Source organism: Gracilinanus agilis, chromosome 4 (genome assembly GCF_016433145.1).
Source record: "Gracilinanus agilis isolate LMUSP501 chromosome 4, AgileGrace, whole genome shotgun sequence".
Taxonomy (NCBI): Eukaryota; Metazoa; Chordata; class Mammalia; order Didelphimorphia; family Didelphidae; genus Gracilinanus; species Gracilinanus agilis.
The window spans coordinates 187,814,030-187,872,931 of record NC_058133.1 but is presented as its reverse complement, the minus strand read 5'-3'; the positions used below and the strand labels follow the sequence as shown (position 1 = coordinate 187,872,931).

Genomic DNA, 58,902 nt, shown 5'->3' with positions numbered 1-58,902 from the left:
CGTGCCAGACCCAGCGTTGGCACTGGGGACTTTAGTAGAAAGAACGAAGCAATCCCTGTCCGTAGAAAGCTTGCATATTAATGGGGGGAGACAGTAATAATGTTATAGACACGTACTGCATAAAAACATTCAGCTAATAAATACATACTTGATCGATTTTATTCGCTTTACAAAGTATTTAATAGCAAGTTAGTTTGGGAGGGGGTGGGGGGGGGGGAATTCCGTGGTGCTTGATGGAGTTTGAATTATATTTTAAAGGCAGGACTCAGAGGCAGAGATAAGGAGGGCTTGCATTTCATGCAAGGGAGAAGACCAGGGCTAGGGCAAGGAATCAGGAGATGGAGTGTCGTGAATTGGAAACGGAGAGAATGCTGGCTGGTTGTGGCATATAGAAGGAAATGAGAGGAGAATAATGTCATAAGCATTGTCTGTATGCAGAGTAGGAAGGAAAGAAAGGAAGGAGCAAGAGCTTGTTAAGCCTTGTACGCTGTGCCCGGCACATTGGAAGATGGCTTTAGATAGAAAAGCACTAGCTGCTGAGGGGCATGGGAGTGCATCATTGTAAAGTTTTGAGTAGCTAGTTCACTTTCTGAGAAGTCTGTTCCCCAGAGAAGACTCGGTTCTTGGTAGAACCATAACTAGAACCTATGTCTTATACTTCCATGTCCAATATGCCCTTTCCACCAGAATGGACTTGCTTCCTGATAAGAACACTCAGCAGAACCCAAGAAGAAGCCTGAATTTAGTTGGAGTCAGGAACATCCATATTCAATCCTATCTCAGATATTTTTCTCTTTCTCTGTAAATTGAAGAAGTTTTTGGTTTGATGGCCTTTCAACCCACTTCCAGCCCTAAATCATAAACAGCATTTCATAACTGGAAGGGATTGTAAAGATCATCTACTCCAAAGAATCTCATTTGACTATGAATAAATAGCCAAACCAGGAATTAAAGCCAAGTATTTGCATATGCCAGCCTGACTTCCCACCTAGCCTGTTTGATGTCTGCTGCTTCCTCATTCTTCTTTATGCCTTTAGTCATAAAATCACAAGATTTTTAAAAATTTCTGTTAATACTTTTTAAGCATTACCGTCACATTCTAAAAATCCTTCCATGTAACGTAGTTACATTTAAGCAAAACAAATCAACACTCCTGAGATTTAAAATTGAAAGAGGCCTTATATATCTAACCTCATTTTACAAAGGAAGAAACAGTCTATAGAGGTGTAGTGATGGGAATAGCAGCAGAGCCAGAATTCAAACACAAGTCTGATGACTTCTAAGTCTTGCTTATTCCACTATACCACATTACCTGAATCTTAACTCATCCTTTAAGGCATGCACCTTGAACCTTCCCTTGATACCACTAGTTCCCCAAGATAGAAAAAGGCTCCCTTCTCACTAAATTTTAGATTCCAATGCCATCCATGATTAGAAGAGCTTCTTTTGGTTTAGTGGAAAGGACCTAGGACTTATATCCAGAATACTTGGGTTGGAGTCCTGATTGCTATTTACAAACCTAGGTAAATGTGAGCAAAATTATTTCAACCCTCTGAGTCTCAGTTTCCTTATCTGTAAAGTGGGGATAATATTACCTATCTTCACAGGATGGTTGTAAGGAAAATGCTATGCTAAATACAAAGAGTGCACATGCATCAGAGAGAGGAGAGACTGTGACATTGAATAGGGCACTCACATTTTTATCTCCCTCAAACACTGATCTTTTTGCAGGGAATACACCTCAACAGCCTTTTAATGATGGGTCTGAAAAAGCTACCACTGGATACAAGTGAAAGTGACTCTGAGGAGTTGCCAACATTTAACTTTCTGACACAGAAGCCATCTTTATCAAAGAGCAGCCAAGTTCTTGTGGGCCACAACTCAAATGTTGAGTGTTCCTCTTCATCTTCAGTATCAAAAGGGCTATTGGCTGTACAAGAGACAGCCAGAACTATTTCTCCAAAAGAGACAGTTACAGTGCTAAACAGTGAGAGTGAGGAGGAAGAGGAGCTTATTCCCCTGGCACAAAGACTTCAAGCAAATCATTTTTCTAAAACACACAAGTCGAACCATCAGGCCTCAAGCTCCCAGACTAAATGTGCCTTGGACCATCCATACAACAAAGGAACCAAAGGGGGATCAGGAAAACAGCCCTTTCCAAAGGCTCTTGTTCTCTATAATTCTTCCTCAGTTAAAGATGCTTCAAAGAATGACAGGGACATTTTTATTGAGGAAGAGGCACACAGTCCTCTTCCAACCTACTCATCTGTCTTTCCTGTCCAAATTAGAAGTTTGTCAGTTGCAGAGGAGAGTTCAGTGCCCTCTCCTCCTCAGAAAAGAACCAAGTACACTCGGAAGGAGAGGGGAGAAAGTTGTCAGGGTCCCCTTCGTATCCAAGGAAAATGGAAGGAAACCAAGCAGAGACAGCAAGAAAGAGAGAGGAAGAAAGCACTGGCCAGCATGCTGAAGGCACAGAGGCCAGATGAATGTCTGAAACACATCACAGTTGTGTTGGATCCAGGTACTTTTGCCTTTTCTTAGCTTCACCCTGAATTGCCTACTCTCCTGATCCTGCCTTGACAGTACCCTTTGCAATTTGCTATAGTTCTTTTGCAGCTTGATGGTGGTGGCCAGGTCCTCAGTGCTCTGCAGGCTATGGAGTGTCACTGTGTGATTGAGGCACAGACCATTCCATGTAGTATCACTTGGAAGAGGAGAGCCATCCTGTCTCAGGTAAAGACTTTGCCAAAAACATATTCTTCCCAGAGTCCTTTGTCATACAGAACCTCTGTCTCTCAAGTTTGTCTTTCGCATTATTTCTATGGCCTCCTCTCCATTTTTTTCCTTTTTCTTTCAAAGAAGTATAGGAGACAGAGAGCTGGCCTTAGTCAGGAAGACCTGATTTCAGGTTTCCCCTTTGATACACTTCCTATGTGACCTGTGGCAAGCCACTTAACCTCATAATTAACCTTTCAGTTCCCCTAACAATTCTTTAAAAATATAAAGATGAGTTGCTGGTCTGCTTTGGTGAAAGTTGTTTGCTTGTTTATACCAGCATTGGCAAACCTTTAGAGATGTGCACAAACTGCACTTTCAAGCTCCCTGCATTACCCCAGAGTGTAGGAAGTGCTTGCATTGGTCTGCTGGACAGAGGGGCAGAACATGCAAAAAATGTCCTCAGGTGTTGTGGTCAGGGGAAACTGAGCAACCCCCTCTGTGCCACCAGAGCACTCGTGCCACATCTTTGCTAACATGGATCTATAGCAGTGGTTCCCAAACTTTTTTGGCCTACTGCCCCCTTTCCAGAAAAAAATATTACTTAGCCCCCTGGAAATTAATTTTTTTTTATTGTAATAGCAATTAATAGGAAAGATAAATGCACCTGTGGCCATCACCAGACCCCCTGGATTGCTGCAGCACCCACCAGGGGGCGGTAGCGCCCACTTTGGGAATTACTGGTCTATACCAATGAAATCTAGCCTCTCTAATTAGCAAACATTTAGTAAGCCCCTACCCTGTGTCAGGTGCTATGTTAAGAAATGGGGATAGAAAAAAAGGCAAAAGACAGTCCTTGCCCTCAAGGAATTCACAATCTAATGGGGAAGACAACATGCAAACAAATATACACAAATCAAGCTCCATACAAGATAAATAAGAAATAATTAAAAGGGAAAGTAATGGAATAAAGAAGAGTCAGGGGAGGCTTACTGTAGAAGGTGGGATTTTAATTGGAACTTAAAGGAAGCCAGAGAAGTCAGTAGTTGGAGAGGAGGAAGGAAAGCCTTCTAGGCATGGAGGATACACAGAGAACATGCCTGGGGCTGAGAGAGTGTTTTGTTCATGGAACAGCCAGGAGATGACTGTCACTGGATGGAAGATGGGGAGAGTAAGGTATAAGAATACTAGAAAGGTAGGAGGAGACTAGGTTATAAAGGACTTTGAATGCCAAATAGTTTTTTTTTGTACTGGAGGCAAAAAGAAGGCACTGTAATTTATTAAGTAATATGATTCAACTTTGGTTTTAAGAAAATAATTTTAGTGGCTAAATGGAGAATGGTTTTAAATGAGAGATATCTGAAGCAAGCAGACCCACCTGCCTGCTTTTGCAGTAATCAAAATGGGAGGTAATGAGGGTCTTCACTAGAGGGATGGCAATGTCAGAGTAAAGAAGGAGGCATATACAAGAGATGTTATAAAGGTGAAATCAGCAGTCCATGGTAATTTGGATAGGTGAGAGAGAGTGAAGAATCCAGAATGACTTCTGGGTTGTGAACCTGAGGGCCTGAAAGAGAATGTTGCCCTCTATAATAATAGGAAAGGTAGGAAGGGGCAGGGAGGGTTCAGGGAAAATATAATGAGTTCTTTTTTGGACACACTGAGTTTAAGATATTTAGATAGAGATCTAATTAAAGATGGTAAAGGTCTTTGGAGATGCAAGATTAGAAGTCAGCCCCAGAGATTGGGGCAGGAAAAGTAGATTTGAAAATCATCAGCATAGAAATGGTAATTAAGACCATGGGAGCTAACTAGATTCTCAGATGGATAGAGGGAGAAGAGAAGAGGGGCCAGGATAGAACTCAAAGGTATACCTACGTTTAGAGGGTGGGATCTGGAAGATTTAGCAAAGGAGAAAAAGAAGTGGTCAAATAGGTACTAGGAAAACCAGAAAAGAGTAGTGCCCAAAAACCTAGAGAGAAGAGAGTATCAAGAAGAAAAGAATGATCAACAGGATCAAAAGTTGCAGAGAGTTGTCAAGAATGAGAATTGAGAAAAGGCCATTGGATATGGCAACTGAGAGCATTAGTAATTTTGTAGAGAGTAGTTTCATTGGAATTACAGTCAAAAGCTAGGAGATTAAGAAGAGAGAAAAGGAGGCACTAACTTTAGATGACCTTTTCAAGGAGTTTAGCTACAAAGAGCAGAAGAAATATAGGATTATATTATCAGCAACAGAAGGATCAAGTGAGGATTTTTCCAGGATGGAAGAGACATGGGCATGTTTATAAACAGTTGGAAATGAGCCATTAGAGAGACTGAAAACAAGTGAAAAAGTGGGGGATGACTAAAGAGGAAATCTGTTGGATAATGGAAAGGATCGATTCGACAGAAAGATTACCAAGATGATTCTTGGGAAGGAGTAAGGTCACTTCATCATGTGAGACAGGGTAAAGGAGGAGTGAGTGGTGGAAGGCATCTGAATAATAGATGAGAAAGAGGGAGCACATAGTAAATGGCCTCATTTTTTTCTGTAAAATATGAGACAAGGTTCTCAGTTGAGGGGAAAAGGGGAGCCATGGGAGGTTTGAGGGATGAAAAAGTTTAGAAAAGCCATTGTGGAGAATGGGATAGTGAGATGATGAGGGAGATATAGTAGGATAGCCAGGCAGCAATGAGGGTCCAGTTGAGATTATGTAACATTCATTTGTAGTAGACCCAGTCAGAACACTTGTGTGATTTTCTTCATCTTCATTCAAGCAGCACAAGTGTAGGTGGTGCAAAGGCCACAAATGGTAGGAGTAATCCAAGGTTGAGGCATAGTCAATAAAAAGGGGAAGGGGGTAGGGATACAAGAGAGGAGGCCAGTGTAGAGTTGAATTGGTTCACTAAGGAGGAAAGATGGGGAGAAAAGGAGAGAATGGCTAGTCCGTGGCAGATGGCCTGGGAGAGAATTGAGGTGTCAAGGAATTGAAGGGCAACAGTGTGGATAAAGAGTAGGGTTATATAAGAGGGAGGCGAAATATACAGAGGGAGAGGTGAAAAGCCAGACGATTTAGTCGGGTCAAGGGATTTCAGAATCTTTGAACATGGAGGTGGCACATTTGTGAATGAGGGCAAGCTGGAGTATGAGCATCTTTGGGGGATGGAGGAACTGAGTGGTTAGGGTATTTGAAGGAGAATCTCAACATGTTTGTTGAAGTTCCCTAGTATGAGGGCAGGAGCTGGGGAGGAGAGAACTCTTCGAGAAAGGAAGGGAAGTGACCTGGGTGTCAGCAGATAACAACTACCAGGATTTTGATTGGATGGTAGATATAGATAGCATGAACTTCAGAGACACTACTGAGTGATGGAGGAAGGGGGAGATCTTGGAAGTGGCAATGGGGAGTAAGTAGTATTCCAATTCTCCTGCCTTGACCAGTAAACTGAGGAGAATGAGTGAAGGTGCAGCCAATACTGGATAGGGTTCCAGGGAGGCTGTGTCATCAGGGGGAACCAGGTTCCAGTAACAGCTAGTAAATAGAAGAGAAGGAAAAAATTAAGATGAGAAGTTTGTTGCCTATGGAAAAACCATTCTAGAGAGGGTACATTGGAAGGGCTGGGTGAAGTCAGGATGAAACTTTGGGTTGGGAAGGTCCAGAGGGATGGGATGATCAACAGGAGTTCCTGGTTACTGAGATGGGAAGTTACAGCTAGGTGTGAGAAGGTTCATCAGTATGGGTATTGCTATTCCATACTCCTTTCTTTATATATAGACAGATGGTGTGTGTTCTAGGTATACCCATCCTCACCTGACTCATTTTCCTGCTTTCAACAAGCCTTTAGTTGCTCGATGGCAACTAGTATAAAGGGAAATATAATGTAATTTGTCCACCAGGTGGCACTCCACTCCAGCAATGGAACATGGAGCTTTCCTAGAATATAACCAATGCTTATGCAAAATAACTCTTCCCCACTTTGTGACTGGGCAAACTATTTTGTCATACTTGCAATCAAATTCAAAAGTCATTCTAGGTAAAAGAAAATGGAATATGGTATAAGGACCATAGGATTTTGTGTGCCTGCATTCCATCATGTGTAGGAAATTCCTTTTGTCAAACCAACTCAGTATTTCATATCATTTCACAGGCAGTTCAGTTTCCATATACTGTTATGGCACCAAAAACATTAATATGGTGCATGTAAAGAGCCACCAGAAAGCAGTACTTCATGCTTTTCCCAGGTAGTGCAATGATTAGGAGCAAAAGTTATAAATCTGGTATTTCTGTTAACTGGTACAGAGTACAATTAGAAGTATGGGAGTGGGAAATGTGTCTTTCCTCCATCTCATAAACTGCCCATCCAGACGCTCCAGAATCATCTGATCCAGATCTGATCCAGGCAGTACCACATTACGGTAGCCCCCAAAATCATCTTCTCTCCAGAAGTATTTCTCATCTCCCATGCTATCCCAGTCACAGCTGGTAGTTTCTAATATGGAGAAATCTCATCTGGAAAGAAAAAATGACTTCCCTCCACATTCTTCAGTTAGAGACAAACAACTAGGATTTTAGAACTCTGGTGTGCCTTTCATGGCTTAACATAGAGGGGTCATTCTCCCTACTTTTCTAGGACAGTTGCTCACTCCATTTGCAAAAGCTGGAAACCCTAATGCTATATTAAAATCCACTATCCTTCCCTACCTTCCTTCCTTTGCCTACTTTTCTACTTCATAGCCTTGAATTCCACAGAGCTGCCTCTGCAGCTAGGAGTGGCAACCAGCTGTGGGTCACCTAAAAGTAATGAGTCCTAGTCATAATTCTTTGAGAGGAACTCCTGGGAATTATAAGGAGCCCTGGTCAGCCTTGGGAATGCAGGAGAGAAAGGGAGAGAGGGTCAGGCTTTGCCTGGAGAAGAGTTCTCAGAGACTTGGCAGAGATGAGGGCAATTCCCAGGAGCATTGTAACAGGCTGTGTTTAAGCAGTGGCTACTTTTGCACAGGCTTGCAAAGGCTTCACCGTGAGTACAGGCTGTGTACTTAGATTAGACTTAAGCAAAATGTATGGCTTATATTTAGACTAATATGTGAAAAGTCTTGATAGAGGACTTTTCTGCTGGTGAGGTGGCCTCTCCCAGAAACTTCTTCCCCACCAGCTACTAATTCATGCTATATTCTGTCCCCTTGACAGGCTGGAGAGGGAAACTTGACTGAAGAGCCAATCATTCTGGTCCTGCTCCAAGAAAAGGAATTTATGACTATGATCAACAATTCAAAGCAGGTTGGCAAACTGGGAACAATAGAATTGTAGGAATAGTTGAAGTAGTCTTTGCGATCACAATAATAATTTCCATTCCTAACTCTTTAGGACAGCCCTGAAGAAGGGAAGGAAACTCTGCTGAACTTTGTGACTTGGATCACAGCAAGGACATTAGGGAAAACCCTGTCACTGGCAGTCGTGGAACAGGAAAAACTTTTCAGGTTTGGATTTTCCCTATGGTGATTTTATAAAGGGCCAAGGACCTGAGATTCTCTGCTCAACCAAAATCCATCACTATGTGTTGCTCTTCTGGTGTATGGTGTCTCACTACCCAACAAAAAGGAGTTTCTCCTTGGTTATTCCTGTAGAGCACAGCATGGTCTAGAAGCAGCCTCTCATCTCCTTTCTTTCCCTTCTTCCTAGCTCTCAGAAACCCCAAAGGAAACGAAAACAGGGAATGGTACACAGGGATCAAGCAAAAGGGAAGGTAGATCAGAGGAGATCAAAAGAGGATAGTGAGTTTACTCCAACTCTTTCCCGAGTGGAAGTAGAAAGGGTAAGTAGAACTACCTCTTCCCTAAGCAATGCTACATACCAAGAAGATACTCCCAATTACATTTGTGGCATATTTGGCATATATGTGTATATATATCTCCTTGGCAGGAGATATGACAATTGAACAGTTTTTGCCACTGGAAAGATGCACTTAGTTCTGAGGATCCATGTAGGCAGCAGAGGGGAACTGCATGATTTTAAATTAGAATAGGTTGACCTACGCCAGGTTTTAATTTCTTTCTGTGCCCCAAATTTTATCATTGCTGTTGTGATTTCTAGGCTTTGGTAGAGTTCCAACTTCACACAGAAGCCCAGATCAGAATCCTGAAGAGCTGGAAGGAGCTGTCTGACTTTGTCTGTATGTTCACCAAGGCTGTGGCTGAGGCACCCTTCAAGTGAGTGATAAGGACAAACTCCATGCCTATTTGTTGTCATTATAAAATGTCCCCTTTCCATGATGCTGGTTCTAGTGCTCTTAATCTTAGATGGAGAACTAACATTGTACAAGCTGGCATGATGCTTCCAGAGTACTCTTAAACCTGTTATTAGAAATTCACAGTAACCTCCCTCCTGTGTTTGGTATCATGTCACCATTTGTCACATCACTGATACGATTTATGGAGAGAATCTAAGATCTCTGGGTAATTCATGTTCCAAGTGCATTCCTTTGATCTGTTTTAGGACCCAGATTTCCCATGAAGAAGTTACTAATGTAGTCAAACCCCAGGAAAAATCACATCTCTTTTGGGTTAGGAACTAGGGAAGATAGCTTTTCTAGCCAACTTCCTTTGGACTATTATCTTATGTTCATTGATTTTTACCTGTAGGAGATTTTGGGATCGGACTAATTTTTCCTTCTGTTTGGAGAGTGATTGGGCTGGAGGAGCAAAGGTGGACTCTTCTGGTAAGGGACTGACACTCGTCTGGAGGAGGCAGATTCAACAGCTGAACCGAGTTAGCCTAGAGATTGCCAGTGCAATTGTAACTGCCTATCCCTCACCTCGGCTCCTTCTAAAGGTAAGCCAGCTATACCTACATGTAGCACCAAGTTGAATATCATCTCTGCTGGCAACTTTTGCCTTCTACTTCATGAATGGAAAATTTCAGTTTACCATTAGTTGAGCCTTTAAATTATGGTTACTTTTTATCCATGTGAATGTGTTAATATCAATGAACCTCATTTGTAAATTAGAGGGATGGATATAAAAGTTGTAGGTCAGAAATAACCAGCTTGCTTTGAAGAACAGAGCTTCTTTTCCCACCAAAAGAAGAAGCATAGCTCTCTTACCCACTGAGATAAGGGCTAATTTGTTAAAGGTATTTAGACAGCATTTATTGTTTTTTTTTAGGCATATCAGCAGTGTTTATCCGAGCAAGAATGTCACAATCTACTTGCAGACATCCAAGTGCGCCGAGGGGAAGGTGTAACATCTACTTCTCGCCGAGTTGGACCAGAGATCTCTAGGCGCATCTATTTTCAGATGACTACTTTGCAGCCAGAACTCATTCTGGATGGCACAGAATGATTCCTAATCAAAACTGATGGTTGAAAATACTCTAATATCCTTTTGTAGGAATAAATGGGAGCAGTGATCCTGTCAGTTCAACTTCATTTCCCTTCCTGACGGAAGCTAACATGACTAAATATAGGAGGATAATCCAGAGGAGACTTGTCCCCCATTGTCAATTTATGAAATTCTTCCCTACCCAACAAATTAGGCAAAAAGTTAAATCTACATGCAAATGGATCAAAGATATCCCACAAGACACTTATTTAATAACAATTATAAAAACCTAAAAACAGTCCATTATAAAGTTTAGGAAATTCTAACAATTGTGATTGGAATGGAAAGTTAAAGCTCTTAGTGGGTTCATCTGTGGGCTTGCTCACTATAACCAATTCCCTTACCTAACATGGAATGGTAATACCCATCATCTGGGCAGGGGGTGGATCACGGTATAACTTTGTGTACTTAGAATATTTATGTGCTTATACAATAAAGTAATTAGAAAAATGGTCCCAGTGCCTGAAGAGAAAATAAGTCATTTTTTACTATCACTCGTGACATGTGTTTCAAATAGAAAGTGAAAATAGGAACTAAAAATCATTTCTCAATGCTAGGAGAGCCCTTACAGGTAGGCAGTTCTATATCACTGTGCTAAAATACTTGGTTTTGTCTCTGGGATTGTTGGTGGCGTCTTCCCTTTGCTGTCCCAGGAGTTTTAAATCAGGAATTTTTCCTAAGAATAAGCATCATCAAGGGGCAAAAAGTATCCCTTTCTCCCTGAGAAAAAGACCTATAAAGCGAAATTAACCCCATATTTAATCTAGCTTAAACTGGCTTTGAGACAGCTCTGGCTGGCTTTAAGAGGCAAATGTTTAAATTCTGCACAGTATTGCTGATAACCTATCTAATAAACCTTGTGCCAAGAAGCAGGGAAACAGAAACTAAATTTGTTTATAAGTCTTAGTCTCTACTCCAACTAGGAATGACCCATGCTACAGATAATAATCTGGCTTCTTTTCTTGGCCCGCTATTATAAAGCAGCAACAAAAGGGTTTCCTTTTGTTACAAGGATGACTATCCTTATCTGCTCTTAGAACCTTCAGATAGGCCTAGTTTTCTGGAAGTGGCAGGAATGTAAAAGTTAGCATGAGCTACAACAAGGGCCTTATGCAGGCTAAAAAACTAGTTCTTGGTTGTCACTGATAAGCCAAAGGTGATTTCTTTCTTCAGTGCCAATAAGCCAGGCCATATTCATATCTAGTCTCCTGAGTGTGTGTGTGTGGATATGTCAAAAAGTTTCAACACTGGATTGGGACAGATGGATTCAGGCTTTGTCACTGCTTAAGTCACTATAAAATCAAGGGGTTAGACTAAATGGTTGCCAAGATCCAATCTGGCTATCAAAAAATCCATTATTTCTGTGGTTACCAAATTGCTTTAGTGTCTGATATATAAGAAAATAGGTATTTTATCTCAATAGCGAGTTCTGCATTTGTTGTCTCCTGATCTGGTTTTTGTTGTCAGTGAGATCCTGGCCCGAGAAGTTATGAGTGGATAGGTTTGTGACATACAAAAATATAAATGTGGAGACAGCTGACCATTTAGTAAAAATATGCCTCACCTTTACATAGCTTTGGATACCTGGATTAGAAAAGAGGGGTATTCATCTCCCCCTCCCCCAGCTTATTCCTTTAAGCATGCAGACTACTGCTCCCCCACCCCACCCCCACCTTCCCATTTTCTAAATCTAAAGGGAACAGAATCCTGCACAAGGAACAGAGGCAAGTTCTAACATAGATCTCCTAGGACATAAAAATGGGTGTCTCAGGTACCAATTGAATGCCAGTTGGTGGTGATAAGTAGGTCCAATGCTATAAAAGGTAATGTCTGGCAGAACACAATTCCATAGGAATCCTGGCTCCACAGACGATGAGGCAGCAGATGCTGATAATATACTTATTGCTGAGAGTTTGGCTGTAAGACTCGCTGCAGGATTTCATGGCTGCGAAGCCCATGGATGACATTCTCATAGATGGTGTTCACATTGATGCAGAAAGGCTGCCACTGTAGATCTGTCACCTGACAGGCAACTAAAACTCCTGTGGCACTGAGAAGCACCATTAGCAGCAGCTTTAAGAAAGCCCAGGACCAGGAGTGCTTTTGAGGACGAGATTTCACAGAGCGGGAACCAGACTTGGCCTCTGAAATGACAAAGACGTGTTAGACAAGAAGGTCCTAGTGGACAGATCCTCCACAGCTTTTCATAATGTATCAAACCACATTCTGCTGGCCCATTCATAAAACTAACCCTATAAAAAGGTACTTAAGATTGTTTCTGGGACAATATGACTATATTCAAAAGAACAAAAACTCGGCCTTCCTTTTATACGACAGTATATTTAAAAAAAAAAACAACAAAAAACTCTTTACCTTCTGTCTTTAATATATGACAGTATATTTAAAAAAAAAAAAAACAACTCTTTACTTTCTGTTTTAATACTAATTATCAGTTCCAAGTTAAATGACCTGCTCATGGTCACATAACTAGGAAGTGTCTTGAGGCCACATTTGAACCAAGGACCTCCCAAGGCCTACCCACTGAGTCACTTGACTGCCCCAAAAGGGTTTATTCTTGACAATGTACACATACTTAAAAACAAAAACAAAAAAACCCTCTTCTGTCTTTGGTATCAATTCTAAGACAGAAAAGCAGCAAGGGCTGGGCAATTGGAGTTAAATGATTTGTCCACGGTCACACAGCTAGGAAGTAAGTATCTGAGGTCACATTTGAACCTGACTGCCCTAACAGGATCTAGTAATTAATACCCCAAGGTAGAGGCTGACCGATTTAGCAGTTTTGGGTACCGTGGTCTGGATTATTAAATAGAAAATGTTATTTCCTAAAGCAGCAGAACTTTATAGTTTCCAAACTTCAATTTACATCATATCAGCTGAATAGTTTGCAGGCTTAATGATTCCTGCTTCTAGACACACAAGACAACTCTCAACCATCACTTTCATTAGAAAGTTGTAACAACATACTTGCAGGCTGATGTGTTTCCTTCTTGGGTTTTTTCTCTTGTTCCTTCTTATTAGCTGCTTTGACAGCATCATACTCCTTTCTCCGACGTTCCTTCTCTTCTGCTTTCTCCTTCTTTCTCACTTCTCGCTCTTGGGCTTCCTTGGCCCGTTGTTTAGCTTCCCGTTTTTTCTCTATTTCTAAGAACAAGAGAAATATTTACTTTCTCCTCTATTGGCATAATGAAAACTACAGGTTTTGAAGTTCTAGCCCAGCCACTTTTATGCTTGCTGAGCAAGTCAAAACTTCTGGCCCTTCCTTCCTAAATCTATAATCAAAACACTGTTCTTTCCCACAAACCTATCCCAATTTATTTCCCAAGAGGGAGAAAATTTCTTTTTCGGGGTATGCTTTCTAATTGCAAATACTGGATAATTTCAGTATTCTTTTCCTCTGTGTCATGGGGCAGATAAGATAAAAAGATTAACTCCCATCTTTTCCAGGATATAATTTTTGACCATAATATAAATTATAAACTGCTTGCTAAATTTTCATCAAGGCATTTCTCATCTCAATAGCAAATGACTTGGGAATGAAATGGAAATATGAGGATATTATATATAGTAGGGGTACAACATGAAAATAAAATGTAGCTACTGATCCCTAAAGATGAATTAACATCTAAGCCAGAAAGTAAGACAACATCCATAACTAGCAGGGAAAAGAGAGTTCTGAACAGAGAAGCAATATTTGGAGAGTTCTAGCTTTCTCAAAGTTGAGGAATAGATGAGAAATATGTAAAGAAGTCTGCTGAAAGAAAACTGAATGCTCCTGTTTAAAAATAAAGAGGTAGGATATGTGTTGTCCTTTATATTATGATGTACTAACTTATAAAGTGAAACTAATTAACAGTTAAATTTGAAATGACTTCTTTTATGCTATAATTTTGATTTTGGTCTATATTAACATCTCAAGACTAGCATGAAATGTTTCAAACTGTATCTTACAGTTATCCAGGCTTCAAATCATGAACCAATCATAGTTCAAATTTATTTTTAAGTTGGCTCCCTGGAATTCAGGACACTTCCCCATAGAAACAATAGTGGTTACATTCCGAGTTGGCTAACAAAAGGCTATTTTATCTTTTCAGTCTCTACTGGTTTTGGTAGCTGGGTTTTCAGCCACCCCAGGAGAGGATTCTGCCAATAAGGAAGAACCTTTCTCCCATCTCAGAAGCACTTTGTATGTAAGGAAATTAACAGAGAATGCCTGTAACTGTGTGCTAAAACATATACAACCCATGACCATCAAAATTCTTGATATGGTAGATTAGGAATCATCATTTCTCTGCTAGTTTCCAGCATCTGATATTCAGAAAAGATCACTTTTGGTAATGAGATCAATTGCCTAAGCTTAAGTTGACTTTAAGACAGGTGACTGGAAAGTCTTAAAAACCAGAAACTTCCAGAATTCATACCCCCCCAAACCCAGAAAAAGTTAATCCACTCATCTTTGGAGCTTTAACTCCAGGACCCAACCCAGCTAACTACACTAGTCCACAAAACAACAACAGGCATCAGACCACACTCAGCATCACGTCACATCCCTTCTAGGCAAGCCTTCTTACCATCTTGTGTGTGCCATTGTCCTGATGCCTACCCCCCTCCTCCACTTTTCACCTCTCTAAAGCAAAACTCCCTTTTCTGGTCACTCTTCCTCTCTCTATGTTGTCTTCCCTAGTAGAATGTAAGCTCCTTGTTGGCAGGAACTGTCTTTTAGCATGCATATACCTAAGCCTGTAGTATCCCTCGAATTTAGAATACTTCCTGGGCACATAATAAGCCTTTTCCTTCAAAAGGAACAGACACTCACCTCTCTCGGCCTCCAGCCGCCTTTGTTTTTCTCGCTCTTGATCAGCCTGAACAACCTTCATGTGCTGCAGCACCTGCCAAGACAAAAGTTAGCACTGACAAATGAAAAAAAACCGTGTGGCAAAACCAAAGCAACACAGTGATCACACCTGACATGTTTTTTGGTTTCCTACCTCTGGGAAGTGCATTTTCTCAACTCTTTCCCTGGGCTAAGCTTGGATATTATAATAATAACAAAGTATCAAGTTTTATTGTTCATTATATAATAGCATTGTTTTCCTGGTTCTAACTTCATTCAGCATCAATCTGTATCTATTGTTTTTAATGGCATTCCTTATATTCCCATGCCATAATTTATCCATTACTCAACAACTGATGAATACCTTTGTTTCCATTTTTTTTGCTACCACAAGAAAGAATACTAATTTGGGGTCAGGGGTGGGAGATGGGGGTTCCTTTTGCCCATTTAAAAAAATATATTATTTATAAAATATTTTTCCATGGTTATATGATTCATGTTCTCTCCCCCTCCTCTCTCCCCTCCCTGCTCCCAGAGCTGACAAGTAATTCCACTGGGTTATAAATGTATAATCACAACCTATTTCCATATTATTCATTTTTCTAATAATCTTTTAAAACCTAAACCCCAAATCATATACCCATATATATAAGAGATAAATAATATGTTTTCTTTTGTTTCTACTCTAACAGTTCTTTCTCTAGCTGTGGATGGTGTTCTTTCTCATAAATCCCTCAGGATTGTCCTGGATCACTGCATTGCTATTAGTAGCAAAGTTGATTACATTTGATCATCCCACAATGTTTTAGTTACTGTGTATAACACTGTCCTGAAAGAACACATTCTTATTACTCACATACTCAAACAAACTAACCTAGCCCTAGAGATGGGCAAGTAGCATTTTCTAAGACCTGGGCATTTAATTCATACCACTCAGGCATTTGAGTTTATGGAAAACTTAGCTCCTATACTCATACCCAAACCAATTAGGGCTGGATGAGACACATACTTGATTAGTTCACAAAAGAAGAATGAAAAAGCTCAGGCTAGGCAATGGGGGTTAAGTGACTTATTCAGGGTCGCATAGCTAGGAAGTATCTGAGGCCAGACCCAAATCAGGACCTCCTGTCTCCAGGTATGACTCTTAATCCACTGGGCCACCTAGCTGCCCCTAGAGGTATTTTTTTTTTAAACCCTTGTACTTCGGTGTATTGTCTCATAGGTGGAAGACTGATAAGGGTGGGCAATGGGGGTCAAGTGACTTGCCCAGGGTCACACAGCTGGGAAGTGGCTGAGGCCGGGTTTGAACCTAGGACCTCCTGTCTCTAGGCCTGACTCTCACTCCACTGAGCTACCCAGCTGCCCCCCCCCTTTTTTTTAAAGAGGCATTCCTTTTAAACACAACTCCATTTTCATTTCATGACACCTACCATTGTCGCTTCAGATAAGCTGAATCATAGATGAAGTTAGAATACCAGAGTATATGCTCATGCGCGTGCACGCATGTGTGTATACACACACACACACACACATATATATGGAACAAAAATGGTAAAATTTGAAATCTCAAATGTTAAGTTACAATGAACATTTCCATATTTTGCTGCCACACTAGGTATGATCTTAAACCATGCCAAGATAAGTATGACACTAGATACTTATTTTCAAATGTGTTTCTAATAACTTGAGTCCTGACATCTCTATACTCTAGCCATACATAGTAAAATCAGGCAGTCACATGATATCAAACCCTTTCAAATCCATTTGCAAGTTCCAGGGGCCAGAAAGTTTGTACAGTACTGCACTACATGATGCAGAACTGAAACTCACTCAAATGTCTGAAACCTTTTTGGAAAGGAAATACAATTTACTGCATGAGTAGGCTATTCAAACAACAGGTGTTTGTTTCACAGGCAGATCTGGAGAAGAGTCAAGCACATCAGCAGAAGTTGGACAGAGTTCAAATTCTCCAGGACTCTAGGTAAACTATGCCATCTCCCTCAGTTCCTATTTTAAGAAGCATACAATTTAGAGAACTAGGAGGTCCTGAAAAGTCCCTTTTATTGGCTATTATATATTTTATATTTATATTATATGTTATTGTCCACTTGCAGGAATTATCCAAAAGTATATGTTTAATACCAAAAGAAATGACAAAATAATTCAAGTTATTAATAGACTTAGAAATTCCCAAAAGGATCAGAAAGGATGAAAATCAAGCCAACATTATAAAATGTAGGCTCAACACTGACTGGTAGACATTTCCCTACTATACCATTAAGAAATTGGTTAAGTGGAGTGGACTATAGTCCTTTCAGTGAGAAAGAAATTTAAGACAATGGATACTGCTTGAGAGGTGAGATGCCCAGTGTTTTGCTCCTATGATATTGGTCTTGCCTAGTGATCACAAGGTTTGATAGGCAGACAGTCAAAAGTGTTTTTATTTCTCCATTTAGTGAAAGACCTGTTATAATTACAAAAATAATACCTAACATAGACATACTCCTTTAAGGCTTACAAAGCCCGGTATAAATTTGATTATGTGTATGTTATGGTTGCCATATTCCTTTAGTCAACAAAAGGGCTTTAAGAGAAAAACAAGAAGGTGTCAAAAGCATGGGAACACATGAACCAGCAAAGACAAGGATGAAATACAGGGGCTATATCCTTACCCTGATAGCACTCTGTTTACACTGCTTCTCATCCAAGCAATCTCCAGCTACTTTGGCCAGGACAGGATCTAGAGGATTATCCTTCAGATCCAGCCATTTCAGGTTCTGAAGAGGAGACAAATAAGTATTAACAAAGATTAAGCCAGAATTCACTAACATACTCAGATTCTAACTGACTGAGGCAGCTGAAGTAGTTCCCTCTTCAATGTGTAAAATGTTTGCAAGCATTTGGTCTTAAAGAGAATTGTTACCTTAAGCTGCGCAAAGCTGACAGGCAGGGTGACAAGCCTATTGTTGAGGAGGTCCAGGTGCTGTAGGTTGACCAGCCGGCCAAAGTCAGCAGGCAGCTGTTGTAGGCGATTTTTACTCAGGTCCAGTTTCACCAAGTGCGTTAGTCCACAGAAATCAGACTAGAACCCAAACCAAAGAAGATTCCACTCAATTCCACAAGCATTTAAAAGAATATTTAAGCTTTGAACAGTCTCAGCCCAAAGAAGTCTATAGGTAGACTTAGCCAAGCCCTTGCACAAAGTATCAGTGAAGGCCACATCATCATTAAAAGTAAAACAGTATAATGGAAACATGGACATGGAGTGGAGAAAAACTTGGTTTAAATCTAGCCCCCTGATAACTATTGCCTGTGTAACTCCGAGCAAAAAACCTAACCTCTGTTCTTCATGTGTAAAATGGGAAAATTCCATAGTGTCTTATAGGAATGTCATAAACATGAAAGAAAACAAAAGAGTTCTAAAGCTAAAAGCACAGATATTATGATTTGAATGCTGGGCTGAAAACTATACTAGCACATCAAACACTATCCCTTTTCTCTTTCTCTAGGCACTTACAATCCAAGCATAGATAACCAAATAGGTACTAAACAAGGAAGAGAGGCCAGAGACCACTTGGGTAGAGAAGGGGAAACATGGAAGAACTTTTTCTTCAAAAGCTTCATAAATTCAATTCAAATAAGTAAATACTTAGCACCTAATGTGTGAGAGGCATAGCAGGACATAAAAAAAAAAAGCAGCAAAATTCAATTCTCTATTTGTGAATAGTGATTGAAAAGTGCAAAAAAAAAAAAAAGGTAACATCAGTAAAACATTTTTAAATTTCATGGAAAGTTCAGAAGGGGACACAAAAAGGGTAATTGTTACTACTGTTATATTTAATATATCCTTTTTTCTAACCCTTACCTTCTGTTTTAGACTTGATAGACTTATCTAAGGCAGAAGAGCAGCAAGGACTAGGAAATGGGGGGGTTAAGTGACTTGCCCACTTTCACATAGCTAAGAAATGTCTAAGGCCAGATTTGAACCCAGGCCCTCCTGACTCTAGGCCTGGCACTCTATCTACTGCATTACCTAGCTGCCCCAATATATATACACTTTTCAAAAATTCTGTATTCTAAGGGAAGCTAGAGAGCCAGGCCCTGAGATGGGATTCTAGGTTCAAATCTGGCCTCAGACACTTCCTAGCTGTGTAACCCTAGACAAGTCACTTAATCCCCATTGCCTTGTCTTTACCCCTCTCCTGCCTTGGAACCCAAACCCTATATATTGAATCTAAGATGGAAGGTAAGGGTTTAAAAAAATTATCTGTATTTTGATATTTATGGTTTTTAAACAATCCCTCAAGTATGGCAATAACTAAATTTTAAAGCAGAATATGCTCAGTACTATAAGAATAATATGTGGTTGAAAAATGATATAAAGTATTTCAGAGGAGAGACAAACCACAGCCAATTTATGAAAGGCAATGGAAATCAGGGAAATGTTCATTAAAGATGACGGATTCTTCAAGAATGGATTCTGACAAATTTTGGTTTTAACGGGAATATAAGCACAGGACATGAAAAAAGGTATGTAAAGCACAGGTTATGTAGTCAGGGAATAGCAAATCATCAAGTTTGAATACCTTGTGGGACATATATATATATATATAGGAGAGGTGGAAGATAAAACTGGGGAGATAGCCTGGAATCCTGTATAAGCCTCAAGGGAAAAACTTGAAGTGATGCAGGACCTGAACTAGGCTCTCATTTACATCGATGGAAAGGAAATGGCAGATTTGGGAGGAGTTGTGAAAGACAGCAACAGGAACTGGTAACAGACTGGATGTGATGACAGAAAATGATTAGTCTCAAATTATAGTTTCTTACTTGGGCAGCTGATGAGCTAGTGGCCACAGAGATGAGTCCAAGGCCCAATAATCCTTTCCTGTCCCCACCAAGGAAGCATGTTGTTCCTAAAATACCCTTCTTCCTAGGAACTCAAAGCGATTCACAAAATTGTTTCCATTCTCCTCAATGATGTGAGGCATGAAATATTTTCCTCACTTTGCAAAGGGACAATCTGAGGCAAAAAGAGAATGAGTGACTTGCCTACATTGTAGATAAAGCAAGGACTAAACCCCAGGTCCTAATCTGGAGCTTTATCCACTCAATCTCATATCCCTGAGTCTTAATGCCAAAAACAAAAACAAAAAAAAAATACAGCCTAAGCCACTCTATATCACAGCTCTCTCATTCTGAAATAAATCAATCTCCCTACAAAACCTGCTTTTCTTCATGACTTCCCCATTTGCTATGGCACCACCATCTCTGAAGACTAAAAACCTGTCATCTTTACCCCCTTCCCCCTTAATCTCTTACCTTCAATAACACTGAATCCTGTTGTTTTTACCTCCACAAGACCTCTTTCATCTATTACCACTGCCAATTGTTCTAGTTCAAGGGTAACAATTACTTCAGTTCTCCAAGTAGGCTCTATATTTCAACACACTACCCCCTAAACACAATGATCTCCTAAAAGCAAAGCCCTAGTCACAAAAGAATTCCTATTCAAAACCCTTTAGTAACTACAGCATTATATCAAAACTCCCTCTCTAACTTTCAATACCCCCTGATTTGTGCCCTTGGCTTTCTAGTCTAATTTCCCAAAGCTTGCCAGTCTCAACTATATGTACTGCCCAGAACCTTCCAAACATGGCAATTCAAACAGACAAGATGTCAAACAACATGGTTCTGACAGCTTTCAATTTGCTATCTGCAAAAATACTGATGCTTTTGACCTGCTGACCCAAATTTCCCTCTTCAGTATGCTTATCTTTCATAACTTTACACTCTTTTGGCTTCTCTTAGTTTCTCACCCAGTTCCCAAGAATGGCTTTGATTCATGGGTCTGCTGGATCAGCCCAGGAAAGCAATTGGTAAAAAGTATTCTCAAACAGGTAGCTTTGATAACCTTAGCCATCTAAAGCCACCCTCTGCAGGCCCTACTCCCTGTACCCTTCTTCTGTCAACCCCTACTGCCAGAGTTAAATACATGAATACTAAGATCCTTTTTAAAATTTCTCTTCACAAACACATACCTACTACACATACATATAGGCGTACATAACACTCTGCACCAACAAAACTACTTTCCTTTTCCTAAAGGTAGTTTAAGAGTCTTCACTTTTTATATATATGCTATATACCTAAAATATTTCTCCCAACTTCCTCCTGGCCACCATGCAAGATCTAAAACAAATTCCATCACCTCCATGATAAAATGAGGAAGTTATCAGTGAAAATGACATTTTAAAAAAGAGGCATTACCATCTGCTTTGCTATAGCACTCAAAAGACCATGAGACTTTTTCACTCAATTTGCAGCTAAAATCTTCCATGTGTTTTCATATTAGAACGTGAGCTTCTTAAGAGCAGAAATCTGGCTAATCTATATCCCTGGCCTTAACAGAGTACTCTGAACTTAATGTTTTATTCATTAATCAAATCCACACCACCCAAGCCAAAAGTAATTTCTCCTTTCTCTGAGCTTCCATACCATTCTATATCTTTCTGATTACACTTGTACTATCATCTTGTATTCATTTGTTATCTTATTTCTCCTTACTAGACTGTAATTTCCATGAAGCCAGAAAATATTTTGTTGTTGATATCCCACCCACGCCAGATGGCATAGGCCCTTACACATTATAAATACTTAATAAAATAATTAAAATAGGACTGTCCTTACCAGTCCTTCCTAGTAAAATCAACTACTAGCCCCCACATATTTGACTGCAGCTATTGGCTCTTCCAAGGATTCATGGTCATAGCACCAGCCAAGCCTGGAACAAGAGGCAATCTCCCCACATGCTTGGAGAATCACAGTCTTTTTGTTGATCTTACCGGTAAAGAAGCCAGTTTATTGCAGGACAGATCCAGTACTGTGGCCTTTGGAAGAGCAGCCTAGGAAGGGAGCAGAGAAGAAATATAAAATCCATATTTGGTCACAAGCCACTATACTTGGTGTTTGTCTGGATTATTTTCTAGAGTGGGGATAGGTTGGAAAGCACAAAACTAGGATGAAATTCTGAGAAGGCTGGAAAAGGAAAGCAAAATATGAGGCCGGGCACCAGTTACTCACTTAAGTATAGAAAGAGCAAAGTATGGCTTCAAGCCATGTAGTGAAAGGAATACTGAATATTACACTAGAACTTAGGGATTCAAACCAAGGCAAGATGCATCTTAAAAGTCTTCAGAACCATCCCTTCTTCCTGCCAGGACAGAGGTTTTTGACTTTTTTTTTTTTTGACATGGACCCCTTTGGCAGTCAGGTGAAGCATCTGAACCACTTCTCATTAGTTTTTTGTTTTTGTTTTTTCAAATTTCAAAACTGAAAGAATAAATTTCAGTTAGAGGATGACTAAAATAAGGATGCAGTTTTTTTCCATTCAAATTTATGAGCCCCCTGAAATATATCCAACCTCCATTAAAAATTCCTGCCCAACAGTAGACCCAACTCCAACTTGGTTTTGCATGAAATAAGAATGGTTCCTCCTTTGAGTTAAGTCTAGAAAGAGATCCATGACATTCTATTCCTAATACATACCAAAGAATTAAAGAATATTAGAGCTGGAAAGATCTCTGGGGATCATATATCTACTTTTACCTACTCTGTATACTCAAAAATGATAAGTGACTTGCCCAAGATCACACTGCTAACTTAGTGGTAGAGCCAAGACTAGAAACCAGGTCTTTTAGGTCACATACGTCTTCCCCAGTGTGTAGAAGCCACTTCCCCTCTCTGGGCTTCAAATTCCTCATCTATAAAAATGAACAGCTTAATCCTCAAGGTCCCTTCCTGTCGTAACATTCTAGGATTCAATAGGCTTTCCATACGTTAGAGAAAACAGATCGAACAGAGGGACCAGTACAGCCCAACTTTTTCTGGCCCAAGCAATGGCTCCAGGCTACTTAGAGCAGCTGGGATTGCAGAATTCCCAATTGTCACCAATCCTCGGCCACACCCAAGTCCCTAGGAAAGCCTGCTTCTCCAGGGCCTAAGAAAGACAGCAAGCCTCTCCCTCCTCCTACGGTCTCAGACATCTCACAGAAGGTCGAGTCTGAGAATACCATCACGTCTCAGCCCCTCATTTTACGGAGAATGAAACTGAGGTCTGAGTGGTGACGGGGCTTAGCCCGAAGGGCAGGAACCACGCCTGGAAGCGGGGCTTCCGCAGCACCAGCGAGGGGGGAATCCATCCATCCCGAATGACACGTGTCCAGTCTCGGCTCCCGGGGCCCTGGTTCCCAGACCCCCGCTACTGCTCAGGCCCGGCGCCCACACTGACCAGCTCCTTGACGGGCACTTCAGTGAGGTCTCCAAGGCTCAGGTCCAGCTCGTTACCATCTAGCTTGTCGCGCAGGCTGGCCCCCTTGCCTCCGCTCTTAGCCATGGCTCCGGGAGGTCTGGGGAGTAGGGGGGCGGCGGGGGCGAGCGCGGGCTCGGCAGGGGGAGGGGGCGGCTTCCGGCGGCGGGCACGCGCCCGGGAGCTCCGCGAGGCTCCGCGCGATGGCCGTTTAACGGCCGGGGATCCGTTTGCCGGGTACAACCTCAGACAACTGAGGCCCGGACAACGCCGCGCTTTAGCCCTTCCGACCTCTTTGTATCCGTGGGCCTGGCACCGCCACCGCCAGCCTCCGCCTGGGATACCGTGGCCGGCCGCCGCTGCCCACTAGCCCGTTCCCGCCTCCGTCACTGCAGCCGCCAGCCACTTCCGTGTCCACGTCTTCCCTCCGGGAGAGACCGAGGCGCCTCGGGTGGGGCCAGAGAGATTCGCGCATGCGCGTTTTCAACCTGCCGCCCCCTAGTGCCTCGGAGGCTCTCGCGGGGTGCACGTGAAATCTCAGCTTGCCCGCCTCCGCACCAGGAGCTTGAGGTTTGGAGCTTCCGTAGGAGGTGTTAAACCCTGAACCCTGCCTTGGGAAGTCCTAGTCAAGCAGCAAGCATTTATTAAGCGCACTCAGTGTGGTAGGCAGTGGAGCTTGGGACAAAAAGTACAAAAATGAAGCCCTTCCTCCCCTCAACGTATTTCAGGAAGGAGACAATATAACACAAATATCGGCACAAATGTAGATCCAAATACACATCTCCAACGTACATGTATATGCACGTACACAGATCCGCTCTATATACACACATTAATGCCACCGGCACCATCTATAGCTACATGTGTTTGTTGTTTTTTCAATCATGGCTGGCTGTAACCCCATTTGGAGATTTTCTTGGCAAAGATACTGAAGGGGGTTCACCATTTCCTTTTTCAGTTCATTTTACAGATGAGGAAACTGAGGCAAAAAGGGTGCAGTGATTCGTCCAGGGTTACACAGCTGTGTGGGGCCAGGTTGGATCTCAGGAAGGGGAGTATCCATTGTGCCGCCTAGCTGCTCTAAACACATGTAAATACCACATGGAAAACATATACGCCTGTATGATACATACATGCATACCAATATAAGAACCACTATATATTGTGCATGTCGCTATATATGTGTATGTGTATATACAATATGTATGTGTGTGTGTAGCAGATTTGAGGTTTCATTGATCAGGCAACTTGGTAGCCCAGTGGATAGATAGGCTGGTACTCACAAAGCTCTGATTTGAAGTCCAAATTTGGCCTTAGATAATTATCAACTTTGAGACCTTGAGCCAGTCATTCCACCTCTGTCTGCTTCAGTTTCCTCTTCTGGGGGTTTTTGTGAGAATCAAACAAGATAATATTTGTTAAATGTCCAGCACAGAGCAGATGCTATGTAAATGCTTTTCCCCTTCCCATTCCCCTTCTCTAAAATGAGATAATGTTTATAAAGTACTTTGCAGACTTTAAAATGTCATATAAATGCTAGCTATTATTATTGTTGTCACTGTTGGAAACTCTACTAATATTGGTTGTTACCTTCATAGAGAATTGTTCAGAAAGCTAAGAGGTGAAGTGACTTGCTTAGGGTGACACAGTCAGTAGGTGTTGGAGGGAACACATAAACAGTTTCTTCAGTCAGTTCTTTATCCACATGAGAGCACCATAGTGGGAGGCATACACAATTCAAATCATGGCTCTCAACACTTTTTTCTCTGATTTAAGAGGCACTGTCATGATTCTACTTTATGAAGATCCATAAATAATCACCATCACCACCTCTGAAGTGGTTGTATAAGTATAATTATTCCTATTTTGCAAGTGAGAAAAATGAGGTGCCCCACTTCTAAATTTCCCTATTTCTTACCAAAGACACCGTCAACCTTCCAAACACCCAGGCTCAAATCATCATCCAGTCTCTGCTCTAGTAAGGAATTCTACAAGATTGAGTCATGAAGGAAATCTGGGACTCTAGAAGGTGGAGGAGAGGAGGGAGTAGTTCTAGTTGTGTAGAACAACCAGCTACAAATACAATAGGGATGGGAGATGAAGGGTCCTGTATGAGGAACAGCAAAAGGTTCAGTTTGGCTGGACAAAAGGAAGTAGGAAAAGAAGTCATTTATAATGAGGCTGAATGGGTCATAGTCACAAAGGTCTCTAAGAGCCAAACAGAGTAGCTTATACTTTCTGGAAAAGGCAAAAAGGAGCCACTGCAGTTCACTGAGTAGGGAGGTAATATGATCAGAGCAGCATTTAAGAAAATTTACTTTGGCAGCTGCATGGAAGATAGATTTAAAAGCATAACTGTGCCTACCCTGGCCCCACTGGCTGAAGGCCAAGCGTGTTCCACTTCACCCTTCCCACAGAGTTCTCTGGTGTCCTTAAGGGGTCTGGGGAGTGTCTGATCTCTCTGCCATTGGCCCAATCCCCTGCCAATGGCGTTTCCCCAATTTTAGGGGGTCTCTTGCACCATTTAGTCACTTAATAGTTGAATTAGCTTTTACAAAAGAATATTGGCTTTAAAGCTATAGCAAGAACAAATATGCAAATGTTCCCTTCCCCATACCTCCCCTCCAAAACACTTCAGTCTCTGGAGAGGAGAGAACTAGGCTCACAGTTCACCTCATTTCCTATATAGCACAGTCCCACTGAGTTCCCAGTGCCCCTTGGACTTCATTCCAGATACCCTGATTTCTTCAGGGCTTCTCTAGTAGGTTAATAAGACTGCCCAACCTGGAATCCTACCTCCAGGGTCCCTGTGGCTCTAGTACAGATCTTGGTACTCCACTTCCTGTACCTAGAACTGAAAAGAACAAATGAAAAAGAACAAAACCCCAACCCCACTTCTTATTAAAAGGGAATTTAAAAGTTGTGGGGGAGGAGTGTAGTCCTTACCTCCACCCCGCTCAGTTTAGGATGGACAAATAGTACCTTCCTGCCTTGTGCAGTGAGAGAAAGAGAAAAGAGAGAAAAAGAGAAGAGAAATAAGAGAAGAGTCAGGTCACTTTACTTCTCAGATAAGTAAACTTGAGGGGAAGTAAACTAGTCCAAGGTCACATGTCAATTCATGGTAAAATCCAGACCAAATGAAAACTGTTGGGAGCTTAGACTGGGGCGAGAATCCTGACTCAATTGATTAAGTAACTAAGATTTCAGGGAAATCACTTAAGCTTTCTAGATATGTTTCCTTTCAAGTAAAATGTTGAACTCAATGGTCTTTAAGGCTTCCTTCAGCTCTAAATCTGCTGATCAGATCTACTCACCTCCAAGCCAAGTGAGTCCATATACTGCATTAAAGAGGCAGTTAAAAGGCTACCTTTATATGACCTGATCTGAACCACCTAGTCAGGAAAGGGTCCTGGCCACTAATCTGTATTACAGAAGAGGCTTCCATGGAAATTCTGGCAGAGCTGGTAAACATTGGAAAGAGACTGTTTGATTGGCTACAGAGCCACAACTGGGGTGCATTCCCTAGTCAGCTCTTCTCTTTTGGGTCTGACTTTCTCCTACCTGACTTTGGTTTGTTTTGATTTTTATTTTGTTTGCCTCAACAACTCTTGTTCTTTCCTGTTTCAGATTTAAAAGATTGGAGGTGGCTACAATCTCATGATCTGTGAAAGGTCAGTGGAGCAAACCATTGGAAGAGTAAGAGTGGAGTTCATACTGGGTTTAATAGTCCAGAACTGAGACCCCAAGAAATGAGGACTGCCTTTGACCTTTAGGGTCAAGTCCAGATGGTACCCCAGAGTTGTTTTGTTTTACATTTCTCTAATTATAAGAGATTTAGAACACTTTTTCATGTGCTTATTGAGTTTTGATTTCTATATCAGAAAACTGCCTATTTGTGTCCCTTGCCCATTTATCAATTGGGAAATGGCTTTTTTTTTGTACAATTGATTTAGCTCCTTATAAATTTGAGTAATTAGACCTTTCTCAGAGGTTTTTGTTATAAAGATTTTTTCCCATTTTGTTGCTTCCCTTCTAATTTTGGTTGCATTGGTTTTGTTTGTAGAAAACCTTTTTGATTTAATGTAATCAAAATTATTCATTTTACATTTTGTAATATTCTCTATCTTTTGCTTGGTCTTAAAATCTTTCCTTTCCCATAGATATGATAGGTTAACTATTCTATGTTCACCTAATTTACTTATTGTTTCTTTATATTTAAGTCATTCACCCATTCTGAATTTTTCTTGGTGTAGGGTATGAAATTTTGATCTAAAGCTAATCTCTCCCATATTGTTTTCCAATTTTCCCAGCAGTTTTTGTCAAATAGTGGGTTTTTGTCCCAAAAGCTAGGATCTTTGGGTTTTTATTGTACACTGTCTCACTGAGGTCATTTACCCCAAGTCTATTCCACTGATCCTCCCTTTTGTCTCTTAGCCAGTACCATATTGTTTTGATGACCACTGTTTTATAGTATAGTTTAAGATCTGATACTACTAGGCCTACATCTTTCACAGTATTTTTTCATTATTTCCCTTGATATTCTTGATCTTTTGTTCTTCCAAATGCATTTTGCTATAATTTTTTCTAATTCAGTAAAAAAGTTTCTTGGTGACAGCTGGGTAGCTCAGTGGATTAAGAGCCAGGCCTAGAGATGGGAGATCCTAGGTTGAAATCTGGCCTCAGACACTTCCCAGCTGTGTGGCCCTGGGCCAGTCACTTAACTCCCATTCCCTAGCCCTTACCATTCTTCTGCTTTGGAGTCAATACATAGTATTGACTCCAAGATGCAAGGTAAGGGTTTAAAAAAATTTTTTTTTAAGTTTCTTGGTAGTTTGATAGATAGGCACTAAATAAGTATATTAATTTGGGTAGGATTATCATTTTTATTATGTTAGCTCATCCTACCCATGAGCAATTAATGTTTTTCCAATTGTTTAGATCTAGTTTTAATTGTGTGGAAAGTGTTTTGTAGTTGTGTTCATATAATTCCTGTGTTTGTCTTGGCAGATAGATTCCCAAATATTTTATATTATCTAGGGTAATTTTAAATGGAATTTCTCTTTCTAACTCTTGCTGCTGCAATGTGTTGGAAATATATAGAAATGCTGATGATTTATGTGGGTTTATTTTGTATCCTGCAACTTTGCTAAAGTTGTTGATTATTTCCATTAGCTTTTTAATTGATCCTCTGGGATTCTTTAAGTAGATCATCATATCATCTGCAAAGAGTGATAGCTTAGTCTCCTCATTGCCTATTTTAATACCTTCAATTTCCTTTTCTTCTCTTATTGCTACTGCTAGAGTTTCTAGTACAATGTTAAATAATAGAGGTGATAATGGGCATCCTTGTTTCACTTCTGATCTTATTGGGAAAGCTTCTTGCAGATGATGCTTGCTGATGGTTTTAAATATATACTGTTTATTATTTTTAGGAAAGGCCCTTCTATTCCTATACTTTCTAGTGTTTTCAATAGGAATAAGTATTGTATTTTGTCAAAAGCTTTTTCAGCATCTATTGAGATAATCATGTGATTTCTGTAGGTTTGGTTGTTGATATGGTCAATTATGTGGATGATTTTCCTAATATTGTTTAATATTAGGAATTCCTGGTATAAATCCCACCTAATCATAGTGAATAATCCTTGTGATCACTTGCTGGAGTCTTTTTGCTAGTATTCTATTTAAGAATTTTGCATCTATGTTCATTAAGGAGATTGGTCTGTAGTTTTCTTTCTCTGTTTTTGGTCTGCCTGGCTTTGGAATCAGTACCATATTTGTGTCATAAAAGGAATTTGATAGAACTCCTTCTTTGCTCATTTTGTCAAATAGTTTGTATAGTATTAGGGTTAGTTGTTCTTTAAATGTTTGATAGAATTCACTTGTGAATCCATCTGGCCCTGGGATTTTTTCTTCAATGGTTTGTTCAATTTCTTTTTCTGATGTGGGATTATTTAAGTATTCTATTTCTTCTTCTGTTACAAGTATCTCTTTGTAAAAGTTATGTTTTGTTTTGTTTTGTTGTTTTGTGTTTGTTGTTTTTACAAAAGCTTTGTAAAAGTTTGATGTTGATTGGGCACATGGAACTAGGGAATTAGGCATTGGTGGTTTACCATGAGGAGAATACATTCAAATAGAAGTTCAAAATGATAGAAAAAGACATCTCTGGTTCAAGGATATTTCTAGAATTTTGAGGGGGAGATTTGGCTGGTCTCACTCTGAAAGAATAAGGACAATTTGTTTCAAAATAAGGACTACAGATCAGAATCTGGGCAAGGGTGTGAGAAAGAGGGAGAAAGAGCAGAGAAGGAGGAATAGCATACTTGAATGATCAAATAATAATTTTTATCAGATCGCTTCTTTTCACCACCTCTTCCTCCAAAGAACTGGGGAGAGGGATAGAAAGAGAGTTTTAAAAGATATGTGAAAGAAAAATACTGAACAAAGTACTCTCTGAGCAAAGTCTGACTTAATTTAGTGAGCAAGGCAAACAAATCAGAGGTTGGCATATTCCCCTCTTGAATCTGAGATCCCTGACCATCAACTTTGCAGCTTTTTAAAGGCAAAAAGAGGAACCCATAGATTGGAGATTACAGGGGTGATTCTTGACATAATTAACAGAAATTTATAGGTCTTTGACATATCAGGACACTTTGACCTGAGCTCCTTCCAGAGGTCATTCTTGATGTAGTATAACCTAACCCCCATTTCTGAAAAATACCCATTCCCCTCAGGGCTTGCTGCCCTCCTACATGAATAATTTTGATATAAAGAATAGTATAATGTAAAATACTTACACACTCATGATTAAAGTAGTAACACACTTTTGATAATACACACTTAGAACTACTACTCAGAACTACTCTGGGACTACATTCTTACATACACAGACTTGGTATCAAACTAAAGGGATTCTTAAGCTAATATAAATGAGCTACTTAATTCAGTTTTCTTTTTACATATAATAGAGGAAAATACAAAATTTTCCTACTATAGGATAGTTGTAAACCTATGACAGAGCCCTTGGAAAGTCCCAGGAAGCAATAGTGTCTGGCGCGGGCACTTCAGCAAGAAAGCTCCAACCTGCATCCAGGGCACCAAATTCCCTAGTCCTTGTCCTGAGACATCTTAAAGGGCCCTGAATATCCAACACTCTGAAAATCAAAGATGGAGGCAGGGAAGGGTAGTTAACTCCAGGAGGAAGAGGTCAGTACAAGAACCAAAGGGACCTGGGCTGAGACCAAGTAGGGCAGACCATCCCATCCAAAAGTATAGAATGGGTCAGACCCTGAGCCTGGCACAAAGTTCCAATTTAGGAACTGAAGCTAGAGAAACAAGTAAATCAAAGAAGACACCAACTAATGTCAAAAATCATTACAAATCTAAAGATTTCTCCAAAAGGAAAGAATCTGTAAGTGTCTGCAAGCAGAAATTCAGATAAAAAGAGGAATTTTCTTTTTGTTTATTAAATATTTTATTTTCCCAATTACATGTAATAACAAGTATCAATGTACATTTTCTGAAATTATAAGATTCAAATTATTTCTTTTCCTCACTTCCCTCCCTCCTCCCCCAGATGGTAAGCAATTTCATCAGGGTTATACATGTATTATCATGGAAAACAAGCTACCATATTGGCCATTATTGCAACAGAATATTCTTATAAAACCAAAACACAAAAACAAAAACACAAATAAAAGTGAAAAAATTGTATGCTTTGATCTGCATCTGACTCCAGCAATTCTTTCTCTGGAGCTGGATAGCATTCTTTGTCATAAGTCCTTCAGAATTGTCCTGGATTACTGTATTACTGAGAATAGCTAGGAATATAATAGTTAATCATTATATGATATTACTGTTATTGTGCACAACGTTCTCCTGGTTCTGCTTATTTCACATTGCATCATTTTGTGAAGGTCTTTTCAGCTCTTTCTGAAATCATCCTGTTCATCATTTTTTACAGCAAAATAGTATTCCATCACCATCATAGACCACAATTCATTCAGCCATGCCCCAGTTGATGGACACCCCTTCAATTTCCAATTCTTTGCAAACACAAAAAGAGCTGCTATAAATATTTTTGTACACAAAGTCCTTTCCCTTTTTCCACAAGAAATACATGGCTACCTAAAAGAAATGAAGCAAAAGATACAAAATAAAAACTCAGGAGGAAAAAATTGGAAGGATAATAAAATTTTTAAAAATAATAGTTTAAAAATTGGTAAACCTTATTTAAATAGAGAATACCTAAAAACTACAATAGACCAAGAGAGCTAGGTGGCTTAGTAGATAGATAGGCAAGCCTAGAGATGGGAGGTCCTGGATAAAAATTCTACCTTAGACACTTCCTGACTATGTCACCCTGGGCAAGTCACTTAACCCCAATTGCCTACCCCATACCACTCTTCTTTCTTGGAACCAGTATTTAGTATTAATTGTAAGACAAAAAACAAAAAAAAAATGAAGACAAAAGAGTTTTTTTAATTGAATAGACCACAGAAATCAATAATACTCCATAAGACAGTTAAAAATATTAGAATGACAAAAAGGTTGAACAGTAAAAGAAAATATAAAGTGTCTGATGTAAAAAAATGACTGACCTTGGGAAACAGATAAGGAGAGATCATTTAAGCATTTTTGTACTTTCTGAAAAACATGATTTTTAAAAAAAATTACCCAACTCCCGATATCATTTTTTAGGAAATAACAAACAAGAGTTATACAGATTTGTTAGAACTGGAGTGAAAAATAAAAATTGAAAGAATCTACTGAACACCTTCTGAAAAATGAAAGAAAGAAAGAAAAAATTAGAAGAGTTTCAGGAATATCAGAGCCAAAATCCAAAGCCTCCAGATTGAACAAAAAATACTACAAGCATCCAGAAGGAAACAGTTCAGGTACTGTAGTGGGACACAGGAAACCTAGAAATCCTAGAGAACACTTGAAGGACTCCACAGCTTCTGACCTCAGGAATGCGGTGTGATTGAAACACAATGTTCCTGATAAATACTGATAAATGGACAAAGATGGCCTGCATGTTCCATACTTTTGAGATCTGCATATCTCACTGATAGACAACATTCCAAACTTCAGGCAATCCCCACTCTCCCCACTTTCCGGTCCTTGTATGGCGCATGTCACCAGCTTTGCCTGTAAAAGTATATAAACTAGATTCTCCTATCCTTAGATGGGACAACCTCCATCTTGCCTTCTAGTCCCAACTTTTCTTCCTAATAATTTTCCTTATGTTCTAAAGTTTTATTGAGGCCTGATAATTCTTTAGGTGGGAGCCCCTTGAAAATCAGAAAACTGCTCTCCCACAACAGTAGCAAGGAACCACAGTCAAGATCATCCTGAAACATAGTAGCTTTTACTAAAAACGAGAGGCTTGGAATACATTCCAAAAGGATGACAATGAATAATAACTTGCCCTGCGCATTCCAGTCTGAGTCTAAGGAGGGAGGTGGTTAGGAGTGGGAAAGAGATATAATGGATCTTTAATGGAAGAGATGATTGTCAAACATTTCTGATGAAAAGACCAGAACCAAATAAGAATGTAGCAAGCACAAGAATTGAGAAACCTAAAATAAATAAATTTATTTGGACAATTAGAAGGATCTATATAATGATGCAGTGATCACTTTCCTATGAGGAAACAAGTAATCCTTCAGAACCTCCTTCTAAGAGTATGGAAGGGATTACAAAAGAAAAACAGAAGAACTGGTTGGTTCTGTTCTGAGGATTTTAAGAGGAGAAAGAAAAGGAGAGTAAATACCAGAAATGAATAAAGAATTATTTAACACCCCCCAACCCCAAGTAATTTGGTGTGGAAATACATCAGATTAAACAGGAAAACAAGGCAAAATAGGGAAAGGGTGTTGAGGGGAGGTGTTTAGTAAGAGGATAACAGAAGAGAGGAAATAGTCACCAGGAAAACAATGTTTCTGATCCTGAAGGGAAATTTAAAAGGAAAAAAAGAAAAAAGAAAATCAAAGAACTAGAATCTGTAACAAATAAAATTGATATATAAGGATATATTTTAAAATATTAGGGTTTTATTGTAATCCATCAAAAAAACCATGTGCCTGCTAAGATCTAATTCAAATGCCCCGCCATGCTTTCCCCCTGGCTGCTTCCTAGGAAAGAGAGCATCCCAATCAAATTCTGAGTCTTTATACCTCTGTCTACGTAATCACACTTCCTGCCACCTGTATTACATAAGAGGAATTATGGGAAAAGTAGTTTTCAAGTCCCCTAAACATCCACAGGAAGTTTACATCATGGATCTCAATATTAAGATCCCCAAATTTCCAATATCACAAATCTAAGGGCAGGTGCCCATTAGTTAGGAAATGGCTGAACAAATTTTGGTATATGATTATAACGTAATGTTTTCGGGCCATAAGAAATCATAAAAATGATTATAATAAATAATCCTGGGTGGTACAGACTGATACTGAATGAAATAAACAGAACCAGGGCTGTGGTTTCTATAAGGACAACAATTTTTGTATAGAAAAACTACTTTGAGGAACATAAGAATTCTGATCAATGCCATGACCAGCCATATTTCCAGAGGACCCTGATGGAAAATGTCATCCACCTCCTGACAGAAGATGACCCAAGATAAACAAAGAGATATACATTTTGGGGACATGGCCCTTGGGTAAATTCCTTTTTGCTTGATTATGTTCAGTTGTTACAAGGTTCTCCCCTCCCCATCTTATTTTTTTTGTAAGGGGTCAGGAAGGGGAAGGAAGGTTAGAAATTCTGATGAAAAAAAAAAGAGATCATTGAGAAATTATTTTAATTACAAAGAAGAGAACAGAAGGAAATTCAGAAGGAAGCAAAGAGATGTATAACCCAGATTGAATTGCTTGCCAGCTCCCGAATGGGGAAAGGAAGAAAGGAGGGAGATAATTTTGATCATATAACTTTGGAAAACTTATGTGGAAATTTATTACATGTAATTGGTAAAAAATAAATTAATAAAAACAGAAGGAAGTAGAAACAGTTTTGAAAGTAATCATAGTAGTAGTAGTAGCTATTAGCTTTTATATAGTGATTTGAGGTTTTCAAAATACTTTACAATTATTATTTCATTTTATCCTCACAACCACCTTGGGGGATAAACACTATTATGACCATTTTAGAGATGAAGAAACTGAAGTAGATAGCATGGGTCACATGACTGACAAATATCTGTGTTAAACCTATATATTGATTTGGTCCCCCTGACTCACACCTCCATTCCCCAACCATTCCCCAACCTCTCTAGTCAGTTTAGAAAGTTTTAAGTAGCCTATAAGTTTTTAAGTATAAAGTGGCAATAGCAAGAAGTAAAATGGCAAAGGGCAACCGAGAAGTAATAAGATAAAAGGGGAATGATATACAAATTATATTACATATTAACCCCAAAATACATCCTGGTAACAGGTGTTGAATCATAGAGGAAGCCATTTGGACTTTTGGTCCTTTGATATGTAAATCTCAGACAAGTTCCAGACATCCTCAATAAGACCAGCAGAACACCAAATGGTGCTGAAAACTCTGGGATAATGAGAATGTGTTAACTTTAAAGTTTTACTGATAACCCTGAGATGATTTGGGTATATTAATGAGCTAAACTCAAGGTGGCAGATAGGAGTTAGTCTATTCCCCACCCCAAAAAATTAATAAAACGATACTCTAAACTCCTACCCCCCTTCTCCTCAGCACTCATCCATCTCCATTAGTTTCTTATTGCCAAGTGCCCTCAATTCTACTCCATGGTAACATGAGTGATGATTATTTGTAACTTCCTCTTTTCTCATCCTTTTTTTCATTACTGACTGCATTCCTTCACTATTTTATCTCCATCCCCAAGCCATCTGCCTCTGTACCCTTTTCACCACTTGTCTCTGTACTTTCCATACCTGTTCATCCCTACATTTTCTGTGCCTTATTTCTTTTTTTTTTTTTTTTAAGCCCTTAACTTCTGTGTATTGGCTCCTAGGTGGAAGAGTGGTAAGGGTGGGCAATGGGGGTCAAGTGACTTGCCCAGGGTCACACAGCTGGGAAGTGTCTGAGGCCGGATTTGAACCTAGGACCTCCCGTCTCTAGGCCTGGCTCTCAATCCACTGAGCTACCCAGCTGCCCGCTTATTTCTTTTTTAAACTGTTACCTTCTGACTTTGAATCAATTCTAAGAATCATTCTCTTCCAGGCTGGAAGATCATCCTCTTCTTTGTGAGGCTAATCTTCTGGAACCAGTTACAGAATGCCAATACAGTTAGGAAATATCTGAGGCATTTCCAGGTATGGCTCTCTATCCACTGAGTCACCCAGCAGCCCTCCTTCTGTGCCTTATTTTTCTCTTCTCTTCTCTTCTCTTCTCTTCTCTTCTCTTCTCTTCTCTTCTCTTCTCTTCTCTAGAGAGCCAATTGGAGAAATAGGGTCAGGATAGGGCCTGTTATCTGGATTCCCTACGTGACCAATCCAGGCTGATTTTTGACCACAGAGACACTGGGAAAGGCCTTTCAGCCTCAGTCTTGGCCCTGTGGGCTATTTTCTTCATCTGTATTCTTGGGGGGATCTTAATGATTCCTTGGCTCATAAAAGAAGAAGCTTGGGGGCCTCCTCTCCTCTGAGGCCATGTGGTCCTGCGAAACCTTGGCCCTGGTTTCTGGATTTGTTTCTTCCCATTCCAGGTAAAGGAGATGGACATTTTTGATCTCCTGGGTTTCTAAAGCTTGGGAGGGTGCCTCGACTTCCTAACATTCCCAGTGTCTCTATTTGGCAGTATTGGTATTCTCAAAGAGCAGGAGAAGGGCTTTAAGGATGACTTTCTGTATCTACATCAGAGGAAGCTGAGACAAAGACGGTCCTTCAGCTGAGAAGTCAGATGGGAATAGGTTGGGCTAGTATTAAGTAGGAACTAAACTAAGAACTGGGTGTCCTTGAACTAGTAGGGTACATTAATTCTTAGTAGAGCTTTGAACTAAAAATCCATTTGTAAAAGCTAATGGATGGCTTTGGGAAGAGCTGGGTTCAAATCTGACCTCAGATACTTCCTAGCTGTCTGATCCTGAGCAGGTCACTTAACCCCCAATACCTAGCCCTGGCATCTCTTTTGACTTAGAATTGATACTAAGACAGAAGGTAAGGGTTATTTTTAAAAGCCAACTAATTGATGTTAAGTACAGGTGTCCCTTCTATGTCTGGGGTTAGGGACACAGCATTCCTAATCTGTGTGATCTGGAAAATCTGCATAAAAGTTTTTAGCCCTCCCTTCACACCAGAGAATGTTTGAATTTTCTCTTTTTATTTTATAAGCAAAGGGACCCTCTGCACAAAGGAAAACAGAAAAAGAGTGTACATAGAGTTGCAATACAGTTTGCTTTCCTTTTAAAGTACTTAATAAATTAAACAGGTTTCTTTTCCAACTTCTGCCTCCAGGATTCCATATGTGTATCCATGTATCTTTTCTCTTTCCTGAATGTTGTTCCTATTTATTACTCTTCTGTGTATTTGTCTCCTTTGCCTAATTTCCATATATGTGGTTTACTAATTTTTTCCCAATTAAAATTTTTTTCAGTAATATAAAGAAACAATTTTTGACAAATGTTTTTTGATATTATAAAATTCAGATTTTCTCCCTCCCTATCCTCCTGCACCTCCCAGAGGTAGTAAATAATACAATACAGATTATCTTCATACAGTGATCCCTCACCTATCACGTGAGTTACGTTACAGAGACCCCTGCAATAGGTAAAAATCCACGAAGTAGCGGTTATATTTATTTTATTATTTATATATATTTTTAAGGCTTTATAAACCCTTCCCACTCTCCTATATACCTTTCCCACACTCTTATAAACACTGAGCCAAGCCCAGAATACAGACTACAGAGCTGTGGTTGGTCACCTTTTATTCCATCAGCCAATAGTGTGCCATGTACAATCTCACATTGGCAAACTTGCGCAAGCAATAGTGGTGTACTGCATTTCCATTGTGTCCTGTACAATATTCATCTGCAAAATCCTGTGATAAAGCAAAAAACTCGTTGATACAAAATTAGATTAAAAAAAAAAACAACCCATGATATAGTGAAGTCACAATAAGTGAACTGTGACATAGCAAGGGATGATTGTATTTTCATGTAATACATATTTCCATAATAGTCACATTATGATGGAAGACACAAATCATACATATAATAGAAATCTCATAAAGGAAATAAAAGGGAAGCTGGTGTATTTTGATCTGCTCTAAGATCCCAATAGTTCCTTCTTTAGCTATGGAGAGCATTTTCATCGTGAATCCCTTATGATCATCTTGGAGACTTGCTTTGCTGATAATGTTTTAGTCCTTCACAGTTTATTATTGTATAATATTTCTTTTACTGTGCACAATGTTCTCCTGTCTCTGCTCACTTCACTTTGCATCAGTTCATAAAAGTCTTTTCAGGTTTTTCTGAGCTCATCCTATTCATTGTTTCTTATGGTGCAACATCATTCCCATATGCAACAACTTATTCATTCATTCCCCTAGAGATGGATAACCACTCAGTTTCCAATTCTTTGCTACTACAACAAGAGCTGCTAAAAATATTTTGCTACAGGTAGGTCCTTTTTCCTTTTCTCTATTCTCTTTGGAATTCAGACCTAGTAGTGTATTGGTTTCCTAATTTTTCCACATCCCCTCCAACATTTATCATTTACCTTGTTGATCACATTAGCCAACGCGATAGGGGCAAGGTGGTATCTCAGAGTTGTTTTGATTTGCATTTCTCTAGTCAATAGTGACTTGAAGCTTTGTGACTATGGATAGTCTTAATTTCTTTCTCTGAGAACTGCCTGTTCATATCTTTTGACCATTTTCCTTTTCTTTTTTTATTTGGAGGCATTCAAAAAGAGACTTCTTTTATTTTATGCCTCAATGCCACCAAATAAACAAATAAGGTAGAAATTATTCTGTGGCAATACAGCCTTTGACCATTTTTCAATTGGAAAATGCTTTGTATTCTTATAAATTTGACTCAGTTCCCTACATATCTGAGAAATGAGGCTTTTGTCAGAGACATTTGCTGTAAAATTTCCCCAAAAGTTGTTATTTCCTTTCTAATCTTGGTTGCATTGGGTTTTTTGTTGTTGTTGTTGGTACAGAACCTTTTTTAATTTAATGTAATCAAGTAATCAATGTAAGCTTTTCCCTGGTCCCCTAATTTTTTCATGGTGTTACCCTTTATTTCTAGACCAAGTATCCATTTTGACTTTATGCTGGTATATGGTATGAGATGCTGGCTGTGGTTTACTATTGTTGTTCAGTTGTTTCAATCATGTTTGACTCTTTGTGACTCTGTTTGGGATCCTCTTGGAATATATACTGGAGTGGTTTGCTATTTCACCTTCCTACAGGTGAGGAAATGGAGGCCAATAGGACTAAATGATTTGCCCAGGGTCATATAGCTAAGAAGTGTCTGAGGCCAGATTTGAACTTGGGAAGAGGAGTCTTCCTGACTCCGGGTCTGGTGCTCTTATCCTCTGTACCACATAACCACTCTGATTAACTGTTAGAAGCTGTTATAAAATTCAGCTCACATGAACCATTTCTCTGATTGGGTTCATTTTCATTTTGGTAAAATGTTTCACATATTCATCCCTGAACTAACACTTCCTCAATGTGCCCTCCATATTACTATATGCTTGGGAAATTTATATTGTTTTTTCAAAAAAAGACTTGAGAGAATGTAAGTACAGCCTGCCTCAGAAGTCAAAATGAAGAGATGCCAAGTTCACAAGACTTTTGGAATGTGTATAAAAAATACACATGGAAAAATGTTTTACATTATTGCACATGCAAATTCTATATCAGATTGCCTGCTATCTCAGGAAGGGGGAAGGGGAGGGAAGAAGGGAAGGAGATAATTTTGCTGAAGATTTTTCTAAAATGAAGGTTAAAAATTATTATTACCCATAACTAATAAAAAAAAAAAAGGCATATGGCCATGACTTTCCACGAGCAGCTGTGGTACTGAGAGAGAATACAAAGGAAGGGGGAAAAAAACAGGTGAGGAGGTGGGTAGGAGCCAGGCCTGGAGACAGGAAGTCCTGGGTTCAAATGTGACCGCAGGTACTTCCTAGCTGTGTGATCATGGGCAAGTCACTCAACTCTACCTAGCCCTTACTGCTTTTCTGCCTTGGAATAGATACAATTCTAAGCTAGAAGGTAAGGGTTGTTTTTTGTTTTGTTTTGTCTTTGTTGTTGGTTTTTTCATAGAGGGAGAATACAGAGGAAGAAAAAAATATATAGGCCTGCTTGCAGGCATGAATTTTTTTTCTCTTTGTTTTTAACATTTTAGTTTTAGTTTAAAAAAATTCAGTTTTATTTTTAGCTCCAAATTCTCTCCCTTCCACTTTTCTCTCACTGCTACCATGAGAAAACAAGAAAAACATCTGTTACAAACACAAAAAAGCAAAACAAATTTCCACATTGACCACATCCAAAAAAAAAAAGCATGCCCCAAAAGCATGCCCCATCACTTCCTCTATCTGGAGGTGGGCATCACAGTTCGTCATAAATACTCAGGAATTATAGTTTATATGAATTTCCATAGATATAGTAGTATAGCTCTGTTCTGGGCTAGATTGAAACCATCTATGTGTTTTTATCTTTGCCTTCTAAATCAGAACACTGATGCTGTACTTGTGCACATGATTTAAGGGGGAAACTATGAATGCTATGATGTGGAATGTCTAAGTCATAATTTTGAAACTAGAAATCTCTGAATCCTGGGATGAATAACTTTGGTCTACAAACACAAACTGTATAAATGTTAAGATAGATGATATGGGCAGTCCTAAGATGTGGAAGTATTATTCCTAATCTTAAGATTAGGACTCTAGTAGGATTTTTTATAATATTTCATAATAACCACACACACCCCTGCACTGTTATCCATTCCTCTCCTTTGTGTCCAGCTGTTTTAACATTTATTTTTAAATGTACAGTGTAGTTTCAGGAACTAATCTGATACAGGAATTGGGGAGTGAATCCCTGTATTTGGCTGTAGACCCAAAGTAGTATATCAGTTCTCTTTCTTCTCATTCCTGTTTACTTTTATACTTTGTTTCTCTATTTTGGCAATCAGTTATCCTCCCAAATATGTAACTCCTGGATACATTGTCCTCTTTTTAATCCTCTTTTTCCCTTTTTCTGAGAAAGTGTCAAATTTGGGGAATTGTGTGGCTCAATGGATAAAGAGCCCAGTCTGGAGATAGGAGGTCCTTTGTTCAAATCTGGCCTCAGATACTTCCTCGCTGTGTGACTCTGGGCAAGTCACTCAATCCTGTTTGCCTCAGTTCCTCAACTATAAAATGAGCTGGAGAAGGAAATGGTAAACTATTCCAGTATCTTAACTGAGAAAACCCCAAATTGGGTCACAAAGAGTCAGACACAAATGCAATGACTAAACAACACCACTGTACATACCATACTTTTGACCCACTGAGAGCACTTCCAGGCACACATGCCAAAGAGGTGGATGACAAAAGAAAAGGTGTTACGTATACATAAATTTATAGCAGCACTTTTGGTGAGAATGAAGTATTTACTTGAGACAAAGTGGGTCCCCAAATATTGAGGAATAACTTAACCAAATTATGACACATGAATGTAATGGAATATTATTGTACTGTAAAGGATTGTGGAGAGAAAAGAAAACATCTGTGCTTTCTTTATCCAGAATCTGTCAGAGACCATTTTATTGATTTTTCTATATCTAAGCTTCCCTTCTTAGAGCAAGAAGACTCAAGGATGAAATGTCCTACTCCTTGTTGAAATTCTCTCTGCTCTTAGCCATTTTCTACCTACAATTTCTATAGTTCACAAGATAAAAAAAAGAAGAGCATCTACAAACATCTGGGAAGGGTAGGGAGAGTGCAGAAAAGGAGCAGACATTTTGATTGTCATACTCTTCACTACTCCATTTAAGATATTGCTAAGATGACGTGGTAAGACTGTTTTTTTGTCTCATTTTTTCTTTCTTACTCTTGGGTGAGTGAGGATTGAGATAAAATGGATTAGACTGTGGCCTTATGAGCTTCAAAAGTCAAAGGAACCACCAGAGGTCCAGTGACAGGAGTCTAAGTTGACACTGTTGAAAAGCCCCAAGTGACAAGAAAAGTGTCTACAAGGCAGAGAAAACTCAGCTATGATATACCAAGATGTGAACTTAGTGGGGCAAATGCCAAGGAATAACCATTTTGATTATGAGCTCACTCTTCCCAGAGACCAAAGTGGTAGAGGGGAGTGTCTGCTCCAGGTTAGGGAATGTTTTTGTGCTTTGGTGCTTGGCATTCATTTTCAGAAAATACCCTTTGGTAAAAGCTAAAAGAAAAGGCCAAAAAAAGTATGTAGCAGGAGGGGTTTTGTGTGTATAGCTCATAGGGACACAAGAATTGATATCTTTTGTGGTTCCTCCCCCCACCCTGCCAGGAGGAGAAACAGGAAATTGGGACCAGAGGTTAAACACTTAGCTCTCGATAATATGATAGAATTATATCTATCTCCCTTAAATGTTATTATTAGTCTAAGAGATGCTATTTTTAGTTTCAAACTAAACTCCTCAGAGAAATATACAGATGAAAATATATGCAGGATACAGACTGACAATACAGATTGAAAGAGTTCTTCATTATAAGGGAGATAGCTCAGTTCAATTGAGAGAGCCTCAGCTTTCATTCGATGGAAAAAATTCCCTGAAGTTTCTAGTGTAGGAAGCTATGGATAGGGACATGCTGGAGACTGTCCACTTCTCTACATGTCTGCTTCTTTCCAGAGTTTTTCTCTCCCTTCAGTAATTTAAAGAAAGGTTGGCATTGTGTATCTTCTTTCAAAACTGGAAGCCAGAAAAAAAAGCCCTAAAGAGAATGAAGAGACTAAATCTCTCTTCTCTGCCACTATTGCCAGTTCTCTCTGCCCCTCAGGCAGGTGTGAGGCACTGAGTAATTAATCTCCATCAATAAAGAGTCCCATATAAATGATCATTTGGGCCAGAGTTACAGGCAAAATTCTACCATAAAGTAAAACAAAGGTACATAGTTTAATTTTAGGGTTTGCCAAACAGAACAATGGTAGTCCTAATGTTGTGACAGCTGAGTTTCACCAGACACTATTGTAGAAATGTCAATTTATTGCAAAATCCATCTCTAGAGAGTGATGGGATTAATCCTACCCTGCCTATTTCAAGATTTAATCACTAAAAGTGTAGACACCGCCACTTAATTTTCAAGTGAGGGAGATCTGTGATCCACCTGTGCAAGAGTAGGTAACTAATCAGAATGGACTGCAGTCCTAAGCAAAGCCTTTGTTGTGGTACACATAAAATGGGAAGAATGCACAGGAAGTGATGCAAAAGAAGCACTTTTAAAAGGGAGTTACAACTTCCTGTGAGGCAGTTCTTCTTGACTCTATGGCCCGGAACTGGACCTGGAGGAACTCTGGCTGAGACCTTGGACTGCTTTATATTTCTCCTTAGAACTACATGTGGGTGAGTGAAAAAAAAAGCTGACTTTCTTAGCTTCCCTGGAGGTACTAGCTTCCGGAGGGGCCTCTTGACTGGGAGAAGGCTTCTTGGCTAAAACCCTTGTTAACTGACTTTTAGGCTCTCTGGCTGTGTTGTGAGCCATAAAGAAACAGCATAATCTGAAAATCCCATCAGATTCTGGTGTAGCTGATGGATATAACTACTCTATGACTCTTTTCATTAATAAAGGTTTTGCTGTGTAATAAATAATTTCAATTTAAAAGAAAAGGGTGAATATGTGGGAGGCCATTAAGAGAAACAGATTCTCAAACAGATATTTTTATCTGGACCCCATCAAAAGGTTAACACAGCCCGACAGAGCCATGTGTTAACCCTTCTACTCTGATAATCAGAGTAAGACTGGATTGGGCTATCTAAGATAAAAATCTGAGATTCCTCTTTTGACCCCTTTTATGATCCACAGTTTTTCTTATTAGAAAGCAATACAGTCTTACTAGAAAGCTTTAAGTTCTTAGCAAACCAACAATCAAGAGGTTAACATTCTCCTCCTTGGTCAAAAATGCAGCTGCTGGGTCTCAAAAGTTGTTTTAAACAGCCAAGGCCAAAAATTCAGGAACTTCCTGACCTAGCAAAATATTCCCAGACTTAGCTTATTGATAATAAGGTAGCTGAAAGTCCAGCCTGGTTCTTATCTACACTTTGAAGTTTCTGAAGCCTCTTTGTATTGTCTATGTTGAAATTGCAATTCTGCGCAGCCATGAAAATTTTCCCTGTACTTTTGGGTGAAAGGAAGCTTTAATTTCATATATAATAAACTTTTGACTCCATTGTACTTCGGAGCAACTATGAGCTGACAGAAATCCAGAGTCTCCTGCTTTTTCTTATCACCTAAGCCAAAGGTCAGCAACCTTTTTGGCCATGAGAGCCATAAACACCTGCGGAAGGAGGAGGATGGAGGCAGAAGGCGCTAGAATATGGGGCGGGGGCTGAAGGGTCCCCTGGGGCACATCCTGGGGCTCTTCCCAGACTGGCCAGTTGGGAGGTGGAGCCAGATATGGCTCGAGAGCCATACGTGGTCGACCCCTGACCTAAGCCATCCTTATCAGACCTGGAAATATTGAATAGCTTTCAACACCGCTGGGCCTTGTTAAAGAAATAAATGGGTAGAGATGGAGATATAGATGTATAATGATGGTGATGATTTGCATCTTCCTATGATCTCCTCATCTGCAGTTGATGGGAGGAACACCTACTCCTATCACCCTGGCTGCTGCTGTAAGTTATCCCCTTCTCTCTAACAGGTTTGGTTGATAACCTGTTAGAAATTCCTTTAACAGCTGCCCAAGCAAGGACCCTTGAGAGGTTAGATAGATGGTTAACCTTTCCAGGCCCAACTTGGGATTGGGTTGATTAGTACTGGGCTATTGATCAGCCTTGGATAATGTTCAGGATCTGACTGTGTTTGACTCCCTTCCCAAGGGTCATGATAGAAAGACCACTCAGGAAGGTACTTATTATTGAACACTCTTTTATCTATAAATAATGAAAGGATAACAAGGTCAAGGATTGGAAATTGGAAACCCTAATGATCTATTATCTATTAGACTAATTAACAATCAGGACTGGAGGCTACTGATCTGGTGGAGGCTTGAGATTTCACCTCTCCCTCTATCTCCGACCAGACCTGACCACAGCCAAGCCAGAGAATAGGGAAGGCTGTTGCTGCAGATGTATTGATGGTCTTTGTTCTCTCAGCTCTCTCACTACTAGTGTTGATGGTTCACTAGTTCTCACAGTCTAGCAAGAAATAGATTCAGGCTTTCCTACCCTCTTCTTCAACTACCCATCAGTCAGCCATCCACTGCCCAGATTGAACCACAGAGGTTTGTAGAGATCTGTGATCTCAAGCTCTCAGCCTCTGAGTCCAGAGACCTCCTCCAAAGTAGTTGTGAGGGGTATATATAGGGTGGGGCCAAACAACATTTGCCCCTGGCTCAAAGCACCTGGGAACATTCCGAGTCTCTCAACTGCCATCCCTGTCAGTCAAGGTGGCATCTATCTCTTCTCAGATTATTGAATATAACAGCCTCTGGAGCCCTGTCAGAGTAAAGCCAGGGCTTGAGCACACAGTCTAACTCAGTGATGGGCAAACTATTCCCCATGGGCCAGATCCAGGCCATAGTTTGCCCATTACTGCCTTAAGCAATTCCTTAATCACTGTGCCCCCACATCCAGATGTAGTGATTAGGGAATTGCTTAAGGCAGTGATGGGCAAACTATGGCCTGGATCTGGCCTGTGGAATAGTTTGCTCATCACTAGTATAGCTCGTTAAGCTCTCACTCTGCTCTCTCTCTCTCTCTCTCTCTCTCTCTCTCTCTCTCTCTCTCTCTCTCTCTCTTCCTCCCTCTCTCTCTCTCTGTCTCTCTCTCTCTCATATCCCTACTTTAACTCTCTCCTATATTTTATAAATAAATTGCTAAAAATAATTTTAGAATTGATATTTATTCAATTCTTGGTGACAACCCCTTTTAATATTCAGTCCACCCAACCAAACCATAATTTGTAATTTCCCCCTTTACATTGTGACAACCACTTTTTACTCTTTACAAGAAATGATTTGTCTTCCTGGAAAACAAATTAGGTACAGGGTTAAATGGGTCATCTCCCTTATATTAGTCTCTTATAAAGACAGAGATACTTCCTTCATTTAACCAAAAGGAACATTCCCTATTTTAAAATAGCCATATAGAGTCAAAATACTTCTAACTGAAAGACACTTTCATTCTTAGTCTGATCGCCAAAAACAAAAGACTAAGATGCTGCCTCTTTAAGTTTTCTAGTCAAATGAAAGTTGATTCAATTGTTCATTTAAATGACTCCAGGTTATATATTACTATATTACAATTACTACAACTAAAATATTCTTTAAAGAGGGAAAGAGGAAGCAAGTATTCTTTAAAGAGGTGTTGGGTAGAAATTGGGATATAGTATCTTTTCTTGACTTTAGTTGTTGTTATTGTTGTTGTTTGAAAGTCAGCTGGCTACCAGAGAGTATGGGGGAAAATATTTACCCTTTTTTATTACTACATCTTTTTCGTTTATTTTTTAAGCCTTACCTTCTTTCTTTCTTTTTTTTTTAAACCCTTAACTTCTGTGTATTGACTTATAGGTGGAAGAATGGTAAGGGTAGGCAATGGGGGTCAAGTGACTTGCCCAGGGTCACACAGCTGGGAAGTGTCTGAGGCCGGATTTGAACCTAGGACCTCCCGTCTCTAGGCCTGGCTCTCAATCCACTGAGCTACCCAGCTGCCCCCTTACCTTCTTTCTTAGAATCAATATTGTGTATTGGTTCCAAGGCGGAAGAGTGGTAAGGGCTAGGCAATGGCGGTTAAATGACTTACTTAGGGTCACATAGCTAGGAAGTGTCTGAGACCACATTTGAACTGAGGACCTGCTGTCTCTGGGGCTGGCTCTCAATCTACTGAGCTACCCAGCTGCCCTCTATTGCTATATCTTCAAGGCATACCTTTGGGGAATATATGGTATTCAGGAAGGAGTAGCACTTCTGGTGTGAGAGCTTGCCAAGCCCTTTCCAGGGTCACTCATCCATCTTTTGTGTCTACCTTTCACCCAATCTTCTCCTGTACATCTAAGAACCTATAGCCACAGCAGTCATAGTCTCTTAAAACCACCTGGACAAACGGGCCAAACCAGATTGAAGATTAATTGAGAAGCCCCAAACCATCAGTGACTTAGGGGATGTCTTCTTAAAGCATGTTAAGACTTCCCCAACAGAAGAGGTGGATTAGAGTACTTTGTTCCAATCATCTACTGCATTCTATGCCATCACCAATTGACCTGACTTTTGTCCTGCTACTAAACTTCAATGACTCTTGAAAATGAAGAGAGTGAGGCTGACACTTTTATGCAATTCTGCCTCACTTATATCCAATTCACAAGCAAGTCAAGGCAATACCCCATAATGCCATTGGTTTTCTTCGAAAATGAAATAAAACAGCAATAATAACATTTGAGGCAAATGTCCCTTTGTAAAAACTAATTGATAACCAGATCTCAAACTGTATTACAAAGTAGTAATAATCAAAACAGTCTGGTACTGGCTAAGAAATAGAATTGTAGATCAATAGAATAGAATAGATACATAACATGCAGGGGTAAATGACCTTAGCAACCTAGTGTTTGATAAACTCAAAGACCACAAATTTGGGGATAAGAACTCTATTTAACAAAAACTACTGGGAAAACTAGAAAACAGTATGGTAGAGATTAGTATAGACCAAAATCTCACACCCTATTTAGCAAGATAAGGCCAAAATGAGTATGTGATTTAGATATAAAGAGTAATATCATAAATAAATTACGGGAACATAGAATAATTTACTGGGAAGACCTATGGAGAAGGAAAGAATTTATGACCAAGCAAGAGACAGAGAGCATTATAAGATGTAAAATGAATAATTTTGATTATATTAAATTTAAATTTAATTTAAATTTTAAAAAAATTAAAAAGCTTTTATGTAAACAAAACCAAATTAATAAAAATATTTATATACAAATAAATATAAAATAAACAAAATTAGAAGGGAAACAGGAGGCAGCTAGGTGGCTCAGTAGATTGAGAGTCAAGCCAAGAAGCAGAAGGTCTTGGGTTCAAATCTGACATAAGATATTTCCTATCTATGTGACCCTGAGCAAGTCACTTAGACCCCATTGCCTATCCCTTACCTCTCTTCTGTCTTGGAACCAATACGATTCTAAGACAGAAGGTAAGGGTTTAAAGAAAAAAAAGGGAAACAACTGGGGAAAATTTTATGACAAATTTCTCTGATAAAGGTCTAATTTCTCAAATTTATAGAGAACTAAATCAAATTTATAGAATATAAGCTGTTCCTCAATTGACAAATGGTCAAAGGTTATAAACATGCAATTTTCAGATGAAGAAATCAAAACTATCAACAATCATATGAAAAAATGTTCTAAATCCTTCTTGATTAGAGAAATGCAAATTTAAACACCTCTGAGGCGCCACCTCTCAGCTATCAGATTGGCCAATATGACAGTAAAGGAAAGTGATAAATGTTGGAGAGAATGTAGCAAAATTGGGACACTAATGCATTGTTGGTGAAGTTGTGAACTGGTCCAACCATTGTGTAAATAGAATTAGCTCTAGCCATTCATAGTTAAAATCTTACTTACCCTAGGCATAGAAATCATGTCACCCTCACCTTCCTTAGTGGGGAGGGGAGACGAGTTACCCACACGTGACAATAAGTAACAGATCAAGAACAAGGGACTGCCCTTTGGGCAGTCCAAAATCAGTGTAGAGATTGTCATTTGTCCATTTGAATTAGAGATGGACCCACGGGAAGTGACGAAAGACACTATCTCTTTAAGTATGTTGGTTACTTCCTGTGGAGGGAATTCCCGTCTTGAACTTGGTGCTGAAGGAGCTCCTGAGACCACAGACAGCTTCTACTCTGTATTGTCACGTGGGTAAGTTAGGCTGACTTCCTTGGCCTACCTAGACTGCTTCCAAACTCTGCCTTAAATAGGCACTAGCCTATCTGGTTGCTAGGCCTTGAGGCTTGCAGCTTCATTTATTTAGCCTTTTAAAGTTCTCTCTCCGTCCAGGCCTCTGCAGGCCTGGACTAGCCTCTCCCTTTTTCTTTATTCCTATACCTTTACCTTCCTGATTGTAAAATAAAGTGCCTTAACCCGATGCTGACTTAGATCTGATTTAATTACGGAATCAACCTGAATTGTTGATTCCTGGAGGCCACACTTTAAATACATATCTATAAAATACCTAAATTTCCTTCTTACACCATTCTGGAGGGCAGTTTGGAATTGTGCCCAAAGGACTATAAAATTGTGCATACACTTTGATCTGGTAATACCTTTACTGAGACTGTATCCCAAAAAGATAATAAAAAAGAAGACAGGACCTACTTGTACAAAAATATTTATAGTAGTTTTTTTTTTATGGTGGCAAAGAATGAAAATTGAAGGGGTGCCCATTAATTGGGGGGAAAGCTGACCAAATTGTGGTATGATGGTGATGGAATACTATTGTGCTATAAGAAATGATAAGCAGGATGATTTCAAAAAAACCTGGAAAGGTCTACATGAATTAATGCAGAGAAAAATATAACTGAGAGAACATCATACACAGTAACATCAATATTGTATGATGATCAACTGTGAAATACTTGGTTACTCTCAACAATATAATGATCTAGGACAATTCTGAAGGACTTATAACGGAGAATGCTCTCCACCTCCAGAGAAAGAACTGTTGGAGTCAGAATGCAGATCAAAGCATACTATCTTTCACATTAGTTTATTTATGGTTTTATTTGGGGGTTTTGGTTTTATATAAGTATGTTTTTACAACGATGACTAATATAGAAGTGTGTCTTGCATGATAATACATGTATGGCCCAGATCAAACAGCTTACTATCTCTGAGTTGGGGGAAAGAAGGGATGTTATAATTTTGGAAAACATATGTTAAAAATTATTATTACATGTAATTGGGAAAATGAAATCTCTTTGAATTAAAAAAATTAATTGAAGGGGCAGCGAGATGGTTCACTGGTCTGAGAGCCCATCCTAGAGATGGGAGGTCCTGAGTTAAAATCTACTTTCAGATATTTCCTAGAAAATTCAACCATTGTAGGTGTGAGCCAATAGCAATAAAATGAAGATTCCTCCACCCTTTAGGGATACCCTAGAGCCCTGAAGGGGAGATCTAGCAGACAGGCTGTGGGATAGTAGGTCAGAAAATATTGGCTACATAATGAAATAGAAGAATCACAACATCTCCACAACTCCTCTGCTCAATGCCCCTCCATAAACCCTGGTGCACACTCCTGCAAATATGAGCATCAGTGGAGAGATTGAGCATGCATAGGGACACTATGAATGACCCATACATACAGAAGAACAACTCATACCTTTGATGATCCAAAGCCCCCTAACTTTTTGACATAAAATCATCAATCATCAAAATGCTCTCACTCGGCCTGATCCTTGCTGGTTGCAACATTTTCTGGGCATGTTGTTTCACTGGGCTTTGTTACATCATCACATAATCTCTGTTGGCATATTGTTTTGTTGATCTCATTATATATAGTCTCCTGTTGGGTGTTACTCTCTGCTACTATCTTCTAGGATCATCTTTTCAGGGCCACCCAAGCCATCTTGGCTTTTATCTGCTAGAATGAATATCTCCCTTAATCTATCCCCTCACTAATTCAGCTTCCTCCTTTTTCCCCTTTCCCTATTGCCCTGTTAAGTAAAACATATTTCTGCACCCAGTTGTATATGTGTGTGTATATGTGTTTTCTTTCTCCTTTTGATCAGTACAGAGAAGTGAGGTTCTGGTGTCAGCCACCCCCTCCTTCACTTTCATCTTCATTTATATAAATTCTATTTGTGTACCCTGATTATGTGAGATAATTTCCTCTAACCTTTCTTTCATTTCCTGTCTCCCTCCCTTCCTCCTTCCTAGGGTATTCTTCTTTATAAGTTCATTTATTTATGTATTTATTCTAGAATATTTTTCCCATGATTACATGACTCATGTTCTTTGTTAAAATCATTATCTGGGACAAGATGGATGCCAGTTTGAATGACAGGACCGGCAGTTGAGAACCTCGGAATGTCCCCAGGTGCCATGAGCCAAGGGCAAAAAGCAGTTGGCCCCAGCCCTACAAATACCCCCAAGTGACAAGACAAGAGAGCTCAGATTAGAGCAGGGTCTTGGAAAGGTGGGAGATGAAAGGTAAAGGGAATGCCTGAAACCTCTTATCCTACTGAGAGAGCTAGAGATCAATAAACATCATTGAGCTGAGAGTTTACTGATTCATCAATCAATATCATCAAATAGCCCTACCTAATCTCTGGCTTGGCTGTGGCCATGTCAGGTCAGAGTTAGTGAGAGGGTGAAGAGCCTCCAGTTTCTACTGAACCTAGCAATCTCCAGACCCTGATCAACCTAGATTATTAGATTAGTTAATTTGTAATAGGGTGCCTAAATCCTTAATCCCATTCCTTGTTTCCTTACCACATCAATAGATTCAATACAGTGTTTACCATCAAGTACTTTTCCTGAGTGGTTATTATACCAAAGCCCTTGTGTAATGGTTAGATTAAGCAGTAGCACCCAGGCTGTGACTAAAGACCTGAGGGTTCCATAATGGAATGAAGCTGGGATTTTGAAAAAAGGAGTGGGAGTTTGACCAAGCTGGAGGAAAGGAGGTGTGTTGGCTGTGTGGTCCAGGTTTTGCCATATACCCAAGGAGCTGTCAATGTGGGATACCACTGAGAAGGAAACTCTGCAAGGAAACATCATGACCTAGGTTGAGGATAGGACTGGGTAATCCATTGGTGGACAACAGTTAGTCAATCTACCTTACTCCCTGGAGTCTGTTTTGGATTAACTGGCTGCTTTTGAACTTGTTCCTGTTACATCTGTGACCAGCTTGGAGCATCTCTGAACTTATACTGTGAGAAACCCTCTTCAGCCCTCTTAGTCTAGATAGTGAATAGCTCAGTTAGTTAAAACTTTAGCCTAGTTAACTTTTAGGTTAGTCTGTTAGCGTAGAAACACCCCTCTCCCTACTTCCCTCAGTCATTACCATTAAACACAATTTTGTTAGCACTTCCTCTTAGTCTCCTCTTGGTTATAGAACCCACTACATTGGTTTTTCCCTGGTTGGCAGTTTGTCAGTTACAAGTCAACTGACATTCCTGAAACTCACATCCCCATTTGGTTTACCTGTGTTCCCCTGTTTGTCCTTCCCTTGTGAGGAGTGAGTGTATCCTCAGTTTATTATTTATTTCCCATTCCCAGTATCACCTTTTTCACTTGGGAAGGGGAGAACAATACACAGTCAGATTATAACATTATCCAATAGCTAATCAATAGCCCTTATCAACAACTAATCCAACCTCAGGTTGGGACCTACTGAGGTTAACTATCCACACAACCTCTCAGGGGTTCCCTGCCTGGGCAAACTGTTAGAAGGAGATAACTGACAAGCTTATCCAACCAATCTTGTCAGAAAGGAGAGGCATAGATTATACCAACAACAATTGTGAGAGGAGAGTGTGCTTTCTCCCTCACCAACTACAACCAGTTTAGGCTATCTCTAAGATTCACAGATTCTATACAATCAATTTCTCTAAGATCCAATAAAATATAGTCACTTTAACATCTTTCCTTCCCCTCCTCCCACCCCCTTCCTGTAGCCAATGAGCAATTCACTGGGTTCTAAATGTATCATTGATCAAGACCTATTTCCATATTATTAATATTTGCACTAGAGTGATCATTTAGAGTCTATATCCCCTAGGGTATTCTTCATTTCTTTTCTTTCTATTTTTTATTTAAGGTCCTCAAGACATAACAGAGCCATTCTCATGGCCTATTGGACTCTCTTTATTACCTGGGATGAAGAAAGGGATCAGAGGGTATCCATATATCATCTCTCTATATTGGAATGTAAGCAATTTATCATTCTTTATTTAGTCTTTTATCGTTGTTCATTTATGTTGACCTTTTTCTGTTTCTCTTCTTTCCTTTGTTTGTATTTTAAACTTTTACTTTCCATAATTAGCACTCTGAAATCCTCTATTTCATTAAAATCCATTTTTTCACAAACTGGGAAATTTTTTGCTTTTAATCAGTCCCCCTAATCCCCATACTTATTTTCCTTCCTTTCCCACCCCTCTCCCTTCTTATTCCCCTTTTATTTTTCTTTAGGGTCTATTAAATTCCCTCCCCCCTCTCTTTCCCTCCCTTTTGGTATTTCCTTGACCCACTCCCCTCCTTGGTTTTTCCCCTCTCAATTTCCCTGTAGGGCAAGATAGAATTTGATGCCCCAATGGATCTAGATGCTCTTCCCTCTCAGAGTTGATTCCACTGGGAGTAAGGTTTAAGTATTTATCTATTAGCACTTTCTTCCTCTCCTTCTTATAATAATATTCTTCCCCTCCCCCTCCCATGTACCTCTTTATGTAGTATAATTTATTCCTCCAAATTTTTCTTGGTGTCATCTTCTATTCCTCCCTTTTCTTTTTAAATATATCATCTTAAGCCACTTAGTACCCCAACTACTACCTATAAATAATTCTTCTAACTACTATGATAGTTAATACAGTTTTTGAGAGTTACAAATATCATTTTTCCATATAGGAATATAAACAATTTGACCTTACTGAAGCCTTAAAAATTTTTTTACCCTCTTTCTCATTTACCTTTTCATGTTTCTCTTGAATTTTGTACTTAGACATCAAATTTTCCATTTAGTTCTGGTCTTTTCTTTACAAATACTTGGAAATCTTCTATTTTGTTAAATGCCCATACTTTCCCCTGGAAGTATATAGTCAGTTTTGATGGGTAGGTGATCCTTAGTTGTAGAACAAATTCTCTTGCCTTTCTGAATATCATATTCCAAACCTTATGGTCTGTTACTGTGGAGGCTGCCAGATCCTGTGTAATCCTAATTGGTGCTCCCTGATATCTAAATTGTCTCTTTCTGACTTCTTACAATATTTTATCCTTGGCTTGGAAGCTCTTGAATTTAACAATTACATTCCTAGGAGTTATCTTTAATGTAGAGGGTGATCTATGGACTCTTTCGTTTTTTGTTTTTTTTTTAAACCCTTAACTTCTATGTATTGACTCCTAGGTGGAAGAGTAGTAAGGGTGGGCAATGGGGGGGGTCAAGTGACTTGCCCAGGGTCACGCAGCTGGGAAGTGTCTGAGGCTGGATTTGAACCTATGACCTCCCGTCTCTAGGCCTGGCTCTCGATCTACTGAGCTACACAGCTGCCCCCTCTATGGACTCTTTCAATGTTTATTTTGCCCTCTTGTTCAAGAATATCAGAGCAGTTTTCTTGGATAATTTCTTGTAGTATAATATCAAATTTCTGTTTATTTCCAGATTTTCAGGTTGGCCTATGATTCTCAAATTGTCTCTCCTCAACTTGTTTTCCAAGTCTGTCATCTTCTCGTGTTTCCTTCTAATTTGTCATTTTTTGACTTTGCTTTATTAATTCTTGCTCTCTTGTGAGATCATTAGCTTCTACTTGCCCAATTCTAGTTTTTAAAGACTGGTTTTCAGCTATGATCTTTTGATTTTCCTTTTCAGTTTGGTCTGTCCTGCTTTTCATGGCTTCTAGCAGGTCATTTCTGGTCTTCAATTTGCTTCTCATTTCATTTGATTTCTGGGCTTCTTTTTCCAAGTGGGAGATTCTGTCTCTTAAACTGTTGTTTTATTTTTGAACTATTTCCTACTTTTCTTGCCAAGTTTCTTCTGTCTTTCTCACTTGGTTCATAATCTCAAATCTGAGCACCTCAAGAACTTGTGACAAATTTCTATTTTTTTGGAAGGTTTGGATGTGTTTGATTGTTTGTCCTCCTCTGATGTCTCCTCTGTGGTCTGTCCATAGAAATTTTCCAAGGTCAAAGTTCTTTTCTTATTTTTTTGATAGTTGTAGATTGTAGTTCCTGGGTGTTGATAGCCATTTCTGTGCTAATTCTCTCTTCCCTTCCTAGTCATAAGTCTGAGTAAGGAGGGTAGGCAGGTTTTTGTATGGAACTACAGAGTGGTTTTTGCCCTGAGGCTACTTTTCAGTCTCAGCTGTATCTGCTGTATACAGCCCCTCTCTGCCCTATCACCACATCCAATTTCTATGTTCCTCAGCCTACTGGGTTCCCAAGTCTCATTGCTCTCTGGGGTAAGTATGTGGTGTCATCAGCCAGCCCCTACCACCCCAGGAACCTAGTGATTGCCCTGCACTGCACTCGCTCTGACTCTGGCACCATAGGTGGAGTGAGGAAGGGGTGGTCAACTTGCACTTTGGTAGGAGTAATTTTACCCCCTTATGGTGTGGAAATGCCCAAACCCTGCTTACCTTCAAGGCTATGCCCTATGGAAGAGTCCCTTCACTTGTCTGATTTTAATTTTTTCCTTTCAAGGTGCTTTATATCAGTAGGTGGTAAGGAGAGGAAGCCCCTTGCTTCTACTCTGCAGCCATTTTAGCCTGGAAGTTCTAGGAAATTTTTTGGTAACAAATTTCTCTGATAAAGGTATAATTTCTCAAATTTATAGAGAACTAAGTCAAATTTATAAAAATACTACTCATTGCTCAACTGACAAAGGGCTAAAGGATTTGAAAGAGCAATTTTCAGAAGAAGAAATCAAAGCTATCAATAATTCTATGAAAAAATGTTTGAAATCACTCTTGATTAGAGAAATGTAAGTTAAAACAATGCTGAAGTACAACTTCACACCTATCAGATTGGCTAATATGGCAGTAAAGGAAAATGGTAAATGTTGGAGGAGATATGGCAAAATTTTGACACTAATGCATTGTTGGTGGAATTGTGAACTGATCCAACCATTCTGGAGAGAATTTGGAACTATGTCCAAAGGACTATAAAACAGTGCATACCCTTTGATCCTGTAATACCCCTACTGGGAGTGTATACCAAAGAGATGATAAAAAAGGGGAAAGGACCTACAAAATATTTATAGTGGCTCTTTTTGTAGTGGTGAAGAATTGGAAATTGAGGGGATGTCCATCAATTGGGGAATGGCTGAACAAATTGTGGTACATGTGCTATTGTGCTATAAGAATTGATAAGCAAGTTGATTTCAGAAAAAATTGTAAAGATCTGCAAGAATTGATGCAGAATGAAATAAATAGAACTAGGAGAACATGGTACACAGTAACAGCAATATTGTAAGATATTGTAAGAGATCTGTGAAAAATTGGTTACTCAGCAATGCAACGATCTGGAACAATCCTGAAAGAATTATGATGGGGAATGCTATGCACCTTCAAAGAAAGAATTGTTGGAGTTTGTTACGAATAAAATGGATATAGATGGACATATTCAATAATATTAATGGTTTATTGTTATCCATATTGATAATTATGAGAGCCACGTGCCTGATAAAATCTAATTCAAATCGCCCACCATTATCTTCTGCCCACCTGGCTACTTTGTACGAAAAAGAGTATCTCCCAATCACATCAGGAGCTTTATACCTCTGTCTACATAATCACACTTCCTATGTAAGAGGAATCATGGGAAATGTAGTTATCAAGTCCTCTAAATGTCCACAGGAAGATTATATCATGGACCTGAATATTAAGACTCATGAACCCCAAATTTCCAATAACACATTTCCCCCTAAACAGCAAAAAGAGACTAGTCTCCTCGAATGCTCTTGTAAACATAACTAACTTTTAAATTACAGAAATTTGGGGATAAAAAGAAAAGAGGACAAAAAATAATGAACCAATGATTGCTAGGCACATTGACAAAAGTCAATTAGGGGTAGTCCTCTTTGGCATATGAGTGTACATTTAAAACAAATGCATTCAACTCCCCATAGTTCAATCAACTGCACCCCAAAGTTCCATTTGGATCTTCATGATCCAGTGAAGGCTCTTCAAGCATCTTCATGGTGCTTTTTCCAAACAGGTTCGTTGTCTGGATTCTGGGGAGATGGGCAAATTTCTTATCCTAAAATTACTCTCAAAGAATTTAAACTTTACATTCTAGATTATAAAACACACATTCCCTTCTGAGGAGAATTTTACAAGTTGTTTTTTCACATCACTGTATTTATGGTTATACTTTGGAGTTTTGGTTATGTATAAGTGTGCTCTTACAACAATGACCAATATGGAAGTGTTTTGCATGACATAAAAAAATTTTAATAAAATAATCCATTCTTCCCTCCCCAAAAGCTAGGTGGCTCAGTAGAGAGAGAGAGCCAGGCCTAGAGTTAGGCAGTGCTGGGTTCAAATATAACCTGAGATACTTTCTAGCTTTGTGGCCCTGAGCAAATCACTTAACCCCAATTGACCAGACCTTACTTATCTTTTGCCTTGGAACCAATACTTAGTATTAATTCTAAGACAGAAGGTAAGGGTTTTGGTTTTCATTAATCCATTTTTCCTCCTTATCATTACATTTAGTTTTGCTGGTTAAGTTATTCTCAGCTGCAATTTTTTTTGTATCCTTTGCCTTCTGCAATATTTTATTTCAAGTTCTCCACTCCTATATAGTAGTGGCTGCTAAATCATGTGTGATTCTGACTGTGTGTTCCACAGTATCTGAATTCTTTCTTTGAGGCTGCTTATGGTAATCTGGAAGCTCTGAATTTTGGCTATGATGTTACTGAAAGTTTTCTTTTTGGAGTTTCTTTCAGGAGATGCCTGGTGGATTCCATTTTTGCTTTGCCCTCTGGTTCTAAGAGATCAAGGTAGTTTTAAAATTTCTTGAATTGGGACATTTAGGCTCTTTTTTTGGTTATGACATTCAAGTTGTCCAAAGATTCTCAAATTTTATTCTCAATGTTTTTCCAGAGAGGTTGTTTTTTCTATGAGATATTTTACATTTTCTTCTATTTTTCATACTGTAAGATTAAAATTAATCCTATAACTCTAAGTATTATATTTTATAAGATTTACTAATAATCATTTAAAGTAAAAGAAATGAAAAGAAAGAAAAGAAATTAAGTAAAAGAAATGAAAATCCTGAGTAAAGACAGCAATCCCAGCCTCAATCAGGGGAAAAGAGAGTGAGAGGCAGGGCTACATCAAAATATATCCTCCCTAAGTAAGGACATAGGTAAACACATAAATAGGGATTTAGATTCCTGGGGAGCAAATTCTCATTATACAATACTTTTGATGCTGTTTTAATATTTCTTATTGCTTAATGGAGTCATTGATTTCTATCTGCTCCATTCAAATTTTCAAGGTGTTTGCAATTGGGCAAGGTTTTGTACCTCTCAAAATAAGCTGTTCATTCCCTTTGCAATTTTTTCTTCTACAGCTCTCATTTCTTTTCCAATTTTTTCTTCACTGTCATTTCATTTGTAAAAACATTTTAAAATCTTGTTTAAAATTCATGCTTTATTTTTCCTAGGAATTTTAGTTCAATTTGTGCCCAAGCTGTGTTTTTCTGTGATGCCTTGCCTATAAATGCCTTGGAGTCATTCTTTTCTACAATTGTGCCCTTGCTCCACAATAGGTCTTTATAATGGGGTTCCATTTGCGCATTCTTCTAGCTTACTTCCTGACTTTGGACTTGATGTTAAGGTAGGTTCTGGGGCACTTCTGGAGGGAAGTTCTGGGCTGGTCTCCTTGCTCCTTTTTTGAAGGTATCGAAAGTTGTGTTATTTCAGAGGCAGGCTGGAGATTTACAATCTTTCATTATTCCTAGAGTGGTCTGATCTGGGGCAAAGACTAATTGCTGCTCCCCTGACCTCTGCAAATTCCTGACCTAAGTTTGGATCTGAGCAAGAGTAGACTATTGCCAGACTTTGCCCCTATCAGCCAAATGGAAAGCTCTATTGGCTTTAGAGGGGCAGAATTGTAGGCTTTCCTTTTGTCTGGGATTCCCATCCTAATTATTCTTCTACAGACTGGGCTAGATATGAGAAGTAAGACCCTGCTTTTGTTGTGAGTAAGATTAGATTAGCTAGTTATTAGGTATTGATTATATATTGATTAGGAAGTACCTAGCAGGAAGGAGCTGGAGCTGGGAATTCCAGGTTGGAATGAAGGAGGAGGAAGTCTATCTGTGTTCTGTGTGTGGACTCCATTAGTGGTAGGCAAAAACTGTTGCCAGCCTGGGAGACCTCAGAGCAAAGGACACCCTATTTCCTGTTTTCCCCTGGATCCTGTGTGGTGTGGCATCAAGTAAAGGACAAGATCTACAGAGCCAATAGAAGAGATGTAGTTTGAGTTCTGGCAGACAGTGCTTCAAGCAAACCCCTTTCTACTTGGTTCCTGAGACAACTGTAGCTCCTGGCATCCAGAGATCATCAGTGGATTGCAGTGAGAAATCCCAAAGCCACAAACCCTAGCTGTACTCAAGCCTGGCAGGTTCCAGGTGTGAGGCAGAAACCCAAAGACTCCAGTATAGCTCCTTGGGCCCTGTTAGTTAGATAGCTTAGATTAGTGTAGTTGAATAAGTCCTTCCCTGTCCCTTTGGGTTTTGTTATTAGGTGTTAAGAATTTAGAGTAGTTATTCCTATCCCTCCTTTTAGTTGTTTCTAATTAAAATCCAATTTCACCTTGTTACCTTGT

General features: G+C 39.4%; 2 protein-coding genes across 2 annotated transcripts; one reads left to right on the top strand and one right to left on the bottom strand.

Moving 5' to 3' along the window:
* The first annotated feature begins 1,758 nt into the window (after positions 1-1,758).
* Positions 1,759-10,168, top strand: EME1 (essential meiotic structure-specific endonuclease 1). Its single transcript, XM_044675084.1, has 11 exons — positions 1,759-2,063; positions 2,289-2,521; positions 2,606-2,733; positions 3,850-3,862; positions 7,581-7,589; positions 7,909-7,973; positions 8,061-8,173; positions 8,376-8,508; positions 8,787-8,902; positions 9,335-9,524; positions 9,857-10,168. Exons 1-11 carry the CDS (start codon positions 1,759-1,761, stop codon positions 10,031-10,033), a joined length of 1,482 nt encoding a protein of 493 aa, XP_044531019.1. The 3' UTR covers positions 10,034-10,168.
* A 96-nt stretch (positions 10,169-10,264) lies between these two features.
* On the bottom strand, positions 10,265-23,334 carry LRRC59 (leucine rich repeat containing 59). The gene is made up of 7 exons (XM_044672669.1): positions 23,215-23,334; positions 21,770-21,829; positions 17,848-18,006; positions 17,597-17,701; positions 14,907-14,979; positions 13,058-13,234; positions 10,265-12,216 (listed from the first exon to the last, which is right to left on the bottom strand). The coding sequence occupies exons 1-7, from the start codon at positions 23,317-23,319 to the stop codon at positions 11,972-11,974; spliced, it is 924 nt and encodes a 307-aa protein (XP_044528604.1). The 5' UTR covers positions 23,320-23,334; the 3' UTR covers positions 10,265-11,971.
* Between the last annotated feature and the right edge of the window lie 35,568 nt (positions 23,335-58,902).

Bases quoted from the DNA above. Each gene is read 5' to 3' on its own strand.
- EME1 (XM_044675084.1), top strand. From the start codon at position 1,759: ATGGGTCTGAAAAAGCTACCACTGGATACAAGTGAAAGTGACTCTGAG. The intron at 2,522-2,605 runs GTACTTTTGCCT...AATTTGCTATAG, and splicing joins CACAGTTGTGTTGGATCCAG to TTCTTTTGCAGCTTGATGGT. The intron at 8,509-8,786 runs GTAAGTAGAACT...TGTGATTTCTAG, and splicing joins CCCGAGTGGAAGTAGAAAGG to GCTTTGGTAGAGTTCCAACT.
- LRRC59 (XM_044672669.1), bottom strand. From the start codon at position 23,319: ATGGCTAAGAGCGGAGGCAAGGGGGCCAGCCTGCGCGACAAGCTAGAT. The intron at 21,830-23,214 runs GTCAGTGTGGGC...CTCCCTTCCTAG, and splicing joins AAGTGCCCGTCAAGGAGCTG to GCTGCTCTTCCAAAGGCCAC. The intron at 17,702-17,847 runs GTAACAATTCTC...TCTCCTCTTCAG, and splicing joins TCAGCTTTGCGCAGCTTAAG to AACCTGAAATGGCTGGATCT.